This window comes from Magnolia sinica, chromosome 8, assembly GCF_029962835.1.
Source record: "Magnolia sinica isolate HGM2019 chromosome 8, MsV1, whole genome shotgun sequence".
In the NCBI taxonomy this organism is placed as follows: Eukaryota; Viridiplantae; Streptophyta; class Magnoliopsida; order Magnoliales; family Magnoliaceae; genus Magnolia; species Magnolia sinica.
In genome coordinates this window covers 24,631,360-24,703,448 of record NC_080580.1, presented here as the reverse complement: position 1 = coordinate 24,703,448, position 72,089 = coordinate 24,631,360, and the positions used below count along the sequence as shown (strand labels likewise).

General features: G+C 38.5%; 2 protein-coding genes across 2 annotated transcripts in view; both read right to left on the bottom strand.

Annotated features, from left to right (window-relative positions):
* LOC131253113 (embryo-specific protein ATS3A-like) overlaps positions 1–6,676 on the bottom strand; it is a 7,391-nt gene extending 715 nt beyond the window's left edge. Inside the window, exons 1-2 of the mRNA XM_058253939.1 lie at positions 6,504–6,676; positions 1–209 (exon numbers count right to left, since the gene is read on the bottom strand). The exon at positions 1–209 is cut by the window's left edge and continues 715 nt beyond it. Of these exons, the coding sequence (XP_058109922.1) occupies positions 1–209; positions 6,504–6,623 (329 nt within the window). The 5' untranslated portion in view covers positions 6,624–6,676. The remainder of the gene's footprint in view (positions 210–6,503) is intronic.
* Positions 6,677–19,111: 12,435 nt separating this feature from the next.
* Positions 19,112–54,531, bottom strand: LOC131253112 (uncharacterized). The gene is made up of 6 exons (XM_058253938.1): positions 54,263–54,531; positions 45,792–45,927; positions 40,551–40,635; positions 40,409–40,456; positions 19,564–19,664; positions 19,112–19,474 (listed from the first exon to the last, which is right to left on the bottom strand). Exons 1-6 carry the CDS (start codon positions 54,438–54,440, stop codon positions 19,342–19,344), a joined length of 681 nt encoding a protein of 226 aa, XP_058109921.1. The 5' UTR covers positions 54,441–54,531; the 3' UTR covers positions 19,112–19,341.
* Positions 54,532–72,089: the final 17,558 nt, after the last annotated feature.

Sequence of the window (72,089 nt, the reverse complement as noted above, 5' to 3'; positions counted from 1 at the left end):
TCGACGTTGCATGCTCGGAACGGCTGTCTTGGAACGTCGTCGAGGACGGTCGTATGCTCGCCATCCACTCTTCGCAGGTGCTTGGTGTTGAGGTGATGCACCAAAACGTCACTGGAGTTTGAGTCGCCGAACCGGAGGCTGATGTGGTCCGACGTTCCGGCACCTTGGGTGCATGTGGTCTCTACCATGATAGTGTAAGTACAGCTCTTCTGTAGAGTTACAGTGAAAACATATTAGAAGCAAAGCTTAGCAAGACCCAAGCCATGCACCCATCTGGTGGGCCCCACTCTTTAGATGACTTACAAATCTGCTGAGCATACTAGCAGGTGATGTGCAGGGGTGGCAATGGGCCGGGTTTGGGCAGTGTAACCTAGGCTTGTACCTTACCTAATACTTACAACTGATCAAAGCATAAGGCCTTAATTGGCCTATCGTACGTACAAAGCCTAAGCCTGACCTAATATAAGAAAAAAAATGTTTAGACCCGGGTCTACCCCACCCGACCCAAAAATAATAAAATTCCAACGTTTCCCTTGAATTTTCCTAATATACCCGTTTATTTAGGTTAGGTTGGAATAAAATGACTTGAGCCCAAAGCTCGACATAAAAATTGATAAGAACAAGCATGTGAGTACACCCATATTGGCATCATTGTATGGTCAAATTCTTGAAAGAGGTTCGACCAGGAATTGTAGAGCCTACACTTTTCACTTGGGATTTTGACCGTACTGGCATCATTGTATGGTTAAATTCTTGAAAGAGGTTTGACCTTCCAAATATTCCGAGGTAGCCTTTTGACAAGTCTTGAGAAGTTTTTTAGATCAAATTGCCCTTGTTCTTGGTTTCCTAGTGAATAAGAAGTTACATGGTATTTAATACTGAGAAAGTGATGTGGACGGAAGCCTTTTTGGGCGGGGGCCAGGCCCAACTCTTGGGGCCCACATTGATGTATGTGTATAATTTATGCCGCCCATCCTTTTTGTTGTGTCGTTGTGGGTTACATAATAGAAAATAATGATGACAGTGGCACCCACTGTTGAAACTTTTCAGGCTCATTGTAATATTTATTAGAAGTGGATACTACCCAAGTCGGGACTTTTTGAGCCCACGGCGAGCTGGCCGACAAGGTGGATGGAACGGATCACCCCATTGTAGGCCTCAACTCCTATTATTTCAAAATAATCAAATTATTTTTTACATCAACTTGACAACCCTGACCCTTACTACATTACACCAATGACCCTTATCACATTAAAAGCACGATCCTTACTATGTTATATGGGAATGAGTCGTGGTTGTCATGTTATATGGGTCGTGGTTGTCATGTTACATGGGTCATGGTTATCATGTTATATGGGTCAAGGTTGTCATGTGACATGTGGAGTTTGTGGTTATAACGTAATAAGGATTAAGGTTGTTATGTTATAAAGGTTGTAGGTCTTGTTGTGATTTATGTGTCGAATTCAATTCGTCCATTGGATTTAGGATTTAATTTAACGTCATGTGCCAAAAAATGAGTTACATCTAAAAAATTTATGGCTCCCAAAAGGTTTTCAATGGTAGGTTTTCAATTTCACTGCTTTCTATAGTGTGGTCCACACGAGCCTTTAATATGCCTCATTTTTGGGCTCATTCCTTGAAATGATCTTTCAAAATGAATGGACGGCATGGATAAAATATATACATTATAGTGGGCCCAATAAGACCATCCATCTCTACGTATGTTTAGTTACTAGGCAGGGTAATCGGACCTATGTAGAGATGGATGGTCATATTGGGCCAACTATGGCTGTCATTATCACCATTGTTTCCTATGGTGTGGCCCAATTGAGTTGTTGGTATGCTTCAATCATGTACTAAAATGAGCCAGTAAAACGTGTGGACGGTGTGGATAAGACACATACATCACGATGGGCCCTGTGGAGTTTACTTAGTATATAATCTTCATCCCTTTGCAAAAAGAATCCGGTCCATCTTATGGTTTGGGTCAAAATAGAGGGCATTGTCGCCGCTAGAGCTGTACACGAGGCGAGGCGAGCCGAGTATTGCCCAACTCATGCTCGGCTCGCACTGCCTGAGTCCTACTCATACTCGGCTTTGCTCAGGCATCGAGCATGGATTTCCTGCTCGTGCTCTACTCATCCGAGTACGAGCAGAAATCGAGCCAAGTCGAGTTCGAGTCCGAGTCCGAATTTAAGTCCAATTCAAGCAGGGTTTTTGAGCAACAAATTTAACATATATTAGCTGTATTAACATATATTAACAATTTTAACATATATTAGATATATTAATATATATTAACATATTAACAATTTCTATATTAACACATATTAACAGATATTAACATATATTAGCTATATTAACATATATTAACAATTTCTGATATATATTAGCAATATATGATATCAATTTTGGAAATATATTAACAATTTATACAAAAAATTAATAATAATAAATCAACACCACACAGTATGAGTCGAGCACACGAGTCGAGTATTGCCCAGCTCGTACTCTACTCGTAATCAAAACGAGTATCAAACTCATGCTCGTGCTCAGCTCAAACTCATGCCGAGTCGAGTCGAGCGAGTAACCGAGCTTACTCTGCTCGTGTACAACTCTAGTCACCGCCGATGCGAGAAAGAGATGGTCAAAATATACAGCATCGCCACCACTCGTAGATAGAGGCATCATCACTACCGGGGGGGGGGAGAGAGAGAGAGAGAGAGAGAGAGAGAGAGAGAGAGAGAGATGGGTTGGGCATCGCTTTCGAATGTCTACTTCTAAGGCTGAAAAGTCAGGCGAGTTGGGCTAAGTTGTTCCTTAACCCTAGCCCAACCCAAGGTTCCTATACCTCAACCCTAACTGATATAGAGCAGGTTGCGGACAGTTTCATGGCCAAGATGGATCAGAAAAGGCCCGGTCGACGACAGAAGTGATCCGGACCATCAGACCTTAGATCGGGCGTATCTCGCAATCCGGAATGAGTTATCTGACGTAAAATATATGATTTTGGGGTAGAATGAGCTACTTTAGCCAACCAACCCTGCTATGCCGGGTTACGCAGCCCGGAATTACGAAAAAACCCCTTGATCGATGGTCGTTTCCTTGTTTTAATTCCGTTTTTACTATAAATAGTAAGTTTTAGTTTGATTATATAACTCTTCATCCGTCAGGCTTTAGGAGTTGCGCCCAATGTGAAAAGAGCTTAGAATAATTAGGAGAACGGTTTGGTGAAGCCAAATAGGACACTTACTATTTTTGGCCGAAAACCTTGCGCACTAGTAGACATCACGACCGTCTATAAATAGTAAGTTTACTATTTATAGTAAGTCACGGATTCTAGGAGTTTGAGTTGTAGTTTGATTCTGATTTCTTTCCCATTGCTTGGTACCCTTATTTAAAGGGTTGTGAACTCGTTTTTAATGATTCATCAATCAATTTCGAATTTATTAGAATTTATTTCTATTTTCTGCTTTCTTTCCTCGTGGATTTGAGAAGTCTTTGTGAGGAGTCCAAAGAAGTTCCGTGGATTCGGAATAGTTATCCTCTTGAGGAAGACGGTGCTCGACCTCACGTCCTCCCCTGCGTCACTAACCCAACCCAAACCCAAGCAGTCTCGATAGGGTTGGTCGGGTGGATACATGATAATATTTTCATTATCATATTAGTCTATTATATTTTCAATATACGTCTTTATTTTTGTATGTGTGATTTTATTAATTATATATGTAGTTATTTATCGTAAAGAACTTCATTTTTTTCTAAACAAACAAGGTAAAATATATGACAACTACTACTTTAAAAGTCACATTATGTAACACGCAGTCTATTTGGGAGAGAAATCCAACATATCTTATTAGCTTGAGTAATTAGAAATGACGTAGGCTAATGAAATCCAATAGCACTGGAATTTCCAATGCCTTCAACACAGACTATCCACACTCAATTATAATATATAAGTAACTTATATATCGATCGGGTTCGGGTTGAGGTCTTGGGTTGCCCGAGACCTCAACCTAGTCCCGACCCAAGTTTTATCGGGTTGGTGTTTATATAGCCCAAGCCAGAGACCGAACCTGATGCATCATGCCCGAGCCCAACCCAACAGGCTTGACTTTCAAGATCGAGCTCCAGCCCAAGCTTGACTTGGTGTGGGCCAGGCCTGGAAGCCCGATGAGCCAACCCGCCCATCGACACACCTATTCCTGTGAGATCCGGCACGTTAGTCAGGTGGATCTCACTCTACATATACCGGGCCCAACAATCAGTTTTATCTGGTCATCAAGTGAGCAACACGTACATGGTTAAAAAGGACAGAAACATCTCACATTCTACATTCACGTGTGTCTGCCACATGTTTAGGAAGAAGCGGATGGGTAGAGGGAATTAACCAACGACCAACATTAGACTTTGTGTGGTGCGTGTCCAACCTGACGATCGGACGGGCCTGATTCTCCTACCATGGAAGAAACATTGTCCGCTAGATTGAGATTGTTATCCCATATACGAATGCACCGTAAAACACATGACAATCGTGTGCCTATTTTTTAGCCGCTCATTATTTCATTACCATTCTCCTACGGACGAAGGACTCAGATGCTTGAGTTCATTTCCACGAGATTGCATGGGGCTTCTTCATAAGTTGTGTCTGATGTTGACATAGGAGAATAAAACTTAATCTTCCACACCAAACACATTTTTAAAACACAAAATGAAAAAAGAGGTTTTTTAATACGTAGGTGCAAAGACCAAAACTTAATTTATTTATAATAATAAGGGTTGCAGTAGTTCAATCCGTCACAAGTACTACTTATCAACCTAGTAAGAGTTATGTGTCTATGAAATATTGTATATATATAGAACAGTCCAAGCACACCACCCTTTATTATTTGAATTGATCATAACTACTATGGGCCCACCAGTAACTTTGTCCAAATTATCAAACAATTAAATCCAAACCAGTTAAACATGTGGGGCTCACCTAATAGTAAACTTACATTCTCTTACTCGATTCACACTAATTAATTCTTAAAATAAATATTTATATTTTTAAAACATATTTATTTGAAACCTCTTAATGAGTATCCATTAAATTTTAAAATCACTACCATTGAATAATATGAGCAATGCTTCTCAAATCATATATAACAAGATGGGCAACCATCACAACATTTAATTTTTTCAAAGTGATACATATCACGGTCTTAATACTAGTAATCTCAACAACATATATCTAAACAGAAAAGGGTGACTTAGAGATTACATGCCTAATGCGATCATACATGTCTATTTTCAAATTGTCCTGCTATCTCTATAAAGAGTACCATATGTAATTTCTAAAGAAATCAAAATTTTATTTACTTGTAATATATGTGCATTTAAAAAAAGAAATTGAAAATAAATTGTATAAGGTATCATTAACAATAAATATATGAAATATCAAGATGTTTGTATAAAAACTTGATTAAATTAAACTCTCACTAATCAAATATATCTTGAGGATTAACAACTCTCATAAAAATCACATGCTCGTTAAATAATGTGATAATAATGTCTTTAATGAGTGATCTCCACTATTATTTACTTCGTGTCTATGAATTCTACAAGGCACTTGGCCATTGTGTACACTTTCCTTTACAACAAATGCCCACCACATAAACTTCTTGATGGAACCTAGGGTAGTCCACCACGTTGTGTATGTTATCCTACCTATTCATCAGGTGTGGCCCACCAAGAAGAAAGGACGCTTGTAAAGTCAAGTCATTTCAAAAAACCTAGGTGGGCGACAGCAAGTAAATATATAGTTTTCAGGACTGATTTCACATTGCTGCATGCCTATGGTGTCCCACTTCAGTTTTGGGTTGGGATGATTCATAGGATGTACGGTCAAATGTGGAGGTACACCAGATGCACCGTTTTGATTCCACACAAACATCATGCATGGCCCCCACAAAGCTGAGGCATTATCATTCTCCTAAAATGGATGGCAAGATAATTTATGAAAAGTAGGCCAAATAAAAAATTTGATATATCTATTTTTCCTGGCCCATCATCAATTCCTTGTGATCCTAAGAATCACTTTCACTAGAAAATCCTAACCATACGATCAATGGCTTGAAAAATGGATGGCTATAAAAAAGAAAGTAATCCATATATATAAGTGTTTCTTCATATTGTGGCCCATCTAAACCTAATAGACATTCTGGATCAACTAATTGGTCTACATCAGTTGTATGTGAACTTTCACATACACTCATTTCTTTCCTGCGAATGAGCTACACGTGTAAAACATACTATACGTGCAAAAGGCTGGGCAAGTCATGATGATCACCTGGTACGGAACTCAGATCCATCCACTCGCTACAAGGGCCGCACCCCTACATTGATTAATACCATCAGCTGTCCATTGATTTTGAAGTTCTGCCCGCTAGATGAGTGGATCAACCTGATTTTCATGCTGGTGATCATCATGGCGTGGTTCACCTTTTGCACGGTTCAGATACCTGCTTTTCCGCGTACAGACCATCTCCTCTGCTGAATCCAACCATCTCCGAAGCAAGATAAAAGACCCAAAATGCGATCGCTGCTCTACTCTTCCCCATCATCTTTCTTCCTCTCAGCATCAAACCTCGACCCAAAATCTACCGCCCATTTCAATCTCATCTCTCCCTCTTCTTATATGCCGCCTCTTGCTTCCTTTTTCGTTTCTTGGCGGACTCGAAAGCAAAAGATTCGCTAAAACAAATCGTATTAGATCCTCGGACTCGAGGCTTTTCATAGTGTACTCCAGTTTCCTATTTCCAACGAGTGGGGCCCATTGTTCAGTAATCCAGAATGTTGGTGTGTTGAGTACCATCTAGGATGGACGATGTATTAAAATTCTGTTTACATGATAATCCTGACCTTTCGATTTGTGGCCTACATATAGATGTTGAGATAAGAAGTAGGCAATGGTCCACGTTTGAGTTGAAAAACACCCTGGTCAATGGTTAGGATCTTCCGGTTGGAATATTTCTTGCATATAATCAATCCAAGATGGTTTGTAATTGATCAATGGTCTGGATTTCTGTACTATGGGCCACATTTTTCATAACCAAAAATCTGAGTATACTGTGACAAGCATCGGTCGATGATCATACATGCATTTTTTGTTAGTTCATAAAGCTATGGGATTGCTTCCGTTATACTCGTACTTTTGCTTTATTATTCCATGTAATCTTGTTTTGATTAGTCATTAAAGCAAGGCATTTGGGTTCTGGAATCTGTATCAGGTTTCTAAAACACCAAAAACTGGAAGGCCTGTCAAGGGGAGTTGGGACGCGGATTAGCCACCGACAGGTTGAATAGTGAGACTCCCTACTGAAGTGACGTCACCAAGTTCTGTGGGCCCCGCCATGATGTATATGTCATATCTACACCGTTCATCCATTTGGAGATATTGTTTTAGACTATGATCCAAAGAATGAGACAGATCCAAATCTGGAGTGGATCCCACCATAGAAAACCATGAGAAGAGTGACGTGCACTATTGAAATCCTCCTAAGGTCCACCATAATGTTTATTGGAGATCCAACCTTTTCATGTGTTAACGCAGGCATGAAAGAAGGGAAAACACAAATATCAGCTTGATCGAAAACTTTTGTGTACTTTAGAAGTTTTTAATGGTGGGCGTCACTCTTCCCACTGTTTTCTGTGGTGGGGTCCACTCGAGCTTTGGATCTGACTCATTCTTTGGATCTTGTCCTAATATGATCTCTCCAAATGGATGAACGGTGTAGATACAAAACATACATCATGGTGGGGGCCACAGAACTTAGTGACATCACTAATCCCGCTGCTCAACCTGTCAGTAGCTAATCCTCGTCCATGGAGTTGAGTCCATGGTTAAAAGGCTCGTGGTACGCAGATTAGCTACTCGAGTAGTGAGACTAGCCACTGAAGTGACGTCACCAAGTTATGTGTTCCCACCATGATGTATGTGTTGTATCCATACTACCTATTTATTTAGAGCACAAGCCAAAGAATGAGGCAGATCTAAAGCTCAAGTGGACCCACCACAGAAAACAGTGGGGAGAGTGACACCCACCGTTGGGGCCTTCGTAGGTCCACCATGATGTTTATTTGAGATCCAACTTATTTATAAGCTAACACAGGCATGAAACAAGGGAAAACAAAAATATTAGCTTGATCGAAAACTCCTGTAGATTCTAAAAGGTTTTAATGGTAAGCGTTCAATCCCTACTGTTTTCATCTGTGGTGGGTCCACTCAAGCTTTGGATCTGGCTCATTCTTTGGCCCCTGCCTTAAAATGATATCTCCAAATGGATGGACGGTGTGCATACAACACATACATCATGGTAGGCCCCACAGAACTTGGTGACATCACTTCAGTAGCGAGTCTCACAACTCTCCTGTAAGTAGCTAATCTACGTCCGACTCAGTGACTCAAACCGAATCATCCATTCTCAAGTCAAGTCACAAATCAACCGAATCAGAGATAAGTCATCCAGACTCACCCAAGTAAGGAGTGATTTCATGCATCAAACCAATCAGGTTGGATAGTTGAGTCAAACAAATTGCACGGAATTGATCCGAGTCTTAAAACTATGGTCGAGTCGAATAACTCGGTTGAGCCTTCTTTGAGTCTTTAACACCAGACACATATATAATCTTGGCTAGTGTATAATAGGGTCACATCATTTCTTCTTTCTTGATTTTCTTGAACTTAGTCCAATCAACTCAAAGAAGTTTTTTTAACAGAATCTTAACCAAGTTGTAACCAAATCAAGTTTTTCTTATTTGAGTCTTGATAAAATGTAATGAGTCGAGTTTTTTCAAATTTTTCGATGATGAAGTATGTTGGATAATTTTCAATGGAGTTATGTGATATGCGTTGTACAAAATTTTCAGCTTCTGCAGGTGGGCCCATGGTTCATGGATCCAGACCATTCATCTTTTAAGTAAACATGGACCATGCCCCAAAAATCTTTTTTAGGTTAGGGCCTTTCCATTTGTGGCCTGCAAATAGTTGTTTAGAATAGGAACATGGTGACGTTCAACATTCCTGTGAAAAAAGGGACAAGGGTGGTGGATGATATTAGTTAGTTTGGGAGATTTTCGGGACACGGTCAATCCGTGGTGGCTAATGGATCTATGGTCCTGATCAATTAACCATGGGCCTCATTTTTTTTAACTGAAAACTTGAGTGTATTATTCATATCCTGGCCTTGAGGATCGTATAATTGCTTATCTTCAACTAATTTATTTTTTAACCTATTAAATCAGGTCTACACTAGGCTTTAAAAAAATGTATTATGACCATATAGTTAGCAATACTCCAATTTAAACTCTACATTATTAGAAAAAAAAAAAAAACTCATATAATGTGAAATGTTTAAAACTCCCTGACTTTCCCAAAAAAAAAAAAAAAAAAACTCATTCTCTTATGCAAACTGAATTAAACACTTTTTTAAAAAAAAGAAAAAATTTAACATGTGTGTTTTACTAAAACAAATAAACAAAAAACTTTTAAGGTTGATGTAAAAAACAAAGATTATTTGCATAGAAGATAATTAATTGATTAATTAATATTGGAGAAAGGTTATTTATATAAGGAGTATGGAAGAAAATGGAATAATTACCATCTGATTAGAGGTTACGGGAGCGATTACAGTTCAATTATACATCTCGAGAGTGATTACAATCCAATTAGAAATCACGGGAGCAATTAAATTCATATTAGAAGTTGAATGATGTTAACCTAGTAAATGGTTGGTACACATGCCTCAACGTATTACAACTCGACCAGTTAAACTGTTGGTTCAAATTGAATAACTACCTCCATTGTTAGTTGGGATTCCAAACCAAATCGTTTGGACTGGTTTGGCCTGAACTTGACTTAGTCACAACTAGTCGAGTTGAGTTAGTTTACTCAAGTACCAAGTCAGCCTGATATAGGCTAAACCAGAGGCTCTTCATCCTATTAATTTCTAACCTGTCCAAGGCCAAATTCAGTTGAACTAGGCCCAATTCCCATGGTTCAAGCCAAACTGATACAAATTAAGTTCACTCTTGTTCAGTTTAAGTAAGCTTTGGATAGATTTCATCCATTATTGGCTACTTATAAAGGTGGTTTTAGATTTTTAGGGCTTGTGGCGCCCATTTGAAGGGTTTTAAGTGTGGTTTTTCTTCATCATTTGAGTAGCTATTAATTTAAGGTAATTATAGTACATGATTATGCTTATGATATCGTGTGGGACCTATACGTAAATATAATTTTAGGAGTGTGGCTTATATTGGCAGATGTGGTTCATGCACACTTAAATGAAGCTTGGTGTCTATTAGGATTAGGGACATTTGTGGTAGGATCCACTAAAAGCCTTTTGCATCACTACTTAATGATTTGTTTGTCATTATTACCATTATCAAATATATTTCTATGTTGTTTCAACCTTAATCATCTCTGTACCTCTCAATCAGCAACGTGAGGCTTTAAGACGGAAAAGTTAGCTTGCATATGTATATGTAAATTTAACAACGGAATAGTTGTCTAATTAATGATAACAGGCGCATAATTCTTTCATAACTAATATTGATTAACAATTGTAACGAATATATCCTTTGATGACATCCACACTGGCAAATATAGCCTTTGATGACATCCACGATTTGAAGAGGGTTCTCTTTATTGGAAGAATAATAATTGTAACGACGCTGAATTTTTAGTACGCTTAAAAATTGTAATTAATAGTTAAATTTTTAATTTTTAAATTAAGGACAAAAAAAAAATCAATGGTTAGCTTGGTAGAGACATTCTTGGTTGAGAGAGAGGTCAATGTATTAACTATTGTTGTCGTGACTCTTGATTGCGAGTGAGGTCAGAGGATTGATTTCTGCAATCATATTAACTAAAATTTTACAAAAAAATTTAAAAATTTTAAATTTTAAATCAGATTTCCTTATCTAGATTTTTCTCTCCTATAATAAGGATTAAAAATAAAATAAAAAATAAAAAATAAAAAATAAATAAATAAGAGGAAGCCGCAGAGAAAGGCAGAGAGAGACTTAGATCTGGTAAGTCCATATCTTATCTTTTTTTTTCCTTTTTTTTTTTCTCTAAGCTATCTTTCCTTGATTGATACAATGGTCGACGTGGATCGGCCACACGATCATTATATTGGTCCATGGAAAGATCTCTGGAAAAAAAATAATTGAAGATCCAGATTTAAATAATAGTATTTTGATGAATGATTTGATTTTCTTGAATCCAGCTGTATCAAAATGAATTTGAATGGATCATTTGATCCTTGGGACCGAAATATGTACAGATCCTAAATTTCCAGTTTGATCAGATCATATGGTGACCCACGTTAATCAAATCTAATCATAAATATTAGTTTCCACATTATATCTAATTTGGTGATCGTACGGATCGAATCTAATCCCCACCATTCATACATAATCTGTGATATATCTAACTTAATATTCATAAAGTGTGGGTGGATCTAACCGTTTGATGGACAATAAAGAAGAAGGGAATGAATCATACATAACATGCTTGGATCTAAAGGTTATGACTATGGATGGTCTAGATCTAAACAATCTATTAGTTCATCTCTAATGAAGAATTTTAGGAGTCAATGGATGGTTCCAATATATCCCATATGATCAATGAATTATTTAAAACAAGAGAAATAAGAAAAACAAAAAAACTCAAAAAAATTATAAGATTCGGATTGCGGATTATATCCAGTTGTGTTGTTCGATCGATCGAAAACGGCCCAAAAATGTCCAGTAACTAAAGTCAAAATTTCAAAATGATATTGATCGATCGACAAGGTAGTTCAATCAATCGAAGGTACAATTTGATCGATCAAACAAGCAGTTTCGATCAATCAGATGAGACAAAAAGTGTCTAGAGAGTTATGTTGAAAATTCAAATTAATTTCAATCGATCGAAGTGGATTTCGAGCGAACCTCAATCAATCGATGGCAACGTCGATCGACAGTCCACTGGAATGTTCTATTCAATTGGAACTTCATTGTTTTATTTATGTGATGTAAATTAGTAATAACCCTTCATTTTTTTAAAACACTGAGATGGTCAAAACAACATGTTTATTTGAATGGGGCCCACCTTAAAAATAGATCGTTCCAAAATTTTATATAGGATAAAACTAATATTAATAATTTGATTTCGATATGAATTTTAGATTTGGGGAAAATGATTAATTATAGGTGGGCTGATTTCAAAGACATATACTAATAGAAATATAATTTGAATCATGATTATTTAGGTGATTGCAAACTAATTGATATTAGGGTAACATCTTGGAATATATATCACCAGATTTTAGGTGAGTAATTCCCATATATTTCCTCTTTGTTATGATTTAAAATAGTTATGTGATTAATATATTTACTATATTCTTTTGTATGAATTGCTTTGTTGAAATTATTTAAATTGAAATGATATTGTTGAAACACGATGATATATACAATTACTTTTTAATATGACATATCAATTATTCTCATGCATCCATGTCATGCATACCGTTCCTGCACTGATTTCTTAAGGGCACTTCCTAAAAGACCTATGGGTGCTTACAATAGCGGGTGACCTAGGAGACATCCCTGAATACCCACAATCTGTAGAAGCCTACCAAGATGGTAGAATGCTACCCCAGAAGGGGATATGCGAGTTGATAGAATCTAACTCAAGTAAGTGGACTAATCAACCCACTTGATGCATTCACACATTCATACATTATATAATATTCATGCATTTCTATTTTAATTATGATATGCATGAACTATGATAGGTTACTTACTAAGCATGGCCAGCTGATGTATATTGATGAAAAAATCATACAGATAATGTTAAAGATGAAACATTACCTAATTTTCAAAGTAGGGGGCTGAACTAATGGATGATCCTCAAGGGCAGTGACCCTATCTTGAAGAAGAGGAATTGAATATGTTGAATCAATAGCTAATGGGATGGAACTAACACTATTTATCTAGTCATGCTTTGAAATTTAAGACTGATTCAATTGTGAATGTTTTATTGTATTTTGAGTTGGTTATAATTTAATAAAGTTCCACATAGGTGGGATGTAATATGATGATTCAAACTTTATAAAGATACACTACATATGAGATGAACGACTTTGAATTCTTTAATTGATTGATGTGTGTGAATGCTTACTATAGGATGAATGGTTAATTAGAATAATTGAATGTGAAATATCTTAATGAGTGTTTGAGTTTGTGAACTTAGAGTACATTTAAATTATGCCTTTAGGAAAAAAGTACGAATACTTGGTTTAAGTAAACATTGTGTACGAGTCATATTCCGTAACTCAGGTCTAAAGGTGCACACTTTATATTTCGAATTATGGGGCATGACAGAATAGTATTAGAACGAGGCTTTTTCTAAAACCTAGAGTGACCTGTAGGTTATGTAGCCCACTTAATTTTCATAATTGGTTGACCCCTTGAAACTAAAATAATGACATTTAAGATTTTCCTATTTAATTAATGTATGGAATAATGGACATAGAAATCCAAACTAGGTCCCCTATTGGTTGCTGTAAAATGTAAAATTTTAAATTAGGCTCCATGTACTCTTATTTGAGTATATTTTCGATTAATATGGGTTAGTTTGAACCAAAATAAATTTTAAGGATATTTAGTTTACAAAGTCTTGTTGGCGCAATGCGTAACAAGAATCACCCAACTTGTAAAATCCGTAACTATAAAAGTACTACTTCGATTGAGGCGATTCAAAGGCCTGATCGAAGATACACAAGTCTAAATTAAAATAAAAATATTTAGAAAATTCAAATATGATAGTCACTATACTGATTCAGAGAATTAGTGTCTAATGGTGAGAAATCGATAATTTCTACGCATACTTGACTATAGGAATTTTTAAATTTTATATAGTTGGGGAATTTAGATAAAATTTTACAACAATGTTTTAAACTTTTACAAGGGAACCTAAAAATTTTTAGGTAAGATGTTGATTAGAACAGTAATCAGTGATAACGATTTAATCTATTCAGTATAAACCTTGCCAAATTGATTAAGTGGAACTCTTTTACTGAGATTTTTTTTGAATTAGAATTAAAATATTCTAATTATATTTTATAAATTTGCTAAGTATTAATTAAACCTTCTTATAGGTAAATTATGATCCTTAAGAAGACGCACAACCTCCGCGATATAATCTCATCTACTAGCGCCACCACTCCTCGCAACCTGGTAGTAGACACCACTATTTCGATTGAAAAAAAATCGACAGAAAGGGAGTAAGATGAAAATATAGTGGATGAAGATGAGGACGAAGAAGTGCCACAGTTTCCTATACATCCCCCTCCTGCAGTAAATCAAGGGGTTGGACTAAGTACTTAATTGCCTTTGTCTCCGAACATTATGTGTACCAATCTCACTAGATCTAGCTCGCAACCTTTGGATGCTTCTTTTGGATTGGTAAATCAAATAACAACTATGATAAAACAATAATATGATTAATTCGTTATTCAATGGAACTTATCGACCAATTGAAACCAAGCACCCCAAGGTCATCCATAAACATTGTCAGTTAGGGCTAGACAGATGTATGAAGTCGACTTGATTGAGAAGTTAACAAAACTTTGTCCTGTAGTATTTAAATGTGTCACAAATATTACAATAGCAGAAAATTGGATGAAGCAAGTCGAGAAAATATTAGAAGCGATGAATTGTCCAAAGAATCAAAAGGTTCAGTTATCATCGTTTGCTATGTGAGGTGAAGTAGATGTTTGGTGGAGTTGGAAGGAATTTCAAGACGGATTTAATGAAAAATATTTTTTTTTGGGCCTATCGTGATCAAAAGATGGTCGAATTTTCAACATTGGTACAGGGTACGATGACAGTAGCTCAATACAAGGTAAAATTCACTAAGTTGTCAAGATATGTACCAAAGATAATATAAGATGAGGAATATAAAATGTCAAGATTTGATGAAGGTCTTCATAAGAATATTAGAACCAAGTTTTGTTATGATGACATTAAAAAATATTTTGAAATTGTTGACAAAGCTCTTCGGGCTAGGAGAGATAATGAATGGTATTTGAAGTTTCGAGCTCAGGTGAAAGAAACAAGAAGTCAAATTAGGGCAATATGCAGTCAACAGTAGCCGTTAGAGAAGAGACAACAAACTAATGTTCAGGTTTCAATACCTAGAAATAAAGACTAGTTTTTCACCGGAAACTACACATATTGTGGGAAGTACGATACAAAGCTCAAAATGGTAGAACTTGATTGCGAGATATTGGTTAGGTTTAGCCGCTTCAACAAGCCTCTTTTCAACTATAACTTCCTGCATCTTCTTAGCAGTCTTCACAGGCATCTAGACCGTTGGTTTCATATCCACAGGTATCACGATCTTTGCTTCTTAGGCTACCACAGTATCCGCGAAACCAACCTTGGCCATTAGCACAACCTCCAATATCTCACAATCATGGGAGCCAAGTTTCCAGGCAGCAACCCCTTCAAGCTAAAGTATATGCTATCGCATCTGTCGAGAAATTAAAAGAAAAAAAAATGATAACAACATCATTAAAGGTATGGTCGATGTACTTCAAAAACATATTCCTATTTTGATTTATTCTGGAGGTACTATGTGAACCTTAGTAAAGCAATTAGTATATAATCAATGAAGGTTGTTTTGAACCAAATATGTAAATCTTGCGAAGCCAATATTTATGGTAATATAATGTCAACTGATGTAGTGATGATGGGCATGAAAGGATATGATGTAATCCTTAGGATGGATTGGCTCACCGCTAACCATGCAAAGATTAATTGTCATGCAAAGACTGTCACATTTGTAATAGGAATGCACAACAATAAAAATAAATTCAAATAATAATAATAAATGTATGAAAATTCTGAAGTACATTTACAGGAATTTGAATTAGATTGCTAAATCAACATTAATGTCCCTTGTTATAGTATACAAATGTGATATTTGCAACCCATCAAAATATTTACTTTGGCGAAAAATGATGAAATTCCAGGTCTCAGGATGACCGCAAGCATAGGATCACAAATGAGGGATTCACTAACAATCTTTAACTGTCGATTTACTTAGCCAATGTTTTAACAACTTGAATCATTTTATTGATATAATTTTAGTGATGCAGCTGATAACTTCATTGTTTGAGGGTATCGTCAGCATGACAGTTTACAATGGATATAACATGCAACAACTTGCCTTTGAAAAGAAGTCAATAAAGCCATTTGATTCTGAATCACGATGAATGAGAGACTTCAAAATACAACAAAAAACTGTGTACTTCAAATACTTCTAATTCTAAATAATCTCCAAATCCATAATGCCAAACAACTTTTGAATTCTAAATGCACAAAAATCTACGTTGCCAAACAGCCCCTTAGGCCCATCAGCTGCAGTCCTTATTCCTCCATCCACTAGGGCACGCCTTGCATCATCTTTTCAAGTATGCGCTTTTCCCTGGTAGTACCATAGGCAATAATAGATCTTGTTGAATAACCACCATTTCTTCCCATTTCAATCCAGCGACCTCACTTTGGTCCGTATCCAGATACACTTTGTCAACAGGACGTATAGAATGATAGTCTGGCACAACGTTAACTATTTCGTAAGCTGAATGCACCATTTGGATTAGACATTGACGTCCCACCACTAGGATTTTATAGCTTAGTGGAGCATCATCGACTGCATGAAAGAATGAGGCATGTGGGCTAAGCTATTCCCATCCCAATGTAGCGGTCAGATTTGGCCTGGCCTAATCATGAAGAGATTCTAATAGAGACTATTGCTATGTTACCTGGGAATAGATAACTATATTAGCCAAGGGGGCCATGCTTTCCTTTGTTAGTCCCACTACAATCTTTAATCATCAATCCAGAACCTAGAGCGTGTGAGATAGCCTAGTTTAAACCAAAGCTCACTTGCCGAGATAGGGAAGAGCCATTCCATGAAGAACACACTTGAAAATTTTGGATTCAGCTTATCTTTCTTGTAAAAACCGAAATAACGGTAACATGCATAGCCAAAAAGCACTGTAAGCAGGCTTCTCGTCAAAAAATAGTAATGTCAAGCAAACACAATAATGACTCTCATTACTTCACATATAGCTAATCATACACAGGATTATATCTATTAGGCTGCGTGGCCTGTACGAGGTGCAACCTGAGGCTGAGATGGCCGGTTCGTGCCACAGTAATCAAATCCAAACCACACGTTTTCTGGCACAAATGTCCGATAGTAAAACGTATAGGAGATAGATGACATCCGACCGCCGTTACGTTGGTGAAGCACCTTCACCCAACCAGGCCTCCACCCATCTGACCCAAATTGCTTTACGTAGAGAGAACAAACACTCCTCATGCACGTCCCATTCGCCACAAACATGTCTACAGCGCACCGCTCGAACCCGCGGTACACGCTCCCACGCTTCCTCTCGCCTTCTCTCGGATCATAGACCAGCTTCGGGTTCGTCAGATGCTTTACAATAACAAGATTTCCGACCGAGTCCCCAAATCTGATGCCAATCACGTCTGAGGTCCCGGCGGATGGTGCACATGTGGTTTCGATTTCAACAGAATAAGAGCAATTGCCTTGAAATGCATGCATGGCTTGTTTGGTGGTTTGATTACCATTAGCAAAAGGTAAAATGATATTAGCGGCCATGATGATGATTATGGCAGGGCCTGACTTCTTCATGGTTGTTATGGAGATATGGCCAAGGATGGATGGATTAACAGTACGCTAAGATGTGGTTTCTCCTTTATAGATAGAAAAAGTAGTGAGTTCTGATTCCTTGGGGATAAAAAAGGTGAAGGAGTGTTGATGGTTATCCTTCAAAAGAAAAAGGCTACCACTTTGAAATAAAGTAAATGTTTGATTCTTTGATAATGCATTGGGGAAAAGAATGCTCAATGTGCAGGTACTTGCACAATTCTGTGCAATTCCCACCACATGGTACAAGTTGCAAACGTTTCTGGTGACTGGGATTCTTTTTCTAGTTGGCTACCACATGGACTGGGCCAATCTTGAAGATCAATGAATCGGAAGTTGTGGCCGGCCTGAAAGAGGGCAGTTGGAGCTACGATCCATATTGAACCAGGAAAAAGCTTCACAGCAGATGGATGGTCAGATTTACTCTCATCTCTGAAACTTTTGGCTTAAGGGCTATCCACATGGTGGACCACCTGCTCAATCCTTCAGTGCTTGAACGTAGCACTTGCACCTGGCTTTCAGTTGTTTTGGTGGGGGCATGGTTCATGCCAAGGCAATTACGTGATGTTACTCAGCACATATGGCCCACATACCAGACATCCCTCATATTGGACGAGTCCTAACCCTACTGGATGTGGCCAAGAAATAGAAGGCCAAGAAGCAAAATACAGCAACGGTTCACATTCAATGGAGGAAAAGCTAACATTCAATGGCTGAGAGATTTTTGGTACCCCTCCAGCATCCTCTGATACACGACCACCGGACCAGCCAATGCATGGCAGAGCCACCCGAACAGTCCAGAGCAAAGACTCACCGAAATGTTTCATTTAGTGGCCAGTCTCACAGCATTTGGTGGGTCCCACTTACTGGTTACTTAGCTGAAAAATGCTAGGGCAGTTCGGCCGCCACCAAAGACCCTATCAGGAGCTTCAAAGTGAGTTGAGAAAAGCTACAGGGTCTAATGTGCAGGTTGAGACCCACTAGGTGGGTCGGACGGACATGCACCATGATTCACCTCTTCAATCCCTCACACAAGAACCTCTGTTACATTTCTCACCTTATTTTGAAGAAGATTCTAATCGCATCGACATGACAGTAGGCACCACGAATTCCACTCCCAAGCTGTGACATTGATCTGAAAGGTCACTTCAAAATAGCCCATCCAGAACATTGTACTCATAGACATGCATGGTGGAGATTAAATGCGATGATCTAACCAGGACCCACTGATCAGATAAAGATTCGTAGCATGCCCACCAGCAAAGAACCATGATAACATCATCTGCAACTACACTAAGAACTCGAGCCGGCCAATGCCATGCCACATCATCAGAACACATCTCAACTCTAATCTTCCACATGACAAGCAATATCATCAACCTTCTTCACTTCCTACAAAATAAGAAAAGTTGATGCTGAGACCTTTTAAAATCAGCCATGCTTGCATTCACATGCATCGGCATGTGACTAAGCCTTCAGATCCCACTGGTAGGCCTTAAAAACATACATGATTTGAGGCCACTGCCCTGAGCAAATGCCCAACTAATAAAAATCCAGAAAGGCGAATTCATTTACTGAAGGACCCGCATCAAAATGGGATTATTGAGACAGAAGCTTCTGTTTTTCACACGGAAGGCATTCATCGCCTCAATCTGTGATGGAAAGTGGACCAGCGCGAACCTTGATGGATCAGGAAACCCTGGCCTGCATTGTTCCAAAATTAGATGGTCATAGAACCATACATATTGAGCAATTGAAAAGCTTACTACAGTACAAAACTAAAACTCACTAACCTCACAATTATCTGAATGCTGGACGCATCAAAATTGCAGCCGGACAGGAAGCGCTCTATGTCTTCTGGTAGGGCATTACGAGGTACTCCTTGCAATAACACCTGAAACAAACAACATAAGTGGATCCTGTAATTCCGATGGATGTCCGAAAACCTCACCCAAGAAGAAGGGGGAAAAACAGTTTTACATAAACAGTATTCTGGTACACATTATTACATGCAGGCTTCCATGCCAATGCATGCCACATTTTCAAGATCCCAAGCCACATCTCAGATGGCCCAACCACATAGATTCTTACAAATGTTGCCCATGTGATGAGCTAACCAATCAGATCTTTTGCCCATGGCAACATGCACCATGGGGCCACAAGTGGTTTGGACATCTCACACGTGTGCATGTTGGAAAGGGTCCTGCATGTAATGTTCATGAGGATTTTTTCTTTTTTCCCCGAAAGATAACAGCTTTTATTAAAGAACGACAAATAGCGAGAAATTGATGCAGGACAATTAACCGGTTGTTCTAAAAGCTCGAACTATTAGAGTATGGCGAATTAATCCATTTATCTCATAGCCCAGGCCCCACATCTCATGGGTTAGGACCTTGGCCGAACCTCTTTCGTGAGCCCCAAATCACATTGGCCGCCCACCCCGAGTGTGTCCCTGCATCCCACGGGCTACCCCACTCGAGGCTAGTGTGAAATGCGCATTAATGACCCTTGGTAAGGAGTCTCGAACACGAGACCTCCCCCGTGGGCCTCAAATCGCATGGGTCACCTACCCCGAGTGTGCCCCTGCATCCAACAGGCGACCCCACTCGAGCTCAGTGTGAAAATGCCCCTAAATTAATCACCCTCGGTGAGGAGTCTCGAACACGAGACTTCCCGCTCTGATACCAATTTAATGCAGGACAATTAACCAGTTGCTCTAAAAGCTCAAACTGTTAGATTATGGCAAATTAATCCCTTTATCTCATAGCCCAGGCCCCACATCTCATAGGTTAGGACCTCGGCCGAACCCCATTCATGGGCCCCAAATCACATGGGCCGCCTACTCCGAGTGTCCCCACATCCCACGGGCTACCCCACTCGAGCTCGGTGTGAAATGCGCATTAATCACCCCTGGTAAGGAGTCTCAAACACGAGACCTCCCCCGTGGGCCTCAAATCGCATGGGTCACCTATCCCGAGTGTGCCCCTGCATCCAACAGGCGACCCCACTTGAGCCCAGTGTGAAAATGCTCTTGCATTAGAAATTTACAACCACCACCCTGCCTATATATTCCACTCCTTATTGAAGGAAGCAAGAAGACAATCAGCCCATTCCAAGACCGAGAACTTGCCCTCTTAAAAACCCCGACCTACGGCACATTGCAAGTTCTGGACGATCCTATTGTTTCTCTCCTCCGCAAGGACCACAAAACCGCTAGCAACACAAGCCACTGCACGTGCATGTTGGCTAGGGTCCTGCAAATAATGTTTATGTGGATTTATTTTTTTTCCAAAGATAACAACTTTTATTAAAGAATGACAAACGGCGAGAAATTTACAACCACCACCCCGACTCTATATTCCACTCGTTATTGAAGGAAGCAAGAAAATGATCGGCCCATTCCAAGATCGAGAACTTGGCCCTCTTAAAAACCTCGACCTACAGCACATTGCAAGTTCTGGAAGATCCTATTGTTTCTTTCCTCCACAAGGACCACAAAACCACTAGCAACACAAGTCTCCAGACTACTCTCCCGGTCGCTGTCTGATACAAAGGAGGTGTCGAAGAAGCCAAACGAAGTCATCCACTTCCTCATCTAGAAGGCCCCTTTGACAAGGGGGTAACCATACCTCGTCCCTGCTGGAAGCATGATAGCAACAATCAATGGTAATATAACAATCTGGAGCAAGGCTCGCCAACCCCAGAAAATCCGAAGGGGGCAATCCCCTATCTAAGAACCAAATACAAAACTGAATACTCCTTCCATCCTCGCACGTGAAACAAACTGCCTCCTCGAATTTGCCCTTCACCGTACTAACCGCCTTTCACACCCCAAAAGCATTATACGTCAACAATCCTTTTGTCCACCACCCATCGTCTTGCATCCCATATTTGCACAATCACCTCCCTCCAAACCCTCCCCTCACCCCCACTTCAGAAGGATAAAAACTTATTCTTCATTGGCCCCCTGCTAGAGGAAATCACGATGCAGTTTTTCTAGATAGCCACCCCAACACCAACAATGGGCACTTGCACAGGTATATATAGTAAATGACAAATTGGATAAGGGCACCTTGATCAAAGTGCGCCTACCCTCCGAGGATACGTGATGACTCTTCCATTAAGATAGCTTCCTCTCCACCCTCTCCATCACCTTGTCCCAAAGACAATTAGTTGGCTTGCCCATAGATAAAGGGAGCTCAAGATAAGAAGACAAAAACAATCCCCCACAACATCCGAAGGTTGTAGGCCCACTGCCAATCTATCCACCTCTTGCAATGTGCCAATACCAAGAATCTCACTCTTCATAATGTTCACTTTAAACTCGAAGATCACCTCAAAGCATCTCACAATTTTCCTAAGATTGTCTACCATGGCCTCATCCACGTCATGGAAGAGGAGAATTGTTAGTGAATTATAAGTGAGAAATGTGAAACGTTGCATTCTCCACCCCAAACCCCCTTATCAAACCAACTTCTTGACCTCTTACTAACATCCTACTCAAAGCTTCCACCATAACCATGAAAAGGAAGGGGGAAAGCAGGTCTCCTTTCCTCAGGCCTCGTAGCGATTAGAAGAAGCCTTTTGGGGATCCGTTAACTAGGATTGAGAACCAGGCAGACTGCACATCCCAGCACCCAATGTCTCCATTTGGCCCACACTCCAACCTCCCTAGCATGTAGTTTAAGAAGTCCCAGTTTATGTGATCGTACACTTTTTCAAGATCCAACTTGCATACCACACCTTCCTTCTTAGCCTTGTACTTTAGTCTAACCACTCATGAGCAGTATGAGTGCTATCTAGAATTTGTCTACCCGCAGGCCTAGGCCTTTGCAATAATTTTACTAAGAACCAAAAATTTTGTGGGGTCATCCAATCAAACTAATAAGCCTAAAGTAGTGCAAGCTTTTAGCAACTTCGATTTTTGGCATGTTGTCCCGTATCCGTTACGATATGGCCGTATCGGCCGTTACGTACCCCCGATTTTGTGACCATAACGGCCGTTACGGACCCGTAACGAATGTTACGGGCCTAAAGGAAATAAGGGAAAAAAAAAACACACATACCTTCTTTTTTTTCTTTTTTTTTTCTTTTCTTTTCTTTCCTTCTTCTTCTTCTTCTTCTTCTCGAGCTGCGGCTACGGCCCTGCTGCGGCTGCGGCTGCGGCCCCCCCACTCGTTTTCTCCTTCTTCTTCTTCTTCTCCTTCTTCTTCTTCTTCTCCTTCTTCTTCTTCTTCTTCTTCTCGGGCTGCGGCCCCCCCTCTCGTTTTCTCCTCCTTCTTCTTCTTCTCGGGCTACGGCTGCAACTCTTATTTTCCCCTTCTCTTTCGTTTTCTCTTTCTTTCCCTCTCGTTTTCTTCTTCTCTCTCCATTTCTCTTTCTTTCCCTCTCATTTTTTCTTTTTCCCTCATTTCTCTCTCCCTCTCTCTTGGTCTCGGTCGGTAAAAGAATGGAAGCGAATTGGCTGGTGTACCATACACTAGCTATATCATTGCTGTAGGTACGTGTTGTGCGAAGACAAGCACTGACGCTCCTCGAGCTCCGAGTTGTACGAACGGTTTAAAGGAAATCAAAGTTACATGGGCCCCACAGTGATGTATTTATTATATCTACACCGTTCATCTATTTTTAGAGTTCATTTTAGAACATTACCCAAAAAATGAATCATATCCAAAGATCATCTGGACCACACCATAAATAGTTGCGGAGATAATGATTTTCACCGTTAAACAATTTGTAGGGCCCACCATAATGTTTATTTTACATCCAATCTGTTCATAAGGTCAAAAATACCTAAATGAAGAGGGAAAATTTTTTTCATATTGATCCAAAACTTCTGTGACCCCAAAAAGGGCTTCAATGGTAGACGTTCAATCCCCCACTGCTTTTTGCAGTGTGGTCCACTTGATAATTAGATCTGTATTATTTTTCGTGTCAAGCCTTAAGACGAGCTCGTCAAATGAATGGATGGTTTAGATATAACACATACCTCATGATCAGACCCACAGGACTTGGTGACGTCAAACGAATAGACTGCGTACGTAGCACGCTTTGATGGGTCGAGTTAATAAAAGGTACACGTGCCACATGCGCCCCACCATGATGTATATATTTTATCCATGCCGTTCATCCATTTTGCCATCATTTTAGGTCATGATCCAAAAAATTAGTAAGATCCAAATCTCAGGTGGACCACAGCATAGGAAACAGTGTTATAGAATGCTCACCATTAAAAATTTCTTAGGGTCCACTGTAATGTTTATTTTCCATCTAACCTGTTAATTGGGTCACACTGACGTGGATGAAGGGAAAACACACATGTCAGCTTGATCTAAAACTTTTGTAGCCCCCAAATTTTTTTTAATGGTGGACGTTTAATTATTGTTGTTTCTTATGGTGCGGTCCACCTGAGCTTTGGATCTGCCTCATTTTTGGGCTCATGCACTAAAATTATTTAGCAAAATGGATGGACGGTGTGGATATAACACATTCATCACAGGTGGGGCCCAAAAAACTTTGACACTCGTGTGCTACATTCACAATCCAAGTCCCGCCTAATTCAGGCCCTTAAAAAATTGTACAAGAGACATGTATTAACTTAAAATTTACCAATTAAATTATGGACTATACTTGCTAACTCACAATGCCAAAATCAAATTATTTGAATAGTTTTAATTGTTAATTTGTTGACGCTTATTTTTTAAAATAGGGCCTTATTTTTTTCATGATTCACTATCCAATAAATGTCCACCAATTCATAAGTGGGATAATGCCAATAAATTGCATGAATTTGAGGTTGATTTGGGGCATGGATTGGTCCTCCAAGTCAGCCCCAAATTGGCAACGCCATCTACCTAAATTTAATTTCATTTTTTTAAAGAACTATTGGGAGAAATGATATCAAATTGTTGAGTATATAAATTAGATATTTAGAAAATTAAATATATGAATTTTGTAGTCAAATTCAGGTAATCTGGTTCATAAATTCATCAGACAGTCCGATACAACTTCTCACCAAAGAGTGGACCGTTACACCACCATAAACATGTTCCAATTTATAAATGAATGCATATTTGGAATGCTTAGAATATTTCGGATTTAATCCATATTTTTTCATATTTTTTTGACAAAAACAAAAAATAAAAAAATAAAAAAATTGCACCGTTACAGGCCGTTACGCCCCCGTATCGACGTTACACCCCCATATCCGTATCGGTATCAGAGGGCACCGTTACGCTAATTGATACCGATACTGGATACCTTGATTTTGGAATGATGGCTATAAACAAAGACCCCATATCAAGCAGAAAGCAACCTCTATCCCAAAACTCCACTACAAACTTAACCACATCTCTCACCTCATCCCAACACACTTGGAAGAAGCCATATAAAAACCGTCGAGCCCCAGCGCTTTATCCCTCCCCAACGAGTCCACAGTCGCTTGATTCTTTTCTTCCACTACTGCCATCCACCACCATGCCTTGTGTGCTCATGCATTCTAAACATTGTTTCCTTATCAAATTACATCCAACTCTAGGTTTTAGTATCAATTTACATCCGACTCTAGGTTTTAGTATCAATTTACATCCAACTCTAGGTTTTGGCATGTGCACCGCATGTGGAGAGAGTGGGACGAGAGAAAAATGGAAAAAGATTATGGGAAAGGATACGGTTTCACCCACTTCGAGCCTACTTGCAGAGTTTGGAAGAGAGAAGGATTTCAACAATGTATGACCCATGTAAGCTCTTTCCAGTGTTGTGGCCCACTCGAACTTTAGGTCTACATTGTTTTTTGAGTTACGTCCTAACATGAGCCGGTAAAATAGATGTACGATATGGATGGTACGTAGGCATCAAGGTGGGCCCCACATATCCTTTGTAGCATGGTCCCTCCACACCTTGCTCATGCAAAGGGCTACATGCAAAGGGGAAAGGAGTGGGTGCAGGCTACTTTCATCTATGAATTGACTATACAAAAAATGCCCTTGGGTTGAAGGGCCAGACGTACTAGAAAGTACCTTGCTAATGTCACTCACACGACTAACTACAAGGGGCAAAAAGGGCCCATTTGGATACCATCAAATAAGTTACTTTTTCTACTTATAGCAGTAGATAAGTAACTTATTTGAGATAAGTAAGTTTGGTTTAAGATCAATTATAAGTAACTTTTTTACTTAAAGTTAATCACTTCAGCTTAATAAGTGAAAACCAAAATAAGCTACTTGAGGCATAAGTAGCTTAAGTAACTTAAGATCCAAACGCCCACAAAATGTCCAAAAACTACTCGCATTATATATATTATAGATTATTAACAAACGCAAATGACTTAGATTAAATTTGTATATCTTACCAAATCTCTTGCAAGGTAATAGGAAAAGTATGCACGCTTTTGGGTGCAGAGTAGGGGGGACCAACCAAGGTATCATTGCCTGATCTGCTAGAAATTTTCTTTTTGTTTGCTGAAATCTTGTTTTGGGTCACTGTGATTCATGTTGGAATGCTCTTTTTTTATTTTTAAAGATAATTATATATATATATATATATGAGAGAGAGAGAGAGAGAGAAACGCTTAGCTGCGAACTGGTTCGCACGTCACTACGTGCGCACCTTGCTCTCAACCATCAGATCTGACAGACGGTCTAGATAAGGCGTTGTTACGCGCGTGTTTGAGAGAGAGAGTTTCCGTCTCTCTTGAGAGAGAACTGTCGCTCGCATGCCTCCTCTCTGGATTCTCGGTGGATTGCATACTAACAGCATCAGTAGCGAGGTGGCTATTGACAATGCTCTGTGAGCCCCATCATGGTGTACGTATCCTATCCACACCTTCCATCCATTTTCTAGACTATTCATAAAGTTACATAGACCTAGATGAAGAGAAAACACAAATATCTGCTCCATCCAAAACTTTTGTGGCCCCCAAGAATTTTTCAACGGTAAGAGTTTAATTCCCATTGTGTAACCCACATTTTTCAACGGTAAGAGTTTAATTCCCAAGAATACTCAAGTGGGCCTCACTAAAGGAAAAGGTGGGTAGGGAAATTCATACTGTTGAAACCTCCCTGGGGTCGACAGTGATGTTTCCATACCATTCAAAACGTCACTCCTACTGGGATGAGCTAAGAACACAAATATTATCCTGATACAAAACTTTTGTAGCCCCACGAATATTTCAACTGTGGAAGTTCAATCCTCATGTTTTCGACCCACTTGAGTATTGGATCCGGCTCATTTTTGTACACGTCCTGAAATGAGATCACAAAACAGATGGACGGGGTGGATTTCTCACAAACATCACAGTGGGCCCCAACCTGTCACACGCACGCCCTCCTCTCTCTGAACTCTCTCTCCTTAAAAAAGCCCTCCTCTCTCTGAACTCTCTCTCCTTAAAAACACAGATTTCCTGTGAAAGCTTTGGCAGGAAGCTGTTGCGCAAGTATGCTGAGTGGGGCACACTGCGATGTTTGTGAGAAATCCACCCCGTTCATCCATTTTGGGAGATCCTTTTGGGAATGCGACCAAAAATGAACTCAACTAGACTAAAAGAAAAAAAAGAGAGGAAAGAATGGGGATTCAACTCTTACCGTTGAAACTCTTATCCTTTTAGGATATAAGCCCAAAAATGAGGCAAATTCAAGACAGATGTGGGCTACACAATGGGGATTAAACTCTTATGGTTTGAAAATTTCTTGGGGACCACAGAAGTTTTGGATGGAGCTGATATTTGTGTTTTCTCTTCATCCAGGTCTACGTAACTTTATGAACAGGTTGTCCGGCAAATATACATCACGGTGGGCCCTAGAAAAGTTTCAATGGTGAAAATTATTATCATCGCTGCTTCCAATGGTGTGGTCCACTTGAGCCTTTATTGTCTAAATTTTGATCCTATGTAATAAAATGATGCAGAAAAATGGATGGACGGTGTGGATAAAACCCATCCATCACGGTGCTCACTCAAAGCTCCTGCCCGTTCCCAGCTGGAGACAGGTAGGGTAGGATGCAATCAGTGTTCATTACTGAGAGTGCTTTGTTGGCCCCGCATGATATGTATGTGTTTTATTGAAACCGTCTATTTATTTTTTCAAATCATTATAGATTATTAGCCTGAAAATGAAGGAGATCCAAATCTCAAGTGGACCACACCACAAAAAAATAGTGGTGATTGAATGCCCTCCATCAAAAACTTCCTAAGGCTCACTGTAATATTTATTTGTCATCCAACCTGTTGATTAAGTCACGCACACCTAGATTAAGAGAAAACAAAAATATCAGCTTAATCCAAAACTTTTGTGGCCTTGAGAAGTTTTTAATGGTGAGTGTTCAATCACCACTCTTATGAGATTTGGATCTTACTCATTTTTGGAGCTCATGCCATAAAATAGTCAGGAAAATGGATGGAAGGCGTGGATAGGATACATACATCATGATGGGGCCCACTGAGTACTGTCAATAGCCACCTCACTATTGATGCTTTTAGTATGCAATCCGCCGAGAATCCAAAGAGGAGGCATGCGAGCGAGAGACTCTCTCTCTCTCTCTCTCTTTCTCTCTCTCTCTCTCTCTCTCTCTCTCTCTCTATATATATATATATATATATATATAGGCAAAATGAGATATCTATACTAGGAATTACAAAACCAAACCCAAGGCAGCGAAGCAGAGGACAATGGGAGAAGACCCAATCCATTACAACCAACTTTGCATTTCTGAAAACCTCAACTGGTTCCTATGCCGGTTGCGGAAACATCTATCATTCCTTTCATGCCAAATGACCGAAAGACTAGCAAGAAGAGAACGCCTCCACAGCTTCCTATTATTTTGGCAGGACCCTCCCCACTGCCAAGTGAAGAAAAAGGCTCCAATAGAATCCAACATTAACCAACAACATTGAAAGCCACCAAAGAACCACATCCAAACAGCTATGGGGAAGTGCAATGATGGAATAAATGGTCAACCGACTCTGCGTTATGGTATTAAAAAAACAGTTATGTAACGGCCATAATGACTCTTACATAATGCTAACAAATGGACCCATTATGCAATACAGGGCTGTAAGCACATTTTGAAAAATTGTCCAGTAACCTGCTTGTAATGACTGTTACAGGCCAATGTGGGGCCAATACATTTTCTTCCTTTAGAAAATAAAAAATAAAAAATTGACCGTTACGTACAGCTCAGTTGTATCATAACAGCCACCATTACCATTATTGAATACATTGGTCCCGCATGCACATGAGACATGCATTAGGAAGAACCATGCACCTTTTCTAAAGGTTATCCACCAGTAGCAGGCTCCATAAGACCAAAATGAAAGCAGTTGGGCCACTTTGAAGCCTCAGTTCCTGAATCCAAATCACCCTATAAAATGACTGCACTGGGAATGTACCAGATTTCTCCCATTACTTTCCTTTCGGTACTTACAGGGCTGAAATTCTGAGCATCGAGAATAACCAGATCATATCATCCAACTCCATATCCAAATCAGCTGAAATTTCAGGTTTATTTGCTGGAGACTGTTAAATTTATTGCAAACACTTTGTGAACTGTGTTGGGAATCAAGGTGTCCTAAATCGGTTACGGTAACGGCAGTTACCGTTACAAGATACGGGGCTGAAACGGGAAGGTCCAGAAAACGGAACTGAAACTGCCGTTATGGGCCCCCGTAACGGCTGTTACGGGCTCGTAACAGTTGTTACGGGCAGTAACCCTAAAAGGAAAAAAAAAAAAAAAACTAACCTCTTTCACCTCTTCTTCTTCTTACTGCGCCTGCAACTCCAAGCAGCGCTGCTGCAGCGCCGTTGCTCCTGCTTCTTCTTCTTCTTCTTTCCCCTCTGGTGCGGCTCCCTCTCCAGTCTCCACCCTCCCTCTCGTTTTCTCCTTCTCTCTCTTTTTTACCTTTCTTTCCCTCTCATTTTTTCTTTTTCCCTCTCATTTCTCTCTCCCTCTGTCTCGAAAAAATGAATGGGTGGCGTGGCTGTAAAACAGCCACACACCTTATTTCGTTAATTCGTCTGCGGCGCACACTGCTTAGTGCACTTGCACTGTTTTAGTGCATGCGGCCCACCTTGATTTATGTGTTGTATTATATATCCATGCCATTCATCAGTTTTTCTAGATCATTTTAAGGCATGGTTCCTCAAAGGAAGCAGATCCAGAACTCAAGTGGACCGCACAATAGGATTGAATGGCCATTGTGCAGTTGCATTGTTTTAGTGCATGTGGCCAAGCTTGATTTACGTGTTGTCTTATATATCCATGCCACCCATCAGTTTTTCTTGATCATTTCAAGGCATGGTCCCTAAAATGAAGCAGATCCAGATCTCAAGTGGACCGCACAGTAGTGTTCGAAATATCAGTATCGCGCAATGTATCGCAACCTTGGGATACAGATACGTATCAGTTATCGCATGGGATATATTGTTTGTATCGCGTATTTTCAATGAAACTTCAGGGATTATTAAAAAAGACCTTAATACGCACTTTCAAACAAAAAAATCTCAAAAAAAAGTGTACATAATAGGTTTCATTTGTATAGGGTCCTAAGCTATACGTTATCTGATTGAACTAATGCAACTATATTCAAATATGATGCATAATATTTATAAATGTGTGTAATACGTATCCATGCCGTCCATCTGTTTTTCCAAATCATTTTAGGGCATTATCTAAAAAATGAAGCAAATCCAATTATCAGGTGGACCATAAGAAACAGTGGTGATTGACTGTCCTACCATTAAACACTTCTTCGGGCGCACCTTAATGTTTCCGTAGTGTTTATTTACCATCCAATTTGTTGATTAGGTCACATGAGCCTAGATGAAGGGAAAAAACAAATTTCAGCTTGATCCAAAACCTTTGTACCCCATTAACGGTCAATCACCACTTATTCTTATGGTCCACCTAATAATTGAATTTGCTTCATTTTTGGAATAATGCCCTAAAATGATATGGAAAAATTGATGGACAGCGTGGATACATAATACATACATCAAGGTGGGCCCCACGGTAATTGCACAGTAAGGGCCACACCACACCGTCTTGGGTGAATCTTTCCCTAGTTTTCCCTCTCATATGTATGCCTTGAGTTTTGGATCCACTATTTGTTTATCTCATGTCCTAAAATGATCTAGAAAAACAGATGGATGGAGTGGATTTCCCACAAACATCATGGTGAGCCCCACCTAGCATCCCAACGCTTGAACTTCCTGCGAAAGGCTTTGGCAGGAAATACGCGTACGAGTCTCATGCGATGCAAAACCAGCGAAGTGGGTGGGACCCTGACAGTAGGGCCCACCTTGATGCATGCATGGTATATCCACATTGTCCATTTTTAAGGGTTTGTCCCAAAAATAAGGCAGATGCAAATTTTCTAGTGGTCACAATAATGGTTATTGACCATTAAAAACCTTTTCTGGGCCACAATTTTTGGATCAAGCTAATATTGTTTTTTTCCTTTCATCCAAGTCCGTGTGAACTTATCAATAGGTTGGATAGTCAATAACTGTTACGGTGGACCCTCGGAATTTTTTAATGGTGGGAGATCAATGACCACTGTTTCTTGTAGCGTGGTCCACTTGAAACTTGTATATTCTTATTTTTTGGGGACCATGCTATAAAATAAGCAGTCCAAACAGATGGACGGCATGGATATATAGTACATATATCGAGGTGGGCCCCAAAGAGTTTACTTACGTATGCAATCTGTATCCCTAAACCCACGTCCCTGGGCCAATCAGTGAATTAGGTGGGACCCTAACCTTTAGGCCACCTCGTTGTGATACAGTGTATCCACACTATTAACTCATTTTGATAGATCATTTTAGGAAATGGGTCGAAAAATAAGGCAAATCCAAATATGAGGTGGACCAAACCACATGAAACAGTGGTCATTGAATGGCTACCATTAAAAAATTTTGGGGACTACTGAAGTATTGAATCAAGCTAATATTGATGTTTTCCCTTCATCCAGGTCTATCAGACCTTATAAACAGATTGGATGGCAAATCCACATCACGATGGGCCCTTGGAAAGCGTCAATGATGGACACCATTGCCACCACGGCTTCCTGTGGTGTGGTCCACTTGAACCTTATATGGACCCTACAGAGCCCCTGATAGGAGAGTTCGTCTCGAGCTAACTCGATCCACGCTCGTAAAAACGGCTCTGAAGCTTATTTCGAAAGCCAGAGAGGGTTTCGGAAGGCAAGAACCCTAAAACCCCAAAATCCCTCCTAAATCTCGAGATTTCTCCGGATTTCTTCAGATTTTTTCCGAGTGCGATACCGAAATCACTTGCGTTTTGATTAGGTTAGCTCGAGACAAACTCGGAGATTCTGTTTGCACTCACCTACGAACGGCACAACGCTTTGATTCGAATGGCCCATCAATTGAAGCTTCCGATCATGGCAATCTCTTCTACAGGTACCAAATCCACCCTGTTGAAAGTTTCTCCTTTTTTTTTCCAATTTTTTTTGCTATTTACGCTATCCCAAGTCTCCCGACATCTCGGCCGTGACCGGGTATGTGTTGTACAGCAAAATATCGTGAAAAAATCATGATAAAAGTGATAATTTCATTGATATCGCACGATATTTAGCGATATCGAACGATACTAAGTATTCCATGATTTTATTTTATTTTTTTATTTCTTAGTATCTTTTTTATTTATTGGTATCTTTCAAAGGGTTTCGTATCGCTGGAGCGTGATATCGATAATATCGGCCGATAGTATCAATATTGCAAACACTGCCACACAATAGGATTGAATGCCCATTATTAAAAACTTATTATGGCCCACTGTAATGTTTATTTACCATTGAAACTGCTGATAAGGTTGCATGGACCTGGAGTCGCAGCTTAAAAATAAAAAAATATATAATATAATAATAATAATAATCTAAGTTTTAATTGTGGGAATTCAATCCTTACTGTGTGCTCCACCAAAGATTTGGATTTGCCTCATTTTTTGGACCATGCCCTAAAATGAGATGACAAAAAGGATGGACAGCATGGATATATAACAAATGCATCAAGGCGGGTTCTATGTTAAGGGCGTCATTCACTAGTGGTCCACCTAAGGTTTAAATTTGCCTGATTTTTTGGATCATGCTTTAAAATGAGCTGGCAAAATAGATTGATGGCACGGATATACAAATGCATCAAGGTGCACCCCAATTTCAAGGCCTCACCCACTAGTGGTCCACCTTAGATCTGGATCTACCTCATTTTTGGACCATGCCTTAAAATGATTTGATAAAACGGATGGATGTCATTGATATACAATACATACATCATGGTGGGCCCTATGTACATGGCCAAAAAAAATGTCCATGAGGCATACATTAACTCAAAATTAATAAAATTAAATTATGGCACTATTGTTGCCAAGTCACAATTCCAAAATTAAATTGTTTAAATGATTTTCACCGTTAATTTGCAAACACTAATTTTTCTGAAATAGGATCGTTTGATATTCTTCATTCTTCACTGTTCAATAAATATCCACCAATCCATTAGTGAGATAAGTGCCAATAGATTGCATGAATTTAACATTGATTTGGGGCATCGAATGGTCCACCAAATCAACTCTAAATCGACAACACTATTTACTTGAATATAATTTCCAATTTTTTCTTAAGATTTGTTGGGAAAAATTATATTAATTTGTTAGATATATGAATTACATAATTGGACATAAAAGTCCCTAGATTGTATGTTGAAATAAAATGTACACAAGTCAAAAGGTATGTAATACACCAATACCTACAAATATGAGATATTTTGGTATTAGATTCATTCTAATTAATTCATATTGATATTACATAGTTAGATAATTAAATATAAAAGATCTATAGCCAATACTAGGTTCTTAGGTTCATAAATTCATTAGGCAATCCGATACAACCTCTCACCAAAGAGTAGACTGTTACACCACCATAAACATGTTCCAAATTATAAATGAATGCATATTTGGAATATTTAGAATATTCCGAATTTAATGGATATTTTTTCATAATTTTTCGACCCAAAAATAAAAAATAAAAAATTTTGCACCGTTACACACCCCGTATCGGCCGTTATGGCCCCATATCGGCCGATACGGGGTGTATCTATATTGGTAACGGTGGGCACCATTATGCCGACCGATACCGCAACGGAACACCTTGGTTGGGAACCCGCATACTAATGTTTCCACGTTGTAGTATTTGAGATCTTTCTAAACAGTAGATCGTCTCACATCACACATGACCCATCTGACGCATTTCATGATCTTTACTACTGAATGCTGAGATGAACACTTGAGTGTCTCTTGAACAGAGATTGACCGGTCTTGAATTACAGTATTCCTTGAATCCTACTTTAGTCAAGTTGTGGAGTCTGTTGTATCAATTTTACTTGAATCAGTACACTTACCTACAACCAGTGTTTGAAATATCATTATCGCGTTACGTATCGCATCCTTGGGATACAGATACGTATCGGTTATCGCACAGGATATATCGTTTGTATCGGGTAATTTATCACACTTTTTAGGAAAGATTGGGAAGCATTGGGAAAATTTTTGAATTTTTCAATGAAACTTCAAAATTTGTTAAAAAAAGACCTTAATACACACTTTTAAATCATAACATCTCAAAAAAGAAGTGCACATAATAGGTTTCCTTTGTATAGGGTCCTAAGTTATGCGTTATCTGACTTAACTAATGCAACTATATTCATATTGAATGCATAACATTTAGAGTATATGTGATGATCATTTCATCAAATGCTCCTAAATACATTGAAATTAGTCTCAATCGACAGTTGGTTGAATTTATTTTCTGAAAATTGACAAGGACTTGACAAATTAGTAGATCAGCCCTCGTACATGCTTGATTTCATGTTTGGAGTGCAACATTGCAAGCAATTTGGAGAAGTTGGGGAAATTTTGAATTTTTCCCAAATCAGACCACCTACACTGAACTTTCAAAATTAGAGTGTACGTGATGATCATTTCATCAAATACTCCAAAATACTTCGAAATTAGTCTTACTTGATAGTTGGTTGAAGGAAAAAAAAAAAAACATGGAGAACATGAAGAACCAATGGATATCGAAATCAAAGCTCCAACTCCATGATTTTTCATGCAAAACATGAAGAACCAATGGATTTATAATAAATTAATCCCGATTTAACATAATTTCAACAAAAAAAAAAAAAAGGAATTGGAAATTGAAAATGCCCATCGGATTGAACATGTAGGATATATCGGCACTACTTGTGTGTTTCGTATCGCACAGGTGGGATACAAGATATATCATGGGATATACCGGCCAATATCATCGATATTTAAAACATTGCCTACAACCCAGAAGGGGATTCCTAGCAAGTCCCACCTAGCAGCCTAGTGAATGTTTTTCTCCTATGTAACAATAACACAACCTTGTCCAACATGCCCCTTAATGGGCTTCTAGATGATAAGATGACGTCAAATTCGACGCTTTAAGCCTTTGCTTATGATTTTCAAGTCAAATTCACAAGGTTGGTCATTTCTATCAGTGATTCAAATAGCGCTTGTAGCGTAGCGATAGCATACGCTGTGTAGCATAGTGTAGCATAGAATACTGTAGCCATAGCACTACATAGCATGCTAAATAGCGTAAATCCCCTATAGCGTATGCCACAGGGGTCGTACATACACTACAACTATGTAGTGTGTAGTGTACATAGTGTACGCTACAATGTATTTTTTATTGTTTTATTTATTTATTACTTTTAATGTTTTCTTTATATCAAATGTTGAGGAATGTGACAAGTGTACTATATTTAATACTTTTGACCTGTGGGATTTTTATTTCTTTTCATACTTGTGACTAGTGGTTTCAATTAGACATTATTAATTAAAGTGGTTTGCTTCGAAAATTGTTGATGTGATAATTATTTGATTTGGTTTATATGTGGTTTGGCTTTTGATAAATGATAATTAATAACTGGTTTTAACATGCTTATAGTTGAAAAAATGAATCACCTTTTAGGCATTTTTAAATTTTTTCCTTTTTACTGTGACTATTTATCATATTTTCCTGTTTTTAAATTAAAATTTTTGAAGTATCGTGTAGCTTACGCTACACACTGCACAAGGTTGAGCGCCACGCAACACACTACTGCTATTTGAAACACTAATTCCTATTAAAGTACACAAAATCTAAATACACTTGATTCCAAGTGTTTAATTTATAGAAAAATCTCACATTAAAATAGATAACGTTTAGACATACCCCCGAGGGCTCGACCCATAGACGCACTTCCATTTGGAAACTTGAGTCTATTTCTGATCATGATTTTGATGTGTCCTTGTCCAAATTTTGGTGTCAAATGGTGGGTTATCAATCCAACTAATGGTGTGCCAAATAATGTATTGTGCATTCGTGAGATGGCATGCATTGGTGACATGGCAATGACATGGTGGCGAGGAATCAAATTTCAAATTTGAAGTCAAATATGCAAAGTCCTCCAAAAGTGGTGAGAATAGCCCATTGGCAACCCAAAGTAGCCATTGTTCAAACTTCAAAGTAGGAATTGTATTGGGTGAGTTGTTTGCATTAGAGTCAAATGGCAGAACAGGATTCATGTAGCCAACCCGAATTAATTCGGATAAGGCTTAATGCTGTTGATGGTGAGTTGTTAGCATTAGAGTCAACAACACCGATCACTCAAGTTAGCAAGAGTAGAAATCATTATAGGCTCACGTAAAATTAAGAGAATGAGATATTAGACCAAAAGTGAAATCATTAGGAGGCACAATAGAGAGTACTGAGAGAAGAATGGTTGGTGGGAGAATTAGAGAGAGGACTATCAGGTAGCAGCCAGGAGCAGTGTTAAATATCAATAATATTGGCTAATATTATCATGAGTGACCGATACAATGTATAGGAGAAGTTGGTAAATTCCCCGGAATTACACAAAATATCGCAATGTATTGCCGGTATATCAATGCATTGCGATATTTTGCCAAAACCCTTCATATAATTCCCCCATATCATCCATACATGCTATACATTGCAATAATTAAGATATGTATCAGTGATACATTGTGGTACATGTCCCCATTGGAAATTAGACAAATTTTGCAAAAGAAATAAAAAAAAAAATCCATTTTCTCCCAAATTTTGTTTGGGGAATACATTTCATACTTGTATTGTATTTTATTTTTATTTTGAATGATGATACGTTTCTATTTGTATTGTATGATTAATGACTCATATGAACTCATTTTTTGACATAATTGTCTTTCAGAAAAAGAAAAAAAAATGACACATTTGCATCACTTCTGTCAAATAGCACATACTTTATAACCCTCTATACAGGAAACTTGTTGTGCATACTTGTCTTTTGTGATCTTTTGAATTATAAGTGTGTAATCATGTCTCTTTCAATATATACCGAAGTTCTATTGAAAATTTTCATCATTTCCCAATGTCTCCCTCAGACAGCAACACATTCCCTAATACAGTCAATATTTCCCATGAGATAACAATGTCTCCATATCCTAAGGGTGTGATACGTGCATTGATACCAATATTTAAATCACTGGCCATGAGTAAAATTGTTAGGTAAGAGAATGGACCAATATTGGAATTGTTAATGACCGAGGCAAGTGCATTCAGGATTACGCACAACAAGATTAAAAGGAAATGGTAGATCGTGCATCAACAGTTCAAGAAGCCCAAGTCATCATCCAGGCACTCAAAATGGGATCCTACTGTCAAATTAGCCTTAAGACAGCATCCACTGGTGTAAAAAAAGCTCCAATTATTCTGGGTCTGGCTCAATGGCTCAGTGGTAGAAAAACTTTGTTTCAATATAGTGGGATCGAGTGCCCATGTGGCTGTGGGTGTGTGTGTGAGAGAGTGGTGTGGGTCTGTGTCTATAAGAAAAAAGTTCCAATTATTCAAAAGGAAGATCAGACGGCAGGGATCAGCTATGAACAACTGATAATTGGATTGGACAGCACAGAATGATCCAAAAGATTAAATCAGCAGTTAAAATCTCAGAGTAGTGATTATAATGACAGACCAATGAATGAATCTAGAAATGACAAATCATCAACAGCCAGATCTAGCAATCAATGACGTTAAAGATGTGGTGCCACAACTAATGGTTCCCATGGCTCCCCAACCACCCACAATCAATGCAAACACAATCTTTGATGAAGGGGGTCCTAGTAATAAAGCATGAAATTAGAGTTAAAATCCACTCTTGAACCCCTGCTTAATAGTGTCCTTTGCTTCGACACCCTATTTGGTTAGCACACTAAAAATGTTCAGGTCGTAAGTTTCAAATACACCCTTGTTTTTCCTCCAAAAACATAAGTGGTAGATGGAGGTTGGTCGAAAGCTCCATGCTTACACCCATCCTTGCTTCTCAGAAAATAGAAAATGCTTGCACACGCAAAGAAATCCCTTGCTTCCTTTGCAAGCTTCACTCCTTTAAAAAGAATAAAAAATCAAACCTTGTCCCACTTCTTCTCCAGTTGAACCACTACCATTGCCTTTTTACCATCCTCAAGCTAGACGTGTCACCCCTTCATCAAACCGTATCCTAAGTCCCATCAACCTCCTATCATCCATCTTCCATAAATCCTTAGTTCACCTCTATTGAGTGAACACTTTGTCATTTGGAAAGGCATCTTGACTCCATTACAAAACTCCCACTCGTGGTAGAAACTCCCTACACAAGAAACTCTTCTCTTTCTCGTATTCACAAAACTCATTCTTCTGTTCTCATAAAGACAACAAAAATAAAAAGACTCTTCTGAAACCACCTTCCAAGGTAACATAAGTTTCAAAAGGAAAGTTAAAAACACCTCTCCAAGAGTCTTCTACAACCAAGATCCAACATAAAAATTCTCATCAAGTCCAGCAAACAAAATGTCAGCATAATGGAGCACAGCTCCATCTTCAATTTGTGACAAATCAGACATGTCACTCTAAGCATTATCCCACAGTTTTCGTCATTCTTGTTTCCTTAAAGTGGTATCCTATAAGTAGATATTGTCATCTGATGAGCAGATCTAGTGCCTAGCATATTTTCCATCCAGAAGCAAAATAAGGACCAGTATCTTTGCTGATTATTGTCTGATGGGCACACCAATGGCACTCCTAAGTCAGTTCCATACAATGGTGGAGCTCAATCTATTGGCTCTAGCATCCCCATAGATCATGGCACACCATTTTGCAACAAAAACCGAGATCATCCTAAGGAGCACCCTGCAAACAAGGCATATCTTCTTTCCTCAGGAATTCCATGACCAACCTTTCACCCCATCCATGTTGATTCTTTCTTCCACCATGCGCCATCTCTCAACCTCTTTTTCAACAAACCACTGCCTCTTTATCTGAACCATATGACTTCAGTTATCAATAATCCCATACCCCATATCAATCCAATATTTCTTTTTCTTTTTTAATAGTAAGCTGGGAATATCATATTATGGATTCATGATGGAAGTTATGGCATAAGTTTGAGGGCAGTTGCCAACCTGATACAACCCTCTCTTTATCCAGGCTTGGGAACGATAATGAGAGCACAAAACTTCCACAGGTAAAATATAATAGACTATATTACATAGGTTGATTACAATCAAACGCTATCTAATAGTCTAGTGCATAGGTTGATTACAATCAAGGAGTTGCTTATAGGATAGCTATAAGACCAGTCATGCTTTATGTGACATATTGTTGGGCAGTCAAAGAACAATATGGTCATGGGATGAGTGTAGCTGAAATGAGGATGTTGAGATGGATGAGTGGTAAGATGGGAAGGATAGAATTAGAAATGAATGCATTTGAGGTAACTTAGGAGTAATACTAATAGGTAATAAGATGAGGGAAAGTAGACTGGGAAAGTTTGGTCATGTGCAACAGACCAAGAACCATGCTGGTTAGGAACTTAGGATTGAGTTGGTTGAAGACTCTAAAAGGGGAAGGGGAAGGCCCAAAAGCCAGTGGATGGAGGTAGTAAGAAAAGACTTGATGGCATGTGGTGTGATTGAAGATCTGGCCCTTGATAGAGTGGAATGGTGGAACAGGATTTGTGTAGCCAACCCCAGTGAATTGAGATAAGGCTTTAATGACGATGATAGGTAAGGTGGGACATCAGTGTTGAAATGTAGGCTTTCTACCCCTAAACTATGCACTCGAACCCAATTCCCTGAGCGATTTTGAAGCCCTGCCTTGTCTCATTCTAAGCAAATTTCTAAGGCTTTGTCAAAACTGTCCCTTATTATCCTTACTTGAAAGTATTTGTATTTTTTAAAAAAAAAACTGTGCATCATTTTCATTTTGTAGCAGTAAAGAAAATACTTTTGTTCAGTAGGAACCCCTTCAGGCCCAAAGCATGTACCTCATAAATAAAATCCTTCCATTTGTCAAAAATCTGCATGTCCATGAATAATAAAGACTTGACGTGTAATCAAGCATATTGCTTGTCCAGCTGATTGATATAATCTCCATAGCACTAGAGTTCTAGCAAAAATAATTCTAATCCTCCAAAAATGCAAGATCAATATCCCAATTGAGAAGGAAAAGTGGAATAACAGGTTGAAAAATAAAAAATAAATAAGTAATAATGGGAGACCAATATATATTGGACAGGTACTTACAACTTTCCCATCGTAGAACTTGAGAAGGTCCCACTGCCCACGATCTACCTGATTTTTGAAAAACCAAATCACCAATCATAGGTTTGCAAAATAGCACTAATATACTATCAATAAGATCTTAGCAAGAAGAACATAGCAATACCTTTTCTAACCGATACAAACGACCTTTTCTTGTGATTAGCCTTGTAGCAGTATCAAAGACTGTCCAAGAAGAAAATTGCAAAATCCTGCTTGCAATAAATTGGAGTCAAGCAAATTGATAAAAATTACAAAACATCAGAGTTTTCTCCTTCCAAGATGAAGTAGATGCTTTGAAGAGACAAATTTAAATAAGACAGAACATAATGGACTAGAAAGCAACTGGAAACTGGTAATTCACAAACTACCAGTACCAACTAAAGGGAAAGCCAAATCGGAGGGCTTTGACATCAACTCCAAAGTCTATGAGAAAATCACTTATATGCAAGGAAACAACTTAAGGCATCTGAGCAATTTTGTAGTTTAGGGTGCATTTGGTTGCACTGAATACCATGAAACATCATGAAATTTCACACTAAATTAGACTGAAATATAATGAAATTTCATGATATTTGGTGCAACCAAATGCACCCTTGGCTATTTCGGAAAAATTAAAAATGGTGTTCTCTTGAACAAAGCATGTCTTATTAGGGCAAAGTTGTAATATTGTATTCGTGCCTTCAACCCAAGCATTCTCAGGAAGAAAAGAATCGCCACCTAAGGCCCAAAAGTAACATAGAGACTCTTGCCATAGTCAAACCCAAAAGGCATAAGACAAGTATCATCCATATAATTGGTTACAACCTGCCCCCTGGTAGCCAATGTTGCAATGACATGGATATGAATCCAGGATTCAATACTAGCATGGAGTGTTAGATTCGCCAAACACCAAAAAGAAAAAAGGAAAAATAGAAAAACAAAAAGATTTGTTGATCTAATACTACATTTTAATCAATTTAGAAATGAAAATGAGAAATGTTCCAGTGCTCTAAGAGCATTATTGGTGCTCCTAGTTGGATCGGCCCACCTGGACAGCCCCATCAATTGATCTGAACTGTCTATTAAGTCCAGAACACATTTCATGGACTACCATGCAAAAATCACACTGATCAGATTATCAAACCTATCTTTGATTTGGCTTTCTTTCCTACAGCCATTGTTTTTCGAAGCTATGGATGGGATTGCTACAATTGCCTAACAAAAATGATCCTTTGGAATCATAAACAATCCATGATGGGTCCTAACAAACAGATGGATTATTATCGATTTGGCCTATTTTTGCATAAATGATCTTGACCACCCATTAAAGACCATTGATCAAATGGTTAATATTTTTCAGATAGTGTTATGCTTGCCTGGTAGCCTATGAAATGTGTGGTAAACCTAATGAACAGCCTAGATCAATGGATTGGACCATCAAAGCATCCAAATGCAACCAGAAGTGCTATAACTTAAGAGTGCTCTAAGAACACTAGAGCATTCCTCAATACAAGTTACTGATGAAAATAAATATGGAACACTTCCAATCGAGTATAGCATAAGTCCTCGTTAACAAATCTGCATTTTTAACAAAGAATTACATGATGCATGGGTTATTCCCTGTTTGTTATTGTTCCATATTCACTTCATTCATGAGAAATACCTGGACGAAGAAATAACAATTTTTCACGCTGCCTCACAAAATCGAATGGCAAATATAATTATTAAGGCAATTGGTCATGCTCGACAAAATATCTTGTAGACTAACTGTTGCTGATTACTCAACCTCAATTTTAGAGGGTGTAAAGAGAGTAAGACACACATGGATCCTACATTATCCAAATATGGTATGCATATATTTTTCCTTTTTTATTCTTTTTTATTTTTTTGAAGGTTAATGAAATTTTATTAAAAGAAGAGCCAAAAAGGTGAAAATATATGACTATAGTCCATAGCCCAGATAACTCGAACCACTCACAATGGTTGGAACCTTTATTACAATTTAACCAATCTAAACATCAAACTTCGCCGTTTTAAAGACAACGATGGTTAACCTGCTTTCACATGGCCCAGATTACCACCAACAAGACTAACCTCCACAACACCCTATGCCCCCTACTCCTCCCCCATGCCACACAAGGAAGAGACCCTCAATGGAACCCAGCATCACCCAAGGAATATTAAAGAAAGCAACGAAGCTCTCCCACACCTTCTGAGCGAATGCAGAATTGATGAACAAATGGTTCACCAACTCCACATCCATCATAAACATGATGCGCAATTAGGAATCACTATCAATCTTTTTGGCAGGTTTTCTATGCTGAGCACTCTATTCGTTCCCACTAAGTGAAAATTGCCACTTTGGGAGGAGCCCCTAGGACCAGACTCTGGAGGTCTAACCACACATCACATCAGTAGCGTTATCAATCGTCTCATAGAAAACTTTGACAGAGAACCGGCCCGATTTGACCATCATCCATAACATCGAGTCTCTCTCACCCCAAGATGGCTTGAAATGATGAAGTCTTGCCAAGAGCCGAATGAGTTCCTCCGCTTCCACATCCATGTCCAGCTTGTACAAGTGGTGCATAGCTTATATGCCACAAAGTCATAGGCTACATTTATATTGCATATAAAAAAGGGCTCGCTTGGGAGCTTGTAAATAGAGGTAAATGGGAAATGGAAAGGTAAATGAATTGGGAGTAAATGGCTTACTCGGTTGTGTTTGGATGGGAGTAAATGAAATGCATTTGAAATCCAAATATTCTATTAGGATGGGAGTAAATGGGAGGAATTGGAATGTATTGGAATTTTTCAATATATTCATAGGAACATATGTGATATCCCAAATCAGCTTTGATATCTCAATTTAGTGTACATATATGATATTTAACAGAATGATTGTAATAAGCTCATTGAAATATATGCATTTGAAATCCAAATATTCTATTTGGATGGGAGTAAATGGGAGGAATTGGAATGTATTGGAATTTTTCAATATATTCATTGGAACATATGTGATATCCCAAATCAGCTTTGATATCTCAATTTAGTGTACATATATGATATTTAACAGAATGATTGTAATAAGCTCATTGAAATATATGCTTTAGCCAAAATTGAGAAAATTTTGAGCCTCGAGTGGGCTACGAATGTAAGGATCACAAAGAAGCAACTTGCCAACGCTATTTAACCATGCATTTAGGGGCCGTTTGGATGGAAGCAAATGTGAGGGAATTGGGAGTAAATGGAGGTAAATGGTATTTGAGGTGTGGTTAGATGGAAGTAAATGTATGTAAATGAAATCCTCTCTACAAGAGAGGATTTGGAAGTAAATGGGGTGAAACGCCTTTTTGAGCTCCCTTGGAGAGTTGCACGAGTAAACAAAAATGGTGCTACGCACATGTCCATCATACACATGGCATGCTAATGATACTCCGAAACAATTCAATCATCGGCCGCATCACTAAAATCACACCAATAAAATGATCCAAACTGACCAATGGTTGGCCATCTAAGGGGGTGTTTGATTTTTCATTTCCACCTGTAAATGGTAGTAAATAAGCAATTATGATAATTTACCCATGTTTGATAGAAAGTGAAATACTAGTTCAAATACACCTCGAAAAATGCGATTGCATGCAAGAATTTGAACTGAAATTGGGCACACGTCATCTCTATGAGACCCACCATGATGTATGTGTTGGATCCATGCCGACCATCCGTTTTATCAGCTCATTTTAGGGCATGAGACAAAAAATAAAGCAGATTCTAAGCTCTAGTGGACCAGACAAAAGGAAACAATGCATAAAATGGCATCCATTGTTAAAAGTTAGATCCTTCTTGGGGCCCACAGGGATGTGTATTTGTCATCCAACCTGTTCATAAGAGGTCACACAGACATGGATAAAGGGAATACGCAAACATTAGCTTCATCCAAAACTTTTGTCGACCCCCAGAAGTTTCCAAAGGTAAGCATTCATTTCCCTCTGTTTCCTGTGATGTGGTCCATTTGTGCTTTGGATTTGCTTCATTTTTGGGCTCATGCCCTAATAGGAGCAGGTAAAACAAATGGACAGCGTGGATCATACATATACATAATAGTGGGCCCCACAGTTCTTGTTCTCGATTCATTTTCTGCCTCGGTTTTAGTGATGGTTTCCACCCAAACATACTCTCCATCAACATCAACTTTGATATTGCTGTTGCAATTACACAGGTAAGTAATGATAGCCTATTCACATGTATTTACACATGTAATTGAAAAATCAAACACCCCCTAAAGAAAGGAAAAACAAAAAACAAAAACAAAACAAAAGAGCCAGGTGCGATATATTGCAAAAACTGTGATACATTGTGATATTTTGAACAACACTATGGATTTCAAATACTTTGAGAGTGTGTCGTATTGCTGGTCTGCGATAACAATAATATCATCTGATATTAGCGATATTGCAAACACTACTCTCCCTCACTTTTGCCTGCTTGTAGAAATCTCTCTCCATCTCTAGTGCTTAACTAACATAAAATTTATCATACACTCTACTCGGCCTTACTGCATTCTTTGATTTCTTTTATTGTTTTTATATGCTTTGAGAAGTTCTACAGTTTTACTTTCTTCCACCCTTTATAACGGTACCTATTATTGCTACTTACCATTGTACCTCTTTTTGTAGTCATTATTAATATTTTATTTAAAAGTGATGGTTAAGATTAGAAAAAAAAAGGAGTGGTTAGGACAAGATTAGGGTATTTGTTTTGTGAAAAGTACATATACATGAAAGACCCTTTAGATTACTTCTGGGGTGTGGAAAACTATCAGTGGTGCTATTCAACCAGAAGTTCCAGGTTTTCTCTGACCACAACCATGCAACCTCAATCAAGTGCAAGTTGTGTTGCTTCGATTCACCTGTCCTACAAGTTAAGGAACAGGTAGGTGCCCAGTACTCCCAAAGAGCATGTGATTTTATTTCTAAAAGTCAACTTCAAAGTCTAAAATCCCTTTCCCCAAAAAGAAAACCACAGACATCTACTTTCCCTGAAAAGAAAACCACGTACATTTACTTTCCCTGAAAAGAAAACTACATCTACTTTGGTGCACAGATTACAAATTCACACCACAAAAAGCAACAAGAATCAAAAAGCAAAAACTGTATAGTAGACCTAACAAAGGCTAGTTACAGAAACCACATCAAAAGATTTTCTTCCAAGTTGTTTCTCACAAGCTGTTCCTCATAGACACAAATACAGGGAACTGTATGTACAAGTAGAAGTTCTTACAATCAGCATTCAAAATTTAAGGAAAGCCATGGCAGTGATGAAGGCATCTATCCACACTAAACACATGATGGTTTTTGAGGAGGAATAGAGAGCAGAGCAAACATACATGCCGAATGAAGCATAAGTCCTGTTGTAATCAACTTTAATATCCTGCATAGTCAACCCACACCCCTCAAAAAAATGGATAACATCAGTCTTCAGTGTATTTTTTCCAATGCCAGTCAGCCTTCCATAGATCAAACCTGAAAATGATCACAACATAACCAAAGTGTAACCAGGTGTTCACATGAACTGCACAACATAGAGGGAAAAAACCAACATTTTCCAGGTTATTGAAAAAAAAAAAAAGTGAAGACCTAATTTTAGGTTATTGTGATGCCCCTCAGGCATTTGAATATCTAGTATCCAAGAGCCCCAAATGCAAAAAAAACAAACCCTAATTGGAGACTGGGATTTCCAGGAATCCAAATGTCACCCTTTGTATTGTTTGAATTGATGAACATAAGAAAGTAAATTGAGGAAATGAAATCGACTTCCTTGGATGTGACAGTTTCCCTCGTTTGTGAAAGACATGAGGATTGAGGAAATTGATTTCATTTTCCTCAGATTTCCTCTATAAAGGACCATTTCCTTTTCCACTCTCAGACATAAAGAAAAAGGAAACCTTTTTTTGCTCTTGCACACTTTTCCTCAAATATGATGTTTCCCTTTCCTCACCTACCTTTTGGTTACCACCAACCCAAACAAAAGCCTAGGGAAATTTACGTAATTGGGGAATTAGTTTTAGTTTAGGGGAATTTGGGAAAATTGGGTTTTGCCATATCCTCATGAATCCTGACATATCATTTCAAGCCCATGCCGAGGTGTTCCTTGCAAGTGACATGTTGCACTGGCACACGGGTGCAATGAGAATTGGGGAAGGATTCACTACGGCATCTCCTAAAAGTAATGGGCTGCAATGGCACGCAATTATAGAGCTGGACACGAACCAAGTTAGCTTGATTAAGTTGCTTGGCTCGGCTCAGTTCGAATCTAGGTTTGGGCCGAGTCAAGGTGTTTTATGTTGCTCGAAAAAATTTCGAGCCGAGTCCAAGCTGGCCCGAGCTCGAAACGACTCGACTAGGTCCACAACTCGACTCAACCTGGTTAGTTATATAATATACCCCCCTTGTCCGAGCGCCACGAGCTAGCCCTAACCTTAATCCCCTTTCTTTCAAATATGTTGAAGCCATGCATCTGAGCCCGGAGACCTAACCCCCCCTTTTCCCTTTCTCTCTCTGTCAGAGCCCCAGGCCCATACGTGCCCATCTCTCTCTCTCTCTCTCTCTCTCTCTCTCTCTCTCTCTCTCTCTCTCTCTCTCGATATATATATATATATATATATATATATATATTTTTGGGGCCTGACCGACCGTTGTCCATGGCAGCCCGGCTCGGTGTCGATTAATTTTAAAATATCTTATATATATATATATATATATATATATTATATTATATATAATAAATTACATGTATACATACATTATTAGTTTCTTGTTAAATTGTTAGAATTAATGTGAATTAGAATAAATGTTACATTGTTAATCATGTGAATTAGAATTAATATGAAGTAGAATTAACGTGAATCATGTGAATTAGAATTAATATGAAGTAGAATTAATGTGAATCATGTGAATTAGAATTATTGTTACATTTTTTTTGTTAAATTATTAGTTAGATTGTAAATTATTCAATTTTCATCAATTGTTTAATTAGTCAGATTGGTTTTTTTTTTTGTTTTACTATTGTAGTATAGGATAATCAGTTGCCCGTTTAAGGATTTCTATGTTGTCTGGCATGGATACAATATATTTTTTAAGGCATAAAAATCCTCAAATTGTCCCATTTTTGGACAGTTAAATGTTGAATAGATTGGAATGTTTTCATTTATTCTAATTTAAATGCATACACCTGTTCCGTCTCATCTCTTCGTTTTTCTCTGGATATATTTTTTGCATTTATTTCTGGCATCTATTTCCGGCATCAAACATTCACACAGTGTGGATACTTTGACATGGGAATCAAATGCAAGATTAATATTTCTGGAGAGGTAAGAGGAGATGCTGCCGGAATTTTGGCATGGTATTTAAATTGAAAAATGAAAGTATTATAATCTATTCAACCTTGAATGAGTGATTGATTTAGACAGTTAGCAAGTCTAGAAAATTTGGAGGGGTATTTAAGTAGACACTACTTTGTGTTGATAAATGCCTCAAAGTTAATTTCCTATCTTAATATTTATAGATGACTAGTGAGGAAGTCCCAACTACCCCCAGTGCCGGTGTGTCAGCCACATATCTCCTCTTATTGTGGAGGGAAAAGTATCTTTGGCTTCAACTAAATGAAAGAAAAGATCAATAGTGTAGGATGACTTTGAATAAGTCGTAGTTAATGGTGTAGTGAATATTAGATGTATGCATTACAAATCATTATACAATAAGAATCTCAAGGGGTCAACTACTCATTTAAATAGACATAGGCAAAGTTGTTCAAAGATACCAAAAATTCTAATTCCATGCCAACAGTTGCTTTCATTTACTAAGTCTGAAGGGGACGACTCTTAAGGTAAATTTTTCACTCATAAGTTTGACAAAGATAAGCTAAAGGAGTGGTATGCAAGACTAATGATCGTTGAAGAAAAGTCATTTAGAATGATAAAGAGCAAAGTTTTCATGTCTCGTCTTTTTCTAAATTCCATAAACCTCAAGTTGAGAAGGCCTCCCGCGTTATTGTGAACAGAGAGTGCATGAAGATATACGTAAACGAGAAGATAAAACTGAAAGCAGTTTTGGCATTAGTCCCCAAAATAAGTTTTGACTTCTGATTTGTAGACGGTGTCTAGTCAAAGAAAGTGATACATTTCATTAGCCGCACACTACGTTGATAAAGATTGGAAACGCTGCAAGAGAATTTTGAACCTCCTCCTCATACTGGTTTGGTTATTTAATATTGCATCTACAGTTATCTACGAGACCGGGGCATTGAAAATAAAATCTCTTCAATAACTTTATATAATGATTCAGCAAATGGTAGTGTAATTTCATTCTTACGTAACCAGTTTAAGGCAACCGGAAGTTTATTTTTTGAGAAAAAAATATTCCAGGTTAAGTGTTGTACTCACATACTTACTAAACTTGATTGTACAAGAATGGCTGAAAGCAATTAACCCCACCATAAAGAACAAAGAAGGTGTAAAATACACAAGGGGGTCACCTTCAAGATTGAGTATATTGAGTGATATATTCCAACGTCAAAAAACATTGAAGTTAGATATATGCACACGTTGGAATTCGACTTTTGAAATGTTAGATTCGGCTATGAAATTAGAAGTTACATTTCCTAAATATGTGATGCGTGATAAAACATATGCTTAGTTGCCTACTAAAGATGATTAGAACAAAGCAAAACAAGTTCACAAGTTTCTCAAAGTTTTTTATTATTACACGAAGATTTTTTCTGGAAATAAGTATCCCACTGCAAATATATTTCTTTTGTCTCTTTGGAAGATTAAGGAACACCTTAGAAAAAGTGTCAGTAAAGGTCCAAATTTTCTACAACTAATAGCACTTGATATGTAAAGAAAGTTCGATAAGTAATGGGAGGAATACCATTTGTTAATAGCCTTAGCCATTATTCTTAATCCTCGATGCAATATAAGCTTTGTTAAGTTCATTTTTATGAAGATTTATTCTGATGAAATGGCGGTAACTGAAACCTCCATGGTTCGTGACGCAATCAAAGTATTGTATACGTTGTATGTTTTTCTACTTTACCCATAGCCACAGCCATAGCTAAGGTATTCCAAAACGGTAACGGTGGCCATAACGGCCACCACCATTACTGTTATGATATGGGCTGTAACGGTCATTACGGCCCCCGTATCGGCCGTTATGGCCGTTTTTTATTTTTTGAAAAAACTGTTATTGGACCGTTACGGCCCGTTTTTCTATAATAGGCATTACGGTTGTTTCAACCACGTAACGAGTAACGGTTATGACCGTTACCGTTACGTAACAGCCGTCATGTAACCGATTTTGAATACCTTGCCACAGCAAATAATAAAAAACTTAAAGCTCCAGATCTTTCTACAAGGGATAACAATGTACTCGATGAATATATGTCTTTCTTAATATAAGAAGAAACAAATGATCAAACAAAGGAATTAGAGTTAGACTTGTATCACAAAGAGCCAATCATAAGCCACCCGAACTCAGACTTTCATGTTTTAGGGTGATAAAAAATGAGTCTGTGAAGCAAAATACCCTACACTATCGGTGATGGCACGGGATATATTGTCAATTCCAATTTTAACAATGGCATCATAATCCGCTTTTGGCATGGGGAGTAGGGTCATGAGCAAGCACCGAAGCTCTCTTTCACCAAAAACAGTTGAATCGTTAATTTGTACACAAGATTAGTTGCGTCCAGTTTAAGGAGATAATAGTTTTGATATTAAGGAGTATGAGGAGGAGATCAAGTCTCAAAACAAGACTGCACTTGCAACAACATCAACATGAAGGAGGTTATAAATTATTGTTAATATGTTGAAACTTGAAAGTGGTGTAATGTGTATTTGAATGTAATGTTGAAGAAGGTTATAAATGAAATGACTTTTATTTCATTTTCATATTATGCTTTTGTTTATCATATAATTCAATTTCATTACTGCTTTTGTTTATCATATTTTATTATTGTTTTTATTTATCATATTTCATTATACCAAAATACTAAATTTTCCAATACATTGAGTGTACATGTCGTCAACTGACTCATTGACCGACGTTTGGGACTACGGTTCCTCAGTCAACTCCCTAAAGTCTAAAAAAATGAAGATTTTGCGTCATTTGTGTAGGGCAAAGTTTTTTAACAAAACTAATCGGCTCAGGTTATACCAATCATGTTAAGGTGGAGATGCAAAACTGTGTCCTAAAGCCCCAAAGGAGTTCCAACTTTTTTAGGCCCTTCTAGATTTAAATAAGAAACCCTCCACATCATCCAAACATTCCACAAGAGTTGTAATTGGTGAAAGTTCTAACATAGGAATAGTAGAGAGATCTAGTAAGCAAGAGGAAGACGAGGAAGCTAGATTATTAGCATTGGAAGAATAGCAATTACAACTTGCCTTGAAATGTAGAATGAAAGAGGCTTCTAGATATCAACGATATCCTCCAAGACAACATAATGCCGAAGCAGGATCGACTGGAGCACGAGCAAAAATAAGAAGAGTAACAAACCATCTAAGTTTCTCTCCAGTCTCGGTGCATTTTACAAGGTGTTGGGTACTATATATAAATCTACTCAAAAAGAAAGCTTAAACAATCTAATTCAAACTATACAAGAGCACAATGGAAAACTCTCTCCACCATCCGATTCATGAGAGGTGAACGAACACCTTTATGAAGAATTAGATAATACCTTGAGCTCGGCAAACAAATCTCCTCTCCTGTAGATTGTAGTAAATAACGATAGAAACGCATCTAATGTTGTGAACACTGTAAGTTTGTAATATTTTTACTTTTCCGTTTGTAAGTCATCTTCGATTTTCACTTCTACTAAAGAATGAATTGGATTTTATGTACAACCTCAAACTCGAATCCAAACTTAACTCGACAGCTCGAACTCAAACTCAACTCGACAGCTCGAACTCGAGCTGGCCCTAGTTGTTGATGAATCGAGCCAAGATGGACAATCAGGCTCGAGAACCGAGTCGAGCCGAACTCAAGCTGGGGTTGGCTACTTGCCGAGCCGAACTCAAGCTAGGGTTGGCTACTGGCCGAACCGAGCCGAGCCAAGCCAAACTCAAGCTAGGGTTAGCTATTGGTCAAATCGAGCCGAGCTTTGCAAGCTCCACTCAATTCGACTTGGTGTCCAGCTCTACGTAGTTATAAAGAAGGTAGTCATGCGCAAGTGAAGGTAAAGAAGCCAGTCTAAGAGAATAGGATTTATTTTGCAACATGCAAGAATAGGATTTATTTTGCCACATGCAATGTTGGAATTTCGACTAGTATGAGTAAGAAGCTAGTAGATATGATGAAATAAAGAAGAGTTAACATAGCTTGTATATATGAGACCAAGAGGAAATGGTCAACAATTAAGAAATTTGATAGATGTACACTTTGTTATATAAGAAAGCCAACAATAGAAATGGGATACGAATATTGTAAACAAAACTTCAAATAATAAAGTTACATGTTGAGAGAGAGTGGTGGACTTTTATTAAGAACACTTATGCTGGGAGAGGAGAGAATTAATGTTATTGATGCATATGCATTGCAGGCAAAATTAGAGGATAGAATTAAGAGGAATGTTCACCCTTCAGTTTTTATAGGGCCCACCGTGATATGTATGTGAAATCCACTCAGACCATCAGATGTGTCTAGGTTTTGGGACAAAAAATGGGCTAATCCGTGATTCAGGTGGGCCACGCTAGAGGAAATACTTCAGAGTGGGCGTCCCATTGTACACTGTTCTCGATCATGTGGCCCATCCAAATGATGGATGGGCCTAATTTTTAGACCCTTATTCTAACATTAGGTGACACATCCAACTATCGGTGTGGATGTCACATAGACATCAAGGAGGGGCCCACACGAAGCCTACCCGATTTTGCTCACACCTAAGTCCCCTATGGCACAACTACCAAGGGAGCAAGAATATACATGCATGTGTATAGAAATATGTGTATTGAGAGAGAGACACTTAAGTGCTCTCAAAGAACTACAAGGTGCAGTGCTCCTAGTTGTATTGGTGCACTTAGAAAATTCATTCCATCAATCTAAATTGTCCATTAAGTCCAAAACACATTTCATAAGATATTGTATATAAAATAAAAATAAATAAATAAAGAAATAAACTTATTGTCGAATAATCCAATCCATCTTTAGTCTGACCTTTTTTTCTATAGCCATCCATATTAGCATAGTAGACCATGAAATGTGCTCTAAGAGCATTGGAGCATGCCGCCTCTCATATAGATTCATGAATATATATATATATATATATATATAGCTAAAGTCCCCACCTTCATGGGACGTTAGCAACATCCCCAGACCTTTTAAATGGCACATGGGTGACCTATTGTCGATCCCAACCATTCATTTTTTCATAGCAAAATCAAGGCAATCAGGTGATCCTAAGCTTCTGATCAATAGCATGAAAATGGACAGTCAAGATTGACCGGAGAAATATGAAATAGCCCGGGTGGTAGACTCTCAGGAGTTTCAACTCCCAGTCAAGGGTTCGAGTACCCATAGGTGGTGAAATTCCACCAACGTGAGTGTGTGGGGTCTATTTGCGTGTGTAAAATATATATATATATATATATATATATATATATATATATATATATATATATATATATATATATATATATATATATATATATGAAATAGGTCTAATCATCATCTTAAACATCTATTAGATAGATATCACTTTGTATTTCTTATGATTTTAAATTAAGACTTTGATTCAATGATTGTAACCATGTGATTTGTGACTCGTTACAATGGATGGTTGTAACAAATTGGCACCAATCAAAGGGTTAAGGTCGTCCGATCTACATGATTCTTGCACCATAGCTTGCTCCCAGTTGTATGAATGAATGAATGGTTTAGATTGGCGATAGTTCGCCCCATGTGCCATTCAAAAGGTTTTGGGACATTGGCAAATGGCAACCTCCCCATGAAGGTGGGGACATTAGCAAAACACTATAGATATATGTATGTGTGTGTCCCTGTGTGGACTCAGATTGCCTAGTGTAGAACACAGCACCGAGGTTGGTACTTTGTTGACGTGGCAAATCTCTATGGGCCCTACCATGGTGTATCTGTTATATCCACACCGTCCATCCATTTTGCTAGATCATTTTAGGGCATGAACTCAAAAATGAGGCAGATCCAAAGCTCAAGTGGACCACACCACAGAAAGTAGTGGGGACAATGATGCCCACCATTGAAACCTTCCTAGGGCCCACCATGATGTTTATTTGCAATCCAAGCTGTTCCTAAGGTCACACAGACTTGGATGAAGGGAAAATACAAATATCAGCTTGATCCAAAACTTCTGTGGCCCCCAAGAAGTTTTCAATGATAAGCGTTCAATCCCCACTGTTTCCTGTGATGTGATTCACTTGAGCTTTGGATCTGCCTCATTTTTTGGCTCATTCCCTAGAATGATCTGGCAAAATAGATGGACGGTGTGGATATAACACATACATCATTGTGGGGCCCACAGAGATTTGCCACGTCAACACAGTACCAACCTCGGTGCTGTGTTCTACACTGCGCAATCAGAGTCCCCGTGTGTGTAACCCCAATGCATTGACAATACAATCCGATACAATGGCATTTGCATCAGAAGGTCCTCAGACGCAAAGAAATACAAATGATGCAGAAATTTGTATAATACCATCACAGGACGAATTTCGCGATAATTCACGATACGGTATGATATTTTTGAACACTGTCAAGACTGAACCCTAACCCTAACCCTAGATTTCAAAAAGAAATTATTAAAGATTTGGGGCTACCGGCAAACTACCTTTGGTTGGAGACTGAAGAAACGGATCGAATGAAGGCTCTTTGGATTCCGTACCACCATCGGTCGAGAGATTTCTCGGCAGCTGACGCAGCGGAGGAAGAAACCCTTGATTCGGTCTAGGGAATCGGGAGCCGTTGGATTTGAGCACGTGACCAAGCAAACTCAGCTGCCTCTGCATTGTCGAATCGGAGAAAAGCCGAAATTGAGTGAAGGAAAGGGAGAAGGTTTTCAAGTGTTTAAAAACGAGACGGTCGCGGAGTGCAATGGAGCATGTGTGGAGTTAGGGTAACAACTGGGCCCTGCAGAATTGGTCCAAGCCCAAGCCATACCAGGTCCGACAAGTGGGACCCACCCTGTGCGGATGGAATTGGATACACTGTATCCAACGGGTCATTTTGAGAGAACCTGGATAACGGACCTGGGTCTACCTGAAACTGGACCACTTGGCCCAAGGATTCATTTTGAAAGGAACTGCATAATGTTTCTCGACCTGCATATGGATAGAGCCGACCCAAAGGTACATAAATAAGGAGATTGGATCTGAAACTGGGCCGTTTAGCCTGGCCAAATCCAACACACCACCCCAGACCTCTTGTTAAGACTTTAGCAGGTTTTCCTTGACTATGAGGCCCACCTTGATGTATGCGTTGTATATCCACGTTGTCCACCAGTTTTGCCAAATCATTATAGGGCATGAGCCCAAAAATTAAGCAAATGCAAATCTCAAGTGGACCACACCATGAAGCAATAGTGATTGACCGTTAAATACATCCAGGGGTTATTAAAGTTGTGAATCAAGATGATATTTGTGTTTTCCTTTCATCCAGGTCTATGTATGTGAGCTTATCAATAGGTTGGATGGAAAATAAACATCCCGATTAGCCCTAAGAAGCTTTTAATAGTGGGTGTTTAGTGACATTTGTTTATCATGGCGTGGTCTGCTTGAGACCTTTGTCTGCTTCATTTTATGGGACCATGCCCTAAAATGCATGGACAGCGTGAATATAAAATACATACATAATGTGGTCTTATGATTAAGAAAACATTCCCTATGCTGTTACTCGGGTAACAACTGATCATCTCCTAACCTCTCAAGCTTGACGCAAGGGGCCCATGGTCACCTAGTTGTTAAATGTGTTGGATTGGGACCAACCAAAATGAACATAAACACAGATACGATGGACTTGATCCAGATGTGATATTCGAAAAACTTTCAATAAAATAAGAGATAAGGGCAAAATTCCCTCTTGAGTTAGCTTTCTAGACATAAAGTCTCTTATTTCAATGCAAAGCACCTTTATTTATAAAATTCTCCCTTAGCAACCTTCATGTCAAATAGAAATGCTTGGTACATATATAGCATTTATAGAAACATCAAGGTGGACCCACATGGAAGAGTTATACAATGAGCTTTAAATCAATTTTCCTTTTCATGACATCTTAAGACCAATTCCTACTATTATATGGGCCACCAAGTAAATTTGGAGGTCTTTAGGTGGTTGCCCATTAGTTTATGTGATATTCTGCACCTAATGATTGTACAGGCCTACTTTCAATAAATTGCATCATCATGGTGGGCATCACTTGGTGCATAGCTTGGATAACATAAAAAATAATGCAAGCTCACACTATAAAAAACAATGGACAACCAATCTAAAAAACTAATTAACGCCCATGTGATGGTTGAATTGACCTAAGGTCTTGAAAACATAAAATGAGTTCACGAAAGAGTTTTAGGATAATATTTAAATAATGTATTTTTATTTTCAAGGCTTTTGTATGACTAAATTACCCTTTGCTAATTGCCCTCACACATAACCATTTTATAGAATCCATAGAATATTATTTGGAGGGAGATTGTTTGCATTTGTGGTATGAACTTACTACTACTACAAACATTGTATAAAGCCACCATATATATATGTATGGCATTAAATGCGCCTGAAAAGGTTCCCCACCTATGAAAGTGGTATGCCATAAGGACTAAACAAACTAAACCATTACATGAGCCACTATATGAATTTAGAGATTTTTGGATGGTTGTCTACTTTTTTTTATGGTCTGGCTTACTTAATAATTATATAGGCCCAGTTTTCTAAAAATCCCATGATCATGATGGGGGCCACTTTATGCTAAACTTTGATTGCATAAAAAAACATATCGGGCCATGTTGTAGAAAATAATGGACAACCACCCAAAACCTCTAAATTATGTGGTGGCCTACATGATGGTTGGATCAACTTGATTAGGCTTACCAATTTGGTGATGTGGTGACCCCTTTGAACAAACTCGATGCCAAAGAAATATCAAGATGGGCCCCACATAAGTTGTAGAATAAGCTTATTTACAAAAGTTGGATAGGATTTTGATTATAAATTTGGCACCTAGGAGTATCGGACCCTGATCTTGTACCTGAGAGAATGACCTATATTTTGTACATTTACATTCCATAACTAACACATACATCATCACAGCATTCTCATTCATAGAATATAGTTATCTCAAAACTAAATAAATAAGCATCAATAAGAAAAAATCAAAACAGTCACATTCCAACTATTAAAATTCATCATTGTATTTATGTCTTGACACATCCAATCACCACCATAATTTACATTCTTACTATGTCTATTACAATAAATTTAAAAGACTTAAAAGAATTAGACATATAACTAAATATAAAAGCAATTCTCTCTTAATACACCTCTTTAAGATCCTATTCTTGAAATTTAAAATCCCAAAAAGGATAAGTTGCAAAGGCTAGTGAGTAAATCTCATCATAATTTTTGAAGAATAAACATGACTAATCCTGATAAAATGTATTTATTCAAAATAAAGTGAAACCTTTTGCAAGCTTGAAAAGTAATGACCAAATAATTAGGATCCGACATCAATGTGCATGTAATAAAGTACGAATGATATTAGGATATGCAATAGTGTTTACACACATTTTGGGCGTCATGACGTAGACTAATATGAGAATACCATGTGGAGACACTACATGTTTGGTATATGCAGAATTCTTACTCGCACGCGATGAGATTTACGCCCGAAGATACTACATGAAGCATCAAGGCTTAAGACAATAGGTAAGAGTCCCTTGGTAAACCTAGCCTTCAACCATTTAGATTACAAAACAACCCACTTCTAGATGAATCATCACATAGGTAAACATTTGACTCATCTAATCCATGCCTTAAAACCTTTTATGAACATGTTTAGTTAGGCTTTGAAGAGGTGCAAAATTACTATAAATTGCATTGCCCAAACAATAGTTTTCGAGTGAAGTTTGATCCCATCGACAGACCGTTCATATGTCATGAGTAGAGCTTTGATCGATTGAAGCTCAAGGCTCGATCGATCGACGGTGGAAAAAAATTTCAACAATAATTATATGAAATTCTAAACTTTCTTAATCTCATTGAGGGACCTTCGATCCTATCAAAGGGTCACTCGATCAATTGAAGGTATCGCTCGATTGATCGAAGTTGTTATTTTCTGCTAATTTTTTTAATCATTAGAACTTGGTTCCTTTATAAATGGCACTTGAACCCTAGGCAAAATGATAGTTTTTGAGTAAGTTAGAAGCCCTACTATATGCCAATATTTCCTAACACTTCTATGTTCTCACCCAAAGGGATCCAAGTCATCTTACATGTGATTAATCACTCTCGGGAGCATTCCAAGATCCTTATGAAAATAATCTTGTTTCCTTGCATTCTTTAGAGGATAAACACTAATCCAATAGGCAAACTTTCATATTTTAAACCTCTATGATGCTCATCTAAGTGAATCCTAATTTGAAAACTAATTAAGCCTTTAATTATAAGAGATTCAACCAAATACATATCGTTATCTTGGTAGCCTCATTGGAGTATCAAGTGTAAGGTACCCGATTCAAGGAAGCGGAAAAAGACCAAATTCAAAGATCAGATGATCACAAGAGAAGTTGATTGAAGCACAGGAGATCATTAATCAAGTATTTCAAAGAAGGCGTATCAACGAGGCTCAATCCAATAAGTTGTCATTATAGAGTCTACATACACTCATTCCTTGTGTGTGATTGAGTGTGACCCAAACTTGATAGGTTCTTGTATAGGACGTAGGCTCTTATGTAGGGATGAATTCATCATACATGGGTGTATACGTGTTAGTCTCTGTGGGAGCCTTCAGCGAGAGCAAAACGTACGTAGGTTCTTAAATTAAGATACCTAGTGGTTGTTGATTAGCCGATAGACAACCAACTTAGTCTCTGCGGGAGCCACTAATATGCGTAAAAACATGTTCCACCGACATGAGAGTGTACGTGCGTTAGGTCCTTATGTAGGGCTATAAAGGTTATGGGTGAACTTATTGAAAACTGTTAAGATGTGAATATAGGTACACTCAAGGAGAGTGCATCCACCGAGAGTGAGGTAGGGAAATTGAACCGCTATACATGCTTATGTTTATAATTGTCATTTGAGCATAATTTTATTCATGCTTATGTATTTAATTAGTTAAATCATATGAATGCATGAATTAGGTTGTATGCTAGGCACTTAACTTATAAATTATATATAAGTTCACTAGCTCTTATAGACTAGTTGCTTGATTGGTATATCATTTGTAGTCTATATGATTAGACTTACTTTAGCTTTAAAGCCTTAGTGTTAATTTGTCTTATTAATTTTAATTGATAAATTAGTTTAATTAGGCAAAGAATTATAAAGTGGTCCAATTCACCCCCCCCATGACTTAGCAGTAATTATATACTTTTGTTAAGCTTTCGCATGCGTCGTGGTAGACAATCCACGTAATTTCAATTGATATTAGAGCGAGTTGCTATTCGAGGAATTAACCGTCTAGATTAAGATCCGAAAATGAGCTTTAAAATCATGTCTAACAATAAAGGGAGATGTGACATGGCGGGTTCATCTTTTGACTCTATGTATATAGGTAGATCTTTGAAAAAATGAAGAAAACCGTTGTTACATTTACAAAGGTTAAGGTCATGCTACCTCCTCATGTCCAAACATATTGAAAATCAAAGGAATGGATATGACAATAAAACGGGATGAGGTTCCGGATTTTAAATCTAAAATTTACAAAATTGCAAAGTAGTGGAGACCTTAGATTAATGCGTACCTTAATGATCTTCAACACCTCTACCCTCCCTCTAACTAATGACATGGGAGAATTATCTGACCACAACTCCTTCGACGAAGAAGAGACATCCTCCTCTAATAGTGAAGAAGATAATGAGGATGGAGATGTTAATTTGTAAGATGCCTACGATTAACTTTTCAACAAAAATATAAAAATGATAAAAATATTGGGGTTGGTAAAAGGTAAAAAGATTCAATTATCTAACTAATTAGAACAAGTTGAATATGAAAATCCCTTACTAATTCAAATACATAAAAATCTTAAGTCTGACCTTGATGAGATTTTAGGGAGATGTTCGGGTCTTGAATTAGAACTTGATACAGTAAAATCTGAAAATCAAAACCTGAAACTTCAAGTTAGCCAACTTGAATAATAAAATGTAAATGCTAAGGTTGCTCAAAATGAATATATAGGTAAACGTTTTGATGTGGGTAAACCCTTTAGGGATAATAAAGGTCTTAAAAATAATAGAAATACTTATATTACAATATCTGTCCCAGTGGTAAACCAAAAGGACTCTATAGCTTCAGGGAGTAAATTTAAATCATCTCACATGTGTCATTCTTATGGAGAAACAGACCACATGAGGTTTGAATGCCTAATTAATAAAAAATTGGCAACTCACCTCAGTCCCGAACCGTATAGGAAAATTTACTCAAACTGAGAAAATGACACACTTTAAGTAGAGTCCTTTTAGACTATCATCAGAAAAGAAGAAGAAGTTCACATCACCTCCAAATATGAATATCCATATGCGTGAGTTGATGAAACATGCTGCCCTTTTAAACGAGACAACTAGGAAAATCATTAGTTAAGGCAACATCTATAAGGGTCGAAAACAAAGAAGAATATCTCCTACAAATATAAATCTCCTAACAGAGATGCACCTAGGAGAGTAGAATCTAGGAAAAAAAAACATCTCTCTCGAAATTGATAAGAGTCTTAGGAAATTCACACCTATGTGAGTGGTGAAAAGGGATAGGTGATCTATAGAGATTTATGTGGGCTTATTGCTAAATATGAAAAATTGAGCCCCATTTTATGTATTTATAAGTAAATCAAAGAATCTTAGCCTCATTTTGTGTGTAATAGATAAATTTGAAGATTATACCCTCATTTACATTTTGATAGTTTATCTGTAAAGTTGCTTAAGTTTAAGCATCATATGTTTATTGCTAGACTATCATTGGTCATTGATATTTCAAATGGTATATCCTTAAATGACCATGATAAGAATGCTCATTGTTTTTAATGATATATGCACTCTATTATCTTGTTAGTATGTGCTTCTTGGTAAATTCATGATTCATAGATCTTTTCGTTTTTTTGTGCTTAATTCGTATATTTATGGAATTGTCTCCTTGTAAAATAATGACAAAAAGTGGGAGCATTTGGAATTGTCCCACCAAAACAAGTTAAATTTTGTTTTATAGGTTCTTTTTGTTGTTGCAAGAAATTGATAAAAATATGGGAAGCATTCGAGGGGGAGTAATGCATTAATTTATATGTCTTGTTGTATTCGAGTTATAAATCTTTGTAATTTGACACTTAATATTTTTTTTTTTGGGGGGGGGGGATTATCATTGGTATGGATCATGACAAAGTTTAATTTAATTTTTGTCATGTAATTGACAAAGGGGGAGATTGTTAATGCCCCGGTTTTGTCTATGACATGATACAGGACATCTTTAGTCGATTGAGCCTTCATATGAAGATATTGAAGACCAAAGACTTGAAGACTTGATGCGTCATGGTCAAAGACAACAAATAAATAATATGGTGCCTTGGTAAACCTAGCCTTAGATCATTTAGATTCCAAAACAACCCACCTCTAAATGAATCATCTCATAGGTAAACATTTGACTCATATAATCCAAGCTTTAAAACCTTTTATGAGCATGTTTAATTAGGCTTTAGAGAGGTCCCAAGCTGTTGGAAATTGCATTATCCAAATAATATTTTTTTTAGTAAAGTTTGATCCCATCGACAGATCATTGATGTGTCTCGAGTGGAGCTTCGATCGATCGAAGCTCAAGGCTCAATCGATCGAATGTGGCAAAAAATGTCCAGCAACAACTATTTAAAAATTTAAAAATTTTTGATCCCATCGAATGGTCGCTTAATCGATCGAAGGTGCCATTTTCTGCCCCTCCGTTTTTTTTTTTTTTTTTTTTTTTTTTACTATTGGAACTTGGTTCCTTTATAAAGGGCACTCATACCTCAAGAAAAATGATGGTTTTTGAGTAAGTTAGAAGCCTTGGTGTATCTCAATACTTACCAACACTTATAAGCTCACTTCCAAAGGGATCCAAGTCATCTTGTATGTGATTAATCACTCTTATGAGCATTCCAAGCTCCTTATGAAGATAATCTTATTTGTTTACATTCTTTGAAAGATAGAGACTAATCCTGTTAGTGCACTTATTTGCACACATGTTTGTTAATCACGTGACTAGTTGTGTCTTGTAGTCGGATGAGTTCTTGGCAAATAAAGACCGGCAATGCAACTGGATCAGAAGCATCAAAGCCACATTGAAGATAAAGAATTGCTTTTATGATCTTAACCTTGTAAATAGATGATTCTAACCCAAATAAGAAAACCTACTTAGGTCATCTATTCAAAGCCAATTCCGAGTTCATATTTTTTATCATTTAGTCTTGATTTTAGCAAGTCTTAAATTGGTGAATGATTAAATGGACAAACAAGAAAATATGTCCACTTTCAATAGGAAGAAGGTGCCACTGAGTAGCACATTCAGTATCACTAAAGTTACCTTTGGTGTTATTTAATGGGCTCAAAACAATCCAGCAAGATTATAACATTAATTCGGTATCAACAATTGGATATTTCGGTGACACTGACTGCCGCCAGCGAACAAAGTTCAGTGCCCCCAAAAGGGACCTTTTTCATTCAACAGCTTGTAGAATTAATTCGATACTACTGAAAGATATTTCGGTACCACCGAAGCAAGTTCGATAATACCAAAGTTGGTTTCAGTAGCACTGTAAACTATCCGTTGGAACTTTTTATTTATAAAAGTGACTTGTAGAATCTTACAAAATCAATGAAAATAAGCATCGTAGAGTCTCTAGCGTATCCCAAGCTTATCCTAGCCCATTTAAACTCTATCCATTCGAGTTTCATGCTCTCTTCATTGTGATCGTTCACTTCTATGAGCATTCAAAGCTCCTATTAATGAAGAACATGAACTCGTGCCTTCTCTAGACTACAAAGACCAAACCAATAGGAAAATCGTTAGTCTTTAGATATACTAAAGCATCCATAAGTTAAATCCCTTAGGAAATCCACTCATTATACTGGATAGGAGATTCAACCAACTCCCATTACCTTGGTCACCTTTATAGGTATATCTTATGCAAGGTTCTTGATCGTGAAGCCAAACCAATAGGTAAATCCAAGCTACGCGATCGAGGGAGCACTAGGAAGTTGATTCAAGCACGAGAGTGTGAGGTCAAATCCACAGGGACTGAACCTTGTACATAATCTGAAAGCAACTCGAACTAGAACTAGGCAAAGATGTAATCTAAATTAGGAGAATTAAGGGAATAATGGTGAAATATTAAACTAAAACTTGTAAATTCAAGGGTGGGAAACTAGGGATTCAGAGGATCTACTTGTAGAGATCAGGGAGATCTACGATTGATTCATGAACTCAATTGGACTTCGAGTCCCATCTTCATCCAGTTGGAAGATATATCATTAAAACTTAATCTGAACTTTCTTTGATCTAGTTTTCAAGAGATGAGAAAGATTTGAATTAGAATTGATTCCATCACAAAACCATGCCCATCAAACAAAGCAAACAATAAAATTTAGCCAATCCACAACTAATCTAAGAGAGTTATGAACGTTAGGAAGGATTTCGTCATCCAACCATGCCCAGGAGACGATGGTGAACAACAGGGTTCCCAAATTCATAAACCCTATAATGCTAAGAACATGCTCAAAGCTATCGTAGATCCATTGTAATTTAAGTCACAACAAACCATTAAAAAATGAAAGCATTCCTATTAATCAAACTAGAAAAAAAAAAGAGTTCAATTAAAACATGAATCCAAGACATAAGCAAACCCATCACGCTATAAGATTCACCTCTTAGCCCTAGCTAAGAAGTTTAGCCAGACATGATCAGGCTAAAGGCCCAGAAAGACATGAAAAGAAAGAAGAAACTAAAGAAGAAAAGGAGGAGGAAGACTCCTCTCGTGCCGACCACGATCTCGCCCTCTCTCTCGTGCTGCCATGCTCCACGGTCCAAAAAGATCCTCCCTCGTCCTCTCTCTCTCTCTATTTTATATACAACAAGGTGAAGGGTTAGTGAAGAACATGTGCAAGGAGAGGTAGTCGGATTTACCCAGTAACAAGTGTTAGGCAGCAGAAAACACAAGCAGTTTCGTGTTTGGACTGAAAATTTGGACGATCGATGGCCTGTCCTTGGAGTCTGGCTTCATGGGAATGGTCAAGACCCCCTTCTCCATCATTTGAATGGTCTGAATCATCGATCCGACCTTGATTAGAGTCACACAATGGGACACGGAGGGCCGGTCGTGCAAACGCACGTCCCTATGGAAAACAGGGACACTAAGATGCTCGGTGGGCCCTACATTGGTGTTTTTGGAGAAATCCGACCCGTTCATTGGATTCCTAGCGAGATTTCAGTCGGGGAGGAGTGGTTTTTATCAGGTTTTGGTGCGATCCACTGTATAAAATCAATTCGCCGTCCATCCTGCATTTTTCGATGATCCACATGTGCGTGTGTGGACGGGGCCAAACGGCCACCTAGGTAAGGGTCACGCCCCCCATCTGGATCGAATGGACAGTCCGGATCATCGAGATTTATGAGGGGTGGGCCCCACTAGCCAAAAACGGTAAACGGCAGTGAAGGCGCTGTGAAATTAGAAATTTCTTTAAAGAAATATCGGTTAGCGCACGCTGACCGATTTCTTGAGTTACAGTGTGCATCCAGTCATATACACACCATATACACACGTCACATGTGTGGATCCCAAGGTGATGCATGTGTGAAATCTGCTCCATCCATCCGTTCTGTCACATCATTTAAGGCGTTGAGTCCAAAATTGAGGCATATAGAGATCAGGTGGGCCCAAAATCGATGGTTCATGGGCTGATCTGTCCATTGGGTCACTTCCATAGGGATCCAAGAGCTAAAATTTGATGTGTACATTTAATTTATGGTCCTCAGGCCATATATAGAGTTTCAAGACAATCGGATGGTGGGAACCTTGTGATCTTGCATTTTGGATGATTTTCAGGTCTCTTTAATATGACTGACTTGATTTTCTCGAATATCTGGCGTGTAAATTTTTTGATCTTAGTCCCTTGGGATCCATCCCTTGCCTTGGTGATTTATGAGCATTAAATCCATGCTTTTAGTACCATTTTTCAGTCCAGGCTCCTAAATATACCCTGCATCACAAACACGATTAAAATAAGGCGTTAAACGGTATCATGCTAGCAAAATCAGGTAATAACTAGGGTCTAATATGCAATATTTGACCCTCAACATCAAGCATCTCAAGACGAGCTACAAAAAAGAACTCTATCCAACAAGTAAGTGTCATAGTTAAGAGTTCAAAATTTAGTCTCTTTCCTTGTGTAGGATTGAGGCTAAGAGTTTGCTATCAACAAACTCGATTAGGTTCCTTGTGTAGAACCTTGGTCAGTGGGCCTAAACGTAGGTGCCTTGTATGGGACCTTGGCCGATGGGCCTAATTGTAGGTGCCTTGTGTGGGACCTTGGCTGGTGGGCCTAAATGGAGGTGCCTAGTGTGAGACCTTGGCCGGTGGGCCTAAATGTGCATTCTTAATGAAGGACCTTTGCTCATGCGGAGAGTATAAATTGGTGTCCTTAGTATAGACTATAAAGGTTATTGGTAAACCTATTTTAAAACCATTAATAGTGAAATCCGGTGCACTCTCGGATTGAGTGTGGATGCCGAGAGTGGAGTAAGCACGTAGCTGAACCACTATAAATGCTTGTATTTGGAATTGTCATTTACGCATCTGTTTAATCATGCTTATATATGCTTGAACATTTTTAACTTCTCATACATGATTGAATGAATGCTATGAATTGATAGGAAACACATTCCACACAAGCTCGCAATACTAGGTTAGTTGTTGTATCTGCATATCTTTAATAACTTTTGTGATTGGAACCTCTAACTAGCTTAGAAGCCGTTAGAGTTATATTGCCTTACTTGCTTTAAACTGAATGATTATTTAAGTTAGGCAATCAAGACTTTAAATAGGCAAAAAAATTTGAAAAGTCCTATTCACCCCCTTTTAAGACATTGCCTCATATTTATTCTTCAGTATCATTGGTATAAACCGCAATTTTAATTGGTATCAGAACCTAGGTTCCTCTTGAAGGGTTTAACAACCTAGAGGAAGATCTTAACAAAAATAGAAGATATGGATACTGAAGAAATAATTGAATATCAAATCAATGAGGAAAAGAAGAAGAAGAAAAAGAGAGTATGCATGATGCCTATGATCAACACTACATACATAACATTAGTATTCTCAGAAAACTTGGCATTTCAGAAAATAAAAATAAACAATTGTAAAAAGATCTAGATGAAACATCAGAAATAAATACATAAGTGATAAATGATCTTTAGCAATATCATATTGAAAATGACAAGCTTGAAAGAACTTTAATATCACTTGAATCTAAAAATCAAAAACTAAATAAACAGATCGAAATTTTAGAATTAGAAAATGAGGGACTCAAAAATGAAAACTACAAACTAACATTCGATTTAGAAAAGTCTAAATGGTCTGTTGAACTTAATTACAAATTTTCACAAAGCAGTGAAAAACTGGATAGACTGCTAGGGATGGGAAGAAGCCATAAAAACAAAAGAGGGTTAGGCTATGAACCTAGAAAGTTAAGCCCGGTTTCTACACCACCTGTGATTAAGAAAATTGTTGCATTTGGGAGCAACATAAAAAACCACTCCAATCTGTCACTCATGTGGAGATTTGGGACACTACAAGTTTGAGTGTCTTGCACCTAGTAGGCCTTATCTCACTTCTAGGCTGAACCATATAGAAAAATCTAAATCAATAGGAAGATTAGCTCAAAAAACTAAAAGTCCTTCAAAATATACATCAAATAAAGGTAGAAAATACCCAACTCCACCTAAAATGACTGAAAGGATGGTGGAACTGATAAATCAAGTGGATCAACTGAATCAGAAAACCAAGGAATTGATGATTCAAGGAAATCTGGTACAATTGCCTAAAAAATCTAAACAACTCCCAAATGAAGATAAAGTGACATCTCTCAAGAAATCTGTCACTAAGTGGGTTGTAAAGAATAGGAACAATTGCCTTGTAATTCACACTACACTTAAGGCAGGCAGTAGTTCTAAGTGGTATCTTGATAGAGGATGCTTCAAACATATGAAAGGCGATCGGACCCATTTTTCTGTGTATTCAGAATTTGATGGCGGGTCAGTCACTTACGGTGATGGAAGCTCGGCCAAAATTACTAGACGAGGGACAGTAGTTGGGCATGACTTGACCAAGATTAAAAATGTTCTTTGCATAGATGGACTAAAACACAATCTCCTAAGCATTTCCCAAATTTGTGACAAAGAACATTCTTTGACTTTCTCTAAAAATGTGTGCAAGATCTTAGATCATATATGCAAACTTGTCATGAAAGGTCTTTGCACAAGTGACAACTGTTATGTAATTGAGAGCAATGGATAAAGTGTCCCATCCGCAAAATGCCAATGACCCTAAACAATGAATCTAAGATGTGGCATCAAAGACTAGGGCATGTGCACTACCAGAATTTGGCAAAGTTAAGCTCAAGAAACTTGGTGAGAGGTCTCCTAAAGATCAGGAAACTTGGTGAGAGAAAGAGAGAACAAACAAGTGAGAGTGAGAAGTGTTCAAGTTTTCAAGCTTCTATCCTTTTAGCCTCCTTAGCCATCACTTGACTTACTAACCTCCGTCTGAGTTAAACTTCCCAACCATAGCATACCGAAACATTCAAGCCTGTGCAAGCTAAAAGTCCTATAAATCATCTTAGTTCTTATCGCATCATTACTTCTCTTCTCAACCCCCTTGCTCCTCTAAACTATCACTGAACGTATGCTCTGTGACTTGCTAGAACCCTGGATCCTGTCACATCAGAAACTCATTGTCACACCCCAAACCCGGAGATCGGACTCATAGGAATCTCGATCACCGAATCTAGTGCCGATAGCCTCCATAGCACCACATTCTCGGCTCCTAGCGCCCATATGCCAAATTCCAATCCTAGGATCCTACAAGGAGGATTTTTTTCATCATACATTTATCTCGTAAGAAGCATAACCACAAGTATACCCAAATCACAAGAACAACATCATCATCACATATCCACTAATATAAACATTTGAATACAGTGCTGAAAGGAAAATACATATACATTGAAATAAAAGCTCCAGAGGTCCGCTGCATGCTCCAAGCTCAACGCTGCTGTAACCTAACGCCACCTGCACGCATCTATCGTGCATAAGCTTATAGAAAGCTTAGTGGGTGGTGAAAGTGTGTGAGCAGTATATGCGTGCTCAGAATGCAATATCAGAGTAAACAGAAATACCGGTGAGTTCATAAAATATCATCAATATCATTCAGCATATGCGATGAAAAGACATATCAAGACTATCATATACTAAGAAATACTGATAAACAATATCAGAGTAATCAGAGTAAGCGAAAATACTGACAAGATCATAAATCATACAATATCAGAAATACTGGCAAGTTCATAAATCATATGATATCAGAGTAATGCGAAAACATATTGATAGGCCCATAAATACCATCAGCCTTATACAGGCTATGCGATGCAGAAATATAATAAAAATTATATCATATACTGATGAAGTAATGTAGATTAGCTATACAATGTGGAGACAACAAGTTAAATATCAGATGCCGATAATGTAATGCAATATACAAATCCTGATGAGTCCATGAATACCGTCAGCGGTATCTAGGCCATATTAATACAGAAACGTAGCAGCCTAAAATGTTAAATGCTGCGGATGTAATGTAATATACGGTGCGAATGAAATGACTAAACTGGAGTGAAGTCGGGATGATAGTACGTAGTATCATGGGCTATGGGGTCCATCACAAGGAAATTCTATCCAAACAGTCCCATACCTAAATTTGGATAATCAGACTCATGTGATAAACTCCTGATCTCAGGTTAGTTGCGTGCCCAACCGAAATTTGGCCATGCGAAGGTACACGTAACAAATGGTTGTGCACCACCAGCCCGAGTGGATAGTGAGTGAATGGATGAGTATGCAACTCCTACTCAATAAGTCCACATATTAGTACGGTTCCTCTCTAGGATGATCACCGAGGTCTAGTACACTATACATGCAAATCACTGCCCACTGATGTGTGACCATGCAAGTAGAAGAGACCTCACCATCCGCCTAGCCAGTAGTTAGCCAATATCTACCCGGCACGTCGATAGCAGACCCATTCATGAGCTAGTCAAACTCAGCCTAGTAATGCCCCCTACCTCGGGCGAGTAAGGCCATACCCCCTCCAACTGACCACGACACAGTGGGAGACGCGACCTCCTGGTATTCGGCCCTCATGCGTTAATATATATCCACTCGGTCTCGACGTTGTGGCATCTCGTGGCCATGGAGGTTTAGCGTTTTCAACCAGGGACATCTATGATGCCCGTATGATAGAACCAAACATTTTTGGTGTCCCATTTGACTATCCACGATATGCCTGTGGAAGCTATGATTATGATATTGCTAATGCGTACAGTAGTCACAACACACAATGCAAGATGCATGAGTCATACAATTCAGTTATGAATCGATCCTGCACATACCATGCGCTCATGTGAGATAACCTCCGCCTATCAAGGAGTCTCATAACAATTTGCCCAATGACATATGCAATGGTCAACTACATCTCATAACAAACATGCAGATGATGCGTATGGGCATGTATCATGATGTTATGCTGTCACATACTCATAATCGGTATTAATAACCGGTATCAACAATCGACCTCGACAACGTGGACATTTAACCAACATTGCCCCCAAGGAATGGCCCATATAAAGCATAACATATAGTAGACCCATGGCCTCACATAAGGGCCAAATATACAACACCATGGGCCTCACTCAAGAGCTTAATACACATCACGATGAGTCTTTTACATGGGCCTACTATACATTACAATGGGCTTTATCGCTTGACCCTCAATACATCACAATGGGCCTCATCACATAGGCCTCATATACATCACATTGGGCCTTAAACACGGGTTGAATACACATCACAACGGGCCTCAAATACGGGCTGCATATACATCACATTGGTCCTCGACAATTGGCCTCGATATCTGACCTCAATAATCGGAATCGGCAATCGGAATCAACCTCGATAATTGACCCCGACAATTGGCCTATATAATGGGCCTCAACAATCGGAATCAGCCACGATGATCGGAATCGGCTATCAACCACAACAATTGGAATCGATTGATAATTGGCCTTGATAATCGGAATCGACAATCGGCTACAATAATCAGAATCGATCAATAATCGACCTTGATGATCGGAATCGGCAATCGGTCACAACAATTGGAATCGATCGACAATTGGCCCCGATAATTGGAATCAGCAATCATCCACAACAATTGGAATCGATTGATAATTGGCCTGGATAATCAGAATTGATGAGAATGGGCCTAACAAGGCCCAAGGGAAGGTCACAATGTAGACATTCAACCATATTGGCCATCAATGTGGACATTTAACCAACATTGTTCCCAAGGAGTGGCCCACATAAACATTATTACATACATCCTGGCAAAATCATATATCACATCGAGCCTTGAATACACAATAGGTGGGCCCTGCACCTGGGCCTCAAATACATAACATGGGCCTCATCGCACGGGCCTCAAATACACAACAAGTGGGCCTTGCAAATGGGCATCAGATACATTGCACGGGCCACAACCCATGGGCCTAATGCACATTATAATGGTCCTCATTGAATGGGCTATAAAAATATCATAATGACCATGCCAAATGGGTCGGAAATACATCAAAATAGGCCACGTCATATGGGCTGGAAGTACATTTCAATAGGCCACGACCCACGGGTCTAATACATCATAATGGGCCGCAACCCATGGGCCTCATATACATCAAGTGGGCCACATTGATAATCACACCAATGGGCCTCATATACAACGAGTGGGCCACATTAATGGGCCTTATATACACAACAGGTAGGCCCTACTCATGAACCTCAAATACATAACATGTGGGCCCTACACATGGGTCTCATTAAATGGGCTACAAAAACATTACAATGGCCATGCCATATGGTCCGAAAATACATCTCAATGGCCCACGACCCATGGGCCTCAGTACATGGGCTTCATATACAACATGATGGGCCGCTCAATGGGCCGCACCAATGAGCCTCATATACACCAAGTCGGCCTCTCAAGTTAATGAGGCCCACGGTCCAAGAATAAATGAACAGTATGTGTAATACACATATATACATCATGGTGGAATCATACATCACAATTAAGCCTCACTCAGGGGCCTCATATATGTCAAATGGGCCACGTATAGCTAGCAGGTGGGCCCAACACAATAGGTGGGCCCTGCGTACACGACAGGTGGGCCTTATGAATCACAGAATGGGCCCCACCAGTTGGATATACTATGCATACATTATGGTGGTCTCATGGATGGACTGTGTATATAGCACATACATCACTATGGTCCCCACTGTCTAGATGGACGGCGGAAATAAAATACATAAATCACGGTAGGTTTCCACCGTCTAGATAGTTGGACGGTGCGGATATAAAACATATACATCACGTCGGGGTCCACCTATACAACAGGTACATCAAGGTGGGTCCCATTGATCTGAACATATGGACGGCTTGGAGAAATATATGCAATCACGGGGACCCTCGAGCGAACGACATGGAATGAAGCACATGCATCAAGGTGGGGTCCACGTCCCCTCACTAGACTGACGGAGTGGATATAAAACACTTACATCAAGGTGGGTCCCACCAAACTTGCAAACGTCAACACACCAGCTGGAAGGCTGGTGTGGGAGCCGCAAAACTTGCTGTCGATAATACAACAGCTATATAGCTGTGAGGGAGCACTGGCCAATCCGTCCACAGAGATGGGTCCCACGAGGGGGCCCACCATAATGTTTATTTTCCATCCAATATGATCATAAGGTCACAAAGACCTGAATTAATAGGAAAAACAAATTTCATATAGATCCAAAACTTCTGGGACCCAAAAAGGGTTCAATGGTAGACTTTTAACTTCCAGTTGTTTTTAGTAGTGTGGACCACCTGAGTTCAAGGAACGACTAATTTTTGGGGAATCCCATTTCCCAAAGGGGCCCATCAAATGCACGGTGTTGATGTTCGACATCCATCATGGTGGGGCCTATGGCTGGGACCCATGGACCTTGCCCTATTAAAAAGTAGCAGGACGCTATTTGCTGCAACGTCCTCTGGACGCTGACAGCAATAGCGTCAACTGCATGTTATTTTATTTTTTATTTTTTTATTTTTCTTAGGTATTTCATAGGTGGGG

Coding starts and splice junctions, on each gene's coding strand:
- LOC131253112 (XM_058253938.1), bottom strand. CDS start 54,440: ATGCAGAGGCAGCTGAGTTTGCTTGGTCACGTGCTCAAATCCAACGGC. Junction 40,636..45,791: donor ACTTATGCTTCATTCGGCAT/GTATGTTTGCTC, acceptor TATTGCAAGCAG/GATTTTGCAATTTTCTTCTT. Junction 40,457..40,550: donor GTTTGTATCGGTTAGAAAAG/GTATTGCTATGT, acceptor TTCAAAAATCAG/GTAGATCGTGGGCAGTGGGA.